The sequence below is a fragment of the Aulonocara stuartgranti genome (assembly GCF_965226115.1).
Source record: "Aulonocara stuartgranti genome assembly, chromosome: 23".
Taxonomy (NCBI): domain Eukaryota; kingdom Metazoa; phylum Chordata; class Actinopteri; order Cichliformes; family Cichlidae; genus Aulonocara; species Aulonocara stuartgranti.
The window spans coordinates 34586609-34657312 of NC_138958.1; the positions used below are offsets into that span (position 1 = coordinate 34586609).

Genomic DNA, 70704 nt, shown 5'->3' on the forward strand with positions numbered 1-70704 from the left:
TTAACAAATGTAGCGACTGTCACAAAAACATCTAAACGTCTCCTTATTTACATCATAACCATACCTTGTGCCTCTATCAAGGGGGCTGCTAATGACAAAAGAAATCACCATAGGCTCCGTTAGGCCATCACTTTTCTAAACTCCCGCGACTGCTGCTGAAAACCGCGCCAAAAACAGTTTTACAGGAAATCGTCCCATCAAAATAAAAGCTTCTACACACGGACAGGAAGTTGGTAGTAGAAAACAGGAATGAGTGCCAAAATAAGGTGCAAGGAAACGCATTCAGGGTTATTTACAGTAACCCTTATCCGATTTAAATTATTTAAACAACAGAAACTGGAGGATTGATTGAGATAACTAGATTAAATTACCTGATTGTATCAAATCACGTAATCCTGTTTTTCCTTTGAACAGCTGAGCTCTGCTGTTTGTAGCTGTGGTTTTACCCCTCAATATCCTGAGTTGGTGCAGCCAACAAACTATGGTGGAGACATGTCCTGGTTGTGACTTCCCACAGAGTCCCACGCACAGCTCTGGTGTTGGACTGAGTCATATTTGATTGAGTCAAACTGTGCTTCAGATGTCTGGTGTGAGAATGAGAAGTACAAATGCATCACTACAAAGTCACAGGCCTTCACTGAAAATTCTAATTCATTTCATGTGGGAGAGAGAGAGAAAAGAGGCGACACGATTTATGAAGTGCGAGGAGAAATAACATTAGTCTTTTCTTTGTTGATGGAACATGATGTGAAAAATGTCCTCTCTGCAGTGTCGCTGACAGCAATTAGCCGGCAGCCACGAGAGACTGGTGGGAGTTTGGAGGAGTGATGAAATATATTAGACTCCACAATCTGCTGTGGTGTAAATATTTTCACTGCTGAGAATCAGTTGGGTCTTTTGGTACGTTGTAGGGTTGAAAAGCATGTTGGATAATGATGGAAGAAGAGGTTCTTATTTAAACTGCGCCAGCACTCTCGGAGCTGAGATCAAAGACTTTCTAATGCTGAGCTTTCAGTTTGATCTCCATGTTAACTGCTACTGTGGCAGCATGATTTAAAACCAGGGATCGGAAATGTTTGATCATTGGTTCCGTTAAAGAGAGACGGCTACACTTTATTTTCAGGAATGACATTTGCCAGATAAACACACAGGTGCTCATAGTGGTGATTGTGTGTGTGTTTGTGTTTCCCTTTTCCCGGTCTCAAAGGTCAAGTAGGTGAACTTTGCTACTACAGACAGAGCGGTGCCCTTTGTGGTTTTTATTCTGAGATGCTGTAAACAAACAGACAGGCTGGAGCGTTTGTTAGGACTGTAGCTGCCTCCACGCACGAAGCGATTCGTTCCTCACGTATCGTTTTGAAGCTGACGGCGGACTTTCCAAGCTGCTGTTGCCTGGGTGACCCTCTATTACAGGGGCCAGAAAGTGCCAGGTTCAGTTCTTCCAAACTGCTCTTTCAGGGCCACATCTGCTTGGAGATCAATTAGTTGCATTTGAAGAGGCCCAGCATTTGCCCACTTGAAGTGCTGTGTGACTTCCTTTGAGAACCCTCTGACATCAGTGATGGCAAATGGGTTCTTTATGAACATGGTGAGCTGCTGTCCAAAGCTGAAGCTATCAAAACGTTTGCTGAAGTTTTCAATCAGCTTATCAACAAAGTCAACAAAAGAGGACACATCTCTCTGTCCCTGAACCTGTTCCTTCACTGTTGGGAAGTGTGCATAGTCTCCTTGCAGGTCTTCTTTGAACACTTCAAGTTTCCTCTGAAAGCAGCGGACAGCTGTCATCAGTTCACAAATTGAATTGTCCTTGCCCTGCAGCTTCAAATTCAGTTCATTCAGGTGTGAAGTGATATCAACCAAAAAGGCCACAATATCCATGTTTTTCCCATCATTTAAAAAGAGAGAAAAGTTTGTTGCTTTTTGACTTTCCAGCTCTTCCAAGAAAGCTGCTACTTCACTTCTGATGGACCAAAATCGCTCCAATGCCCTGCCTTTGCTAAGCCATCTCACATTGTTGTGAAGCAGAAGATCATCAGCGTGTGCATCAACTTCTCTGAGAAATTCCCTGAGCATGTAATGCTGACAAGAAGAAGATGCCCTGAGAAAATTAATCATTTTCATCATTGTTTTCATCACCTCAGCATACTCGTCTGACAGGGTGGAGCATAACACTGACTGATGAATAATGCAATGATAAGAGATTAGCTCGGGATTGTCCTCTTTCATTCTTGCTACAGCTCCTTTCTCTCTCCCCATCATAGCAGGGGCTCCATCTGTGGTTATTGAAACCACTTGGTTTGGCTCTATTCCTCGCTTTGTTAACATTTCCTTAATGGCCAGGCAAATATCCTCTCCTCTTGTAGTGCTGTGAAGGGAAGTTACACCTAGCAGGTCTTCACAGAACTCTTTCTTATCATTGTTGAAGAACCTTACATAAACTAACAGCTGAGCATTGTCAGACACATCAGTGGACTCATCTACAGCCAAGCCTACACGTGGTGTCTTATGAATAGCTTCTTCCAGCTGGGACAGCACATCCTGAGCTAATAATTCACTTCTCTTTGTGGCTGTTGATGCTGACATAGGTATTTGCTTTATTTTGTCATGAAGCTCTTCTTTTTGTTTACCCTCAAGTAATGTTTCTGCTACTGCACTCATGCACTCTTTGACAACACCTGCAAAGGGCTTTTTGTGTTGACCTAAAATCCAAGCAACTCTGAGGGAACATTCATGAGCACGTTGTTGGGCGGTGAAAGAACTGGTTAAGATCCTTGTGGACTGATCATATTGGGCTCTGAGACTGCTAATTTTCTGGGACCTGAGTTCAGACTTGGGTGGGTATGATTGTTCAAAAGCTTTGTGCTTTGTCTCATAGTGGCGTTTGACATTGCCACTTTTAATCAGTGCCACGGTTTCTGAACATATGAGACACACTGGTTTGCTGCTTGCGGCCGGAAGAATGAACATATATGCGTCAGTCCATTCAGTCTTGAAAGTTCTATTTTCGGTGTCTACTTTTCTCTTTTTTGAAAGCGCCATAGTTGTTTTACCTCTTGTGACTCCCGCTCACGTCTTGTCTCACTGTATCGTTAATCGTCTCGCTTGTCATTCACCTCTCACCATGTCTTTCCTCTGTCTGTCTGTGTCTGCACTCAGAGTTGCGATCGCCTTGAATGCGCAGATGTGATTGGCTAAGTAGTGTCACGTGGGTGGCTTAACTCGCACACAATTGGTTTGTATGTTCCCTGGTCTAATACAATGTAAGGTTACCGCTTAAAATTGAATCGCCCCGTCAAAATTAAATATAATTTAATATTTTGTTAACTATAGGTCCGGGTCCATATAGGATGGCGACTGGGTCCGGACTCGGACCCCGGTCCGCCTGTTAGTGACCCCTGCTCTATTATATTTACTACCAGGTCATGTGTCAATCAACGGCATTCTTCATTCTCATTCGTTGTCACTTTTCAGTTGCCTGGAAGTTGAGCAAAGTTAAATCGGGTCCCGCCCACTTCCCCCTTTCGCTCGCAGTTTCTGTTTTCTCTGCAAATCGTTACCAGTGACCATTTTTGCCAGATAAAGTGGACAATGGCAGGATTAGACTGGACTTATGGTGTTTCCACTTTACGTCAATGGGAAGTAAGTTTATAGAAATCGGCGGACTATTTAGGGAAGTGATTTCTTTTCCTGCAAAGAGTTAGATGAGAAGGTTAACACCGCTTTTGACAGTAAATATAGTGGTAAATATTGTGTATAGCTACAGACAGGATTTGGTTTGATACATTATTGTGAAAAAGTCTTGATTAGGGTTGCTAACTTTTAAACTATCAAATAATGGAGACTCTGGCGTGCACAGCCAGCTGGGCATAGTGTAAATATGCACTGTGTGTTCATATTCTTACAGTAAAAATACAGTAAAACTTTGGCATTCGGTTAATCAATACCTCATCTAAATCAATAAAGAAAAATGCAGTAAATGATGACAGAAATCACAAACAAGCAAAAAATAAAAAAATATTCAAATCAAATACTGCAAATACAGGCATCAATTAGCCAGGTTTCTATGCTACGGAGACCAAACGGAGTCCTAATTTTACGAATCACGCATTACTCCTCATACATGTTGTTCGTCAGGGACCGTCGCTAACTGGGCACAAACACTATAAAACACTCGTCTGATACAATTGCAGTCAAATCAGATTTAATATTCGTAAGGTCAATATATTATATTTTGCTCATTATACGGGATGTTCCGGCTAAAACGGGACAGTTGGCAACTATAATCGTGATCCACATCTCATTTCTTTATGCAGTGCTGTAAAAAAGTTTTTCTTTTTTGTCCATATTTGTTACACTTAGTTCAGATCATCAAACAAATTTCAATATCAGACAACAGGGTTGTGGCCAAGCAACTCACAGTTGTTCTAGATGAACATAACATTCTTGATAAATTTCAATCTGGCTTTCGTAAGGCTCACTCTACCGAAACTGCACTTCTTAGAGTGTCTAATGGTATTTTGATGAATTGTGATGCTGGAGAGTGCACTGTTTTGATGTTGCTGGATCTGACCTCTGCTTTTGACACTGTTTATCATCTTATTTTGTTAGATAGATTAAACCACTGGGTGGGTGTATCGGGTACCGCATTGGAATGGTTTAAATCCTATTTGTCAAATCGATCTTTCTCTGTGGCTACCTCTAAGTTCAGATCCTCCGTCAGCTCTCTTGCCTATGGGGTGCCTCAGGGCTCTGTCTTGGGACCGTTATTGTTTTTGTTGTATTTACTCCCTCTTCTGCAACTTCTTAGCTCTTTCTCTGATATTTCATATAATTGTTATGCAGATGATATTCAGCTATATATCTCTTTTAGGCCACCTGATGTTTCTAAGCTCCAAATCTTGCAGTCCTGCTTAGATTCCGTTAGAGAGTGGATGGCTGGTAATTACCTTCAACTAAATGCTGATAAAACGGAAGTCATTGTCTTTGCTCCTGAGAAATTTGTTCCCCACGTGGTTAATAATATAGGCCCTTTTGCTTTTTATATTAAATCCTCCATTAGGAACCTTGGTGTTACATTTGATCCAGCTCTGACGCTGGACACACACGTTAAATCTTTGGTTCGCTCTTGTTTTTACCATTTAAGAAATATCGCTAAGCTGAGTCCCATTGTGTCACGTTCCGAATTGGAAATGATTATTCATGTTTTTGTTTCATCTCGCTTAGACTATTGTAATTCCTTGTTTACTTGCTTAAGCAATGCCTCCCTGGAACGACTGCAGGGTGTTCAAAGTGCTGCTGCTAGGCTTCTGATAAAGCATCACAAATACTCCCATGCCACTCTCCTGCTGATTCAGCTGCATTGGCTCCCTGTCAAGTTCAGGGTCCATTTTAAGATCATAATCATGACCTATAGGGCCCTGCACGGTGTAGCTCCAACTTACATAAGTGATCTTCTTCTTCCTTATCACCCCAGCAGGTCCCTGAGGTCTTGTGACCAGGGGTTGCTTGTTGTCCAGCATACAAGGTTAAAAACAAAAGGTGACAGAGCGTTTGTATCAGCGGCTCCCAGACTCTGGAACTCGCTCCCTTTGAGTTTGAGATCTGTGGACTTAATGTCTGTTTTCTGCCTTTGTAAAGCACTTTGTGATTTTATCTTGAAAGGTGCTATATCAGGGGTAGGCAACCTTTCTGATGGCGAGTGCCATTTAAAATTTCCTCAGAGGTCAGTGTGCCATATGATTGCATTAGCAATAAATTTAATAACGCTCTATATGAACAGTTACACACTATCTATAGAACCACTTTATAGAATTATATTTGTTTGCAGATGTTGGCAGCTATCAGCAAATAGTTATCAGCTATTTTGAAACAAAAAAAGACTTTTTATCCATAACATCAAATGAACTGTACAACAGAAAATACAAATGCTATTTATGGCCTCCTCACAACAATGATAAGAAAAATAAACTAAGCCAATATGGCATGTTTGTTAATACAGAGACACACATGTTATGTGATCTCTGGTCTCCCACTCAGAGACCCAGGTCTCCGAGTGTCCAGCATTCAGACGGCTACCTGAGGACTCATGTGAGAGAAAATCTGCTCACACAGATATTTAGAGCCAAATACTGTCAATAAGGCCTCTGCAATGTTCTGAAGACAGTTAAACTTGTCAGGTGTAGTGATGTCCAGCAGGTGAAAATGCAAGCTCCATGAACACACACAGCTGTGGATTACAGCTGCTTCGATGTCACATTAACTGGCATTAACTCAGCCAGTTAATGCGAGACAAATCTAGCTGCTCATTAAAGATTTCTGGTTTGTTCAGAAAATAAAACATTGGTCCATACACCTGAAAGTCCCAAAAATGCATTGTGTCTCGAGCCTACGGATGTATCCGTGTATTTCCGTGGTGCTGACACTGTGCTGTACAGTATTTATTCTAGCTAAGGTAACCAACCTTACGTTTTCCCCATTTGGCTCATCCTTGCTTCATGTTAGCTACTTTATGCTAGCTAAAGTAGTTGACTGCTGGATCTTACTTGCTTCATTCATTTTATGCTAGCTCAGGTAAACGTAGTTTGCTTCATGCCATCTATTTATTCTAGGTACGTAATAAACCTTATAAAAGATGGACCTAACTACTTGGCCACCTTTTTTAAAGTTATAACAGTTATAAAAGTCCTGTTTTGAAGCTTAGTGCTGAGAACTTTTACCGCCGCCATCTTGCTGTTTGAAAACTGGATGTGACCAGCATGAGGCAGAAGTGATTGTGAAACTGCTAACAACTTATTAATCACAGGTCTTTAGTCAATGAGGATACCGTGACACTGAGACTGACCGGCATGTATAAAATGAACATGTTTTATACACCATGAGGTGAAATGATTGATTTGAACTCATAAACTCATCAGGAAGGTCAAGGCAGAGGGCCATTTTTCTCATTGTTATATAAGCCTGAGGTCAGTCACAGCGATCGGGCTTTGATGGTCCTTCAAAATGATGCAATTGTTTTCATGTTGGATTCACTTTTCAAAGATAGAAGTCAGTTAGTCGTCAGTCTAATTTGTTGTTTCTTAGTCCGCAGATTATGAGCCTTCACTTCCTGTTTCAGAGAAGTCTAACCCCCTGACATGTGACATCGACCGAGCTTCGGCCTATAGCATTGTGAAGATGTTACAAGTTTGTGATTCCCAGATGTTCCAGAAAGAGGCAGGAATGACCTACCAGGTATATCAGTACTAGCCTTCATGATGGGAAAATGTATTCTCAAAATTTCCTTTTGAGAATTTCTTTCTTTAAATCTCATTTCAGAGGCTTTTGAGTGACCAAGTGTTGAAAACCTTAATGGAGGTTGCTAAAAGGGTCGAGGTCATAATAAAGGTGCCTTTTTTTTCTCCTCCCTCAATATTTGGATCTGTATTTGCGTCGGTCAGTCGGGCATAGGCTATTGTGCCTTCTGTGTCTTTAACAGGATCCTCAGGAGAGCTGTGTTGTGATGAGCGGTTGTGGCACTTCTGGTCGGCTGGCTTTCCTGATCTCGGTAAAAGTTGTCCTGAAATACTCTCTGCGCTGTTCAGGCTTCTGGAAAGCGTATCAGTTACTTTCATAATGGAAAATCAAGTGCACAGTGAGCCAGAGCAGAACGAAACAGACCCTGCCAGTAATATGAGGAAAATGGCTCTTAATGAAATTATGTGATCAGATCTCTCTTGCTCATGGAAAAAAAATGCTTCCTGTATTGTGTGTTTATTGTCTGTTTGTGTTGTTAGTCAGGCTTCAACAAAGCACTGAGTCAGCTGAACCAAAGTGAAGTGTATTCATACATCATTGCAGGAGGAGACAGGTGAGTTGGGGTTGTGTAAACAGAATATAACCAGCAGCAATTTTTTTGCTTGATTAAAATCCTGTAATTAACCTGACATATGCACACATACATGTTCTGGTATCATGTCCTCAGAGCTCTGCTTTCCTCTCAAGAGGCTCCTGAAGACGACCCCAGACTGGGCGTGCTCAGTCTGAAGAAGGTCTGGGACATCCTGGAGTGTGTGTCTTGTGTTTTGTGAGAGCATTTTGACCACAGCATGTTGTTCTCTGCAGGTGTGTGAGGGAAAGAAGCGAGTCTTGTTCATTGGCATTTCCTGTGGACTGTCTGTAAGTCAGCCTCAGCTCTGAGGTCAGAGTTTGAATAGTGTATAGCAAATAAGGTTTACCTTGCTCATACCTGAGAAACAATTCAATCTGCAGGTAACGCGAGATCAACCTTTTGAGTTTTGGCGTTCACAACTCTTAACTTCTCGTGTGTGCGATTTCTGCCCCCATAGGCTCCATTTGTGGCAGGGCAGCTGGATTTCTGCTTGCAGCACCCTGAAGTCTACACACCTGTGCTGGTTGGCTTCAACCCTGCACATCAGGCCAGGTACAGGACTTTAAATATTTGCAATGAATGTATGATATGTGATAAGTTGTGAATAAATATCCATTTTGTCTTTGAAACAAACTGTCTTTATGTATGTAGAGATGAGCCCATACAAGACTGCACCTTCACGTTTCACAGTGTGGTACAAAGGATGCAAGAACTTGCAAAAAGCCAGAAGGCCTTCCTCATTAACCCAGCAGTTGGGGTACTTGTACCTTTTGAACTTGATGCCCTACACATTACGGTCGATGTGCATTTATATTCAAAAAAGTAAGTGAGCGGTGTGTTTATGATTGGCTGGTGACTGTGTGTGTCTGTTCAGCCCGAAGCCATCAGTGGGTCCTCCAGGATGAAGGGAGGCAGTGCAACTAAGATTCTCCTGGAAGTTGCCTTCTCTGCTGCTCATGCTGCCACTTCCTCCAACACACCTATCACACATAAGTAAGCTGGAAGACATATGTCATGTGTCATATGCCATGTAATGTCATGAACATGCTAACTCTTGGCATGTTGCTGTTGCAAGTGTGCCACAAGATTAGCTAAAGGGACAGAAAACTTACAAACATACAGTGCAGCACTTCAGAGTCACACTGCTAGTGACCAATGATTTATGTAAATTTGACAAGCTGAACACATTCTGTACTGCACTGGAAGCACGGCACGGAGGAGATTGATTGACAATGGTCTACAGCCAATCAGGACGCAGAACACAACGTGCTGTCAAAAAACCCCAAAAAGCAGCATGCAAAATTGCCCCCAAAAAATCTGCGAGACAGCGAGGCTGCGAAAAGTGAACCGCGTTACAGCGAGGGACCACTGTATACCTACTTCAAAGTGGCCTACAAGTAAGGATTTAGATGATGGTGCCACTGGTTCATATATTACCAGTTACATATTAAAGCCTTCCTTAGGCCTGGGGGATGAACTGCCGTGTTTCTCATCTGCTAGAAATTCCTCAGTCTGTGTCATTTGTTTGACAGTTTATGTTTATGGAAGTTTCCTGTGTTGCAAAGAAATTCTACTAAGTGAAACAATAGATTTCGATCAAATACACAGACCACATAAATAACCACATAAATAACCACATAAATAACACAAGCTTTAAGTGAGCACACATTTTGGACTAGGCCTAGTCCATCTAGTGCAGCGTTTCAGAACCGCACCACCAAACAAAAATGTCACAAAAAGCATATTGATAATTTTTCCCCTCACACCAGGCATAGCGGAATTGGCTCAGTTTGTCCCCAGTATACCTTTTTTGCTTTCTTCTGATCAGCACTCATGCTAGGGCCTTCATCTGGGTCGGAGTTTTCTCCAGGACCCAGGTCAGACTGGCTACTTTTTCTTTTCAAATATTTATCTATTGCTATTATGCGCTGCATTGTCTCACTATTATGTAATTTCTTCTTCATCTTCTTCTATTTTACTGGCAGTTGGCAACCCATTCAATTAGAGCAGGTAGTTGTACTGCCCTCTAGTAGAGGAGAATGTAATTGTTCTGCCCGTTATTCACGCCAGTCGCTTAGAGTAGCGGTCCCCAACCCCCAGGCAGAGACTGGTCCGTGAGTCGTTTGGTACCGGGCCGTCTGATACCAGGCTGTGAGAGTCGAGACTCGGGTGTGAAATTTATGGTTTTCAGGGTTTTTATAGGTTTTTATCATTTTTGATTGATTGATACTGATTGGAAGAGTATACAAGAACAGCTGAACCAAAATAGTTTCATGTGTATTTAAGAAAATAATAAAAAGACAGAATGTACAGTTACTTCTGGGTCTCCATAATAACCCAACTTTACTCACAATAACTCACATTGTGTGCTTGTCAGTTGCATGTATCAATTTAGTATCTGCTCATGTTCTCATAACCCACAGAAAATTTACTGAAATGTCCTTGAAGCTGACATCACCAGCAAGTTGAGATTAAGCAGAAAAGTATGGGCTCAAAATGTGGTCATAAATATTTTGTACTTGTAAATCGGTTTTGTATGTGTAAAAAAAATTTGTGTGTGTATAAAAAAGATTTGTATGTGTAAAACTTGTGTGTAAAAAAGATTTGTATGTGTAAAAAAACTTGTGTGTACGTAAAAAAGATTTGTGTGTGGACTTAGCTAAAAAAAAACCCTGCAAATTACAAGTACAAATTTTGACCCTATTTTTCTTCCTTTCATCTTATTGGTCAATGTCATGTCAATCACAAATGTAACAATCCAATCAGAGAACAGATGGGTTTGGCTGTCGGAGGGGCGCTTTTTTTGAAAAATCTTTTTTACGCGCGCACACATACAAATCCTGATTTACAAGTACAAAATATTTATGGCCTGTATTTTATATAGCACTTTTACTAGTCCCTAAGGACCCCAAAGTGCTTTACATATCCAGTCATCCACCCATTCATTCACACACTGGTGATGGCAAGCTACATTGTAGCCACAGCCACCCTGGGGCGCACTGACAGAGGCGAGGCTGCCGGACACTGGCGCCACCGGGCCCTCTGACCACCACCAGTAGGCAACGGGTGAAGTGTCTTGCCCAAGGACACAACGACCGAGACTGTCCGAGCCCGGGCTCGAACCGGCAACCTTCCGATTACAAGGCGAACTCCCAACTCTTGAGCCACGATGACCACATTTTGAGCCTATAGAAAAGCTGTTATGTGTATTGGAGGACACCACAGCGTATTTTATTGGGTTTTGCTGACCTCTAGAGGTCATTACAGAAAAGAGAATCTGTTTGGCATGATGATAGACACAAAAATCTGCACTCTGTGCTTTGTTTTTGTGTCTGTTCAATAGTGGTGTTCTGCAGCACATGATGGAATATGAGAGAACTCTGGCTGTCACGTACTCTCAGCCTGATGGCATCACTACTCTGGTGGAGGCAGCGGGAGAAAGGTAGAACATCTCATCCGACATCTTTAACTGACGCCTCGAAACTCACTGAAAAAGAAAACGAAGTATGTTGATTTATAGCAGCACACTGGTTCTAGCAGTTAGTGCAGGTTACAACTGAATTAGTTAATGAATCAGCACAAAAAGCATAGAAGCAAAAATGACTACAGATACTTAACATGTTGCCATACTCACAGCTTCCTTTGGCAATCTGTTTGCTGTGAGTAGAGAAAGCTTCTGAACTTCCCCCCGTGACATTTTTCATGTCGGGTCGGCAGTTTCAGTCTGATGTGCGTCTGGCTGTGTTTCAGTTTGCGGTGCAGCAGGCACGTGTATTACCTGGGCTGGGGTTCGCTGGCTTTGCTGGGCCTCATTGATGCCAGTGAGTGTAGCCCCACATTTGGTGCAGGTAAGCGCAGTGCGATGTCCTCATTAGGAGCCAAACTACACTGCCATAAAGAAAATGTCTTTTCTTTTTGTTTCGCATCACAACTAGTGATGGAAACTGTGTGTGTGTGTGTGTGTGTGTGTGTGTGTGGGGCACAGACTATGAAGACGTTCGAGGCTTCATCAGAGGAGGATACAGAGAGCTGAATAACAATGACGGTCCCTTAACTTCACTGGTGTGTGAAAGAAAACAATGTAATAACATCTATTTAGACAAAAGATAAACGATTAAGTAATTACTGCATCAAATCTTTCATTTCACACAATGCTCAATCAATTCACAGTGAAGTGCACAGATTCTTCTTCTACAGAAATCCTGCCACTACCAGCTGACTGCAAGCATGGAGATTTCTATTCTAACATGTCTGTGGGTTTGAAACAAGGCCACACAAAGTAATAACATGTCTGAAATCCTGTAAAATCCAATTAACATTAACATCCAGGTCTTGTTGTGTACCTTGCAATGACACATCTGTCTCTGCAGAGCAGAGACTAGAGCAGGATTAGAGTAAAATACACACTGCTGTATCTGCTCAATGTTCCTTAATCTTTTTTTTTTAATTATACCGCTTGTTGGTGTTAATTAGATTTTCATATCAGTGTCGGTAGGACTTACAGGGCACTCTATCAGTCATTTAGACATAAAATTACATGTTTGCTCCAGCATTCACCTGTTTCAGGGTAGGGATTATATGAATGGGCTAATATGAATGTTGAACAGAGAACCACATCTAGGTCCCCAGTTAGGAAACATAAAGAATTCATTCTACACAGATTAGCTGACTAAAATACAACCACTTCTTTGTGTCCCCCTCGGAATAATGTAAAAAAAAAATGAGCAAGATTAATGTAGAAAACAGAGAAAAATAACATATTTATAAAGCATTACAGCTAGCAAGTGCATGCTGAGGTGCCTGTTGCCACAAATTTAGCTAGCAGGTAGTACAAGGGGTTATTGTCTCTGACTAGTTCTGACTTACACTTGATTTCTTAGCATCCCAGCCTCAGTGGATCCCCAGGATCTTACAAGACCGAACTTATGGCTCCAGATGTTTTTCTACTAACATTTATGACCAGATCACCACCAAGTCATAAATGTGTATTAGCAAAATAATCTGAATGCAAGGAACAGAGCCAAACTTAGCCTGCATCATCTGACATCCTTCTACACATTCAACTGGAAAATGTGATATAGCCATACTGCTACAGTTTTGCAAACTGTGTGAATCATTAAGTCTTATTAAAGGACCCAAAATCCAAGATACAGGAGGCAAGGAGGCAGTCCAAGAGAACAAACGTTGAATTCAATTTATTTTATTTCAGTTTAAAGGGCCAAATCACAAAAACAGTCACCTCAAGGCGGTTTATATTGTAAGGTAAAGACGCTACACTAATACAGAGAAAAACCCAACAATCTGATGTCCCTCTTTGCACAAGCACTTGGCGACAGTGGGAAGGAAAAAGTCCCTTTTAAGAGGAAGAAACTTCCAGAAGAATCACAAGAATATCACAATGGAAAAAAAGGGGAAACATACTATTAGTAGACACCCCGTCAAAGAGAGGCGTGTCCTATTACACTAATTAGGGCAACAGGACACAGGGTGGAAACTATCAGGGAAGAGTGAAAGTCGGAAATGAGGGAAAAGGGAGGAAGTCGAACTGACTTAAATAGATAAAGATTAACCTTGAACAAATAAATACTAAGACATGACAGTGACAGACATGGATAACACACAGAGAACCAAAAACTAGAATACATACTAAAATAAAAAAGATTCAAAGCCTCTACAAACAAAACACCCCAAAGTTCTCTGAAGTGTAAAAACAGTAAAACTGAAACTCAAATATTGACTAAGAATACAACCCCCCCCCAAAACAGTTGAACCATGGCACGCCTCGGTGAACAGCTTTCCACAGCTGTTATTGCTGCACGCCACCTTCCAATCCACCTCCAGCTCAGCTCCACATCTTCTGTCATCGTTGCCGTTCTGTTCTGTGCTGAGGCCACGCTGCCCTTTGCTTTCATTATAAACATGTGACAGGGCAGAGAGATGCTAATACCAGTCTTCTTCTTCTTCAGTGGTCCTGGCTATACCATAGTTTTCTCTGAAACTATGTCTTTCCTGTAGGGCCCCAAGTTCTCCATAGCACATGAGGACTTCCTACATCTGATCCTGCCGTGTCTTACTGATACGGACACTGTGCTGCTAATCTACACGCACTCCGGTGAGACGGCGCTTTGTTTGTAACTTGGATTTTTTCCAGAGCAGCAAGTGTTTTGACAGCCTCTCTCCACAGATGACGCCACTGAAGTGGGTAACATGGCCCGCAGAGTGAGAGAAAAGACGCCCAACCTCCATGCTGTTTATCACCAGGCTGATGGAGACACAGCAGCTTCTTTACAACAAGTAGATGTCTGAAGTTTTGGAGCTGCAATATTATTGTCTGATCTTTATGGAGTCACAATTAGAGACAGAGAGGATCTAGCTAAACTAATAACACACAAACTGCACTGTTATTCACATGTCCAGCCCAAACTAAGTGTCATTTTAAAAAATAAGCTGTATTTTTCATTTTGGCAGTGACTTGACAATCACTCAGCCTACAGCGAGGTCTGTGTTCACACGTTAATCTTGAATCGTGTTTCACGCACAGTGCTGACTGATGGATTTTACAAACATGCACACTGCTGTGCGCACTGCATGTATGAACACCTGTTCAAGGTTTAACTGCATTGCTTTGACATTAGCATGAGCCAAGATGTTGTAAGACCTTGGGGGTCTTAGCATAACAACCTCCATCAGCTACAAAACTATTTCAGTTCATCAGTATTTTGGCATTTAAAAATATGAATTTCATTTCATTAGCCATTTTGTTTCAGGTTATGTACTGCTGCACTCAAAGCCCTCTTTAAAATATGTTTATAGACTGTTAAATCAGTTGTTCCCTCAGTAATTACAGGTTTTCCATGCCCTGAGGTATCACAACAAATTCTTTCTCATCTGTCAACGGAACAACATCCCGAAGTGCTCTGTTGCAAACTTGGGATGTGCCAGTGACAGCTGTTGCTAGAGGCATTATGTGTTCAGGTTCTCTTTTCTTTCCATTTCCAATTTGGGAACATCTGAGGAACACCTGGATGAAATTTCAGTACATCTTTGATCTCAAACCTGTACTTTAACCTTGAATGTCTCAGGAGTTCCTTGAGGGAATGTTTTGGATGGACTACAACTGGTAGTTTCTCTTTCCCAGTGTAAAAAAGATTAGTTTAAAGTCAGGTCTGTGGTAGTAAATCTACCAATTTAAATGAACTCTATGAATTCTGCCAGGAAGACTGATCAAATATTAAGCCAGAAGCTGATGGTTACCAAAAGGGCCTGGTCGTGGTTCAGCTTACTGTGGGACATTAGTGGGTTTGTATTGTATACAAACGTCTGACTAAGTTCTTCCAGCCTGAACCATGAGTGATCATGAATGTGTCTGGGTATAGTGTAGTCAGATGGTGTCTGGCTACAATTGTGTCTTATATGAAAATCAGATAACATATTAGCATTAACTGATACAAAAATCAAGGTTCACAACCTTTTATAACAACTGTACTTGGGTATTAATGTGGGTATCTTTTCTTTGCAGGACGACATCAAAAAACTGTGTTTATCTATACTAAAGATAACTTGGCCTCAAGAAGCACTTGTTTCAGGGACCTTGCAGCATATGGTACAGTATACACACACACTTTGACACACATTAGCCCAACAACTCACTGAAGCATGAGAAATAATATAATATTAAATGCTCTGCCTCTGCCATTATATTTCTGCCACCTTCTTTCCTTAGAGACGTTTGCACCCATATAAAGAGATAAATACAGTATAAGGATGGAGTGTCAAAAAAAGTAGTCTTTATTGATTCTCAATTTTTCTTGCTTCTGTAGATCTTATTTTGGATGGCAGGTTATTTTCTTTAATGTTTCCTCTCAGTGTGGTTTTTATAAATGCAGGGGAAGGAAAATCAATAACTTTTCTGTGTGAGCAGCGGGAGCTGTCCACCAAGCTGGTGCTGAACGCTGTGAGCACTGGAGCTCATGTCTTAAAGGGGAAGATATACCAGAACCACATGATTGACCTGCAGGTCACCAACACTAAACTGTACCGCAGGGCCACGCGTTTACTCCAGGTACTGTGATGTAAAACGCTAACAAAGCTTAAACACTGCATTACAGGGTGTATTGTTTGTGCTCCGTCCTTTTCATGATTACTGACTACAATTTTCACACTATGCCCTTTTTTTTAGTAACCAATAAACAACATGATGGGAACCCACAGGGCAAAGTGTTTTTGTTTTTTTAAATAAGTCCATCTTCTTACTTTTCTTTCTGTTTACGTGCAGCACATTCAGCAAAGAAGACTATAACTTACTAGAACTTAGAGGTAAATTAAGGCTTAATCATTCTATTTTCAGAAGCTTTCTACATGTCCAGAGGAAAAATGTGAGGAAGCTCTTTTAAAGGCAATCTACCGAGTAGACATGCTGACACTGGAGATGACATCCTCTGACATCACCACACACACGTGCTTTGCCAGAAACAGCACCAAGGTAAAGAGGTGATGTGCATGTTGCTGACAGATCCATACCAGAAACCCGATTTTAAAAACGGTTTCTTCTTGTCATTACCTCTTTCAGTTATACGTAAGTGCTTTAAAAAGCTTTACAAACATATGTTGAAACACATTTTAGAATTTAAAAACAACCGCTTTTTAAAATAATATTATTTTGACACATTAGCCTATAGCTGTGAAAACTACTATATTGCTGTTCATTGGTTCTGTGTAAGAGGTTGGAGGTTTTTATCAAAGTTCTTATAATCAAGAGGGTCTCAGGCTGTGATAGTTTTCTCTTGGGATTACATCACATTCACTTTTACTCATTTTACTCCATTTCAGAGGGGAAGTGCCAACTGCTGTGGCACTCCTCGTCTCTTTGCTTGATTTTGCTCGTCGTCAGATTGTCCATTGATCCAAAGATGCTTGTGACATAGAAAGAATCATGTTTAGAAGTTAACTTTGGTCTTCTTCCCCTCACCCCCAACCAGTCACAGCTGATTGCCGCCCTTTCCTGTGTCTGGTTCTGCTGGAAGCTTCTTCCTGTTAAAAGGGAGTTTTTCCTTCCCACTGTCGCTGAGCGCTTGCTAGTAGGGGTTTGTCTCACTGTTGTTGTTTTGTTGTGATTTTGCAGTATATAAATAAAAGTGAATTAAATTGAATAAATTACTTTATGTAGAATGACCCACATGGTTGAAGAAAAATCTGGTTTCTGGTACGGAAATCACATAAAGAGCTGAATAACTGAAGAGAGAGGAACTAAACGGCTGTATCATGTTGTCTCCCTCTTTTTAAGGTGGTCCCTCTGGCTTTGGTCATTTTACTTACCGGTTGGTCACTGGTGGAGGCGGAGTCACATTTGAAGCAGCAGCCAATTGTTAGGGAAGCCGTGGCTCAGTGGATGTGGTAACGGAGGCCGTTAAGTTAAAATCTTACATACAAAACACAAATTTGAGCACTTTTATCTCACTCTTAAATGAACATACTTCTGTTTTAATTTAATGTGATTGAAATAAAATAAGTAAATTAAAAAAAGTGTGTTTTCTAAGATAATGAAAGTTTTAGCCTTTTTGACTCAAATTCACTAAACTATGTTAGAAAGCCTGACACTCTATGTTCTGTAAGTGTTTTCTGGAATTTAAAGGCTCAGCAGGATCTGTCCGTGTGATGTAAGTCAATCTCAATCCCTCTTTTGCTCAACTTACTCACAGGTAGGGGATTAGCGTGGTTTATGTGTGAGTATCTTGAGAGAGAGGTTGAACAGCTTTGGAACTCCACTGGAGGAGAGCCAAACACAGCGGCGAAGCCGAGAGAGAAGGAGGTCCCAAGAAGATGAAGTGCACATCAGGTCTGGATCAGAAAGCGTTAGGACACAATTCTCAGCATTTCTGTTTGCCACCTATAAAATCACAGTGATTTTACTTCATAAACCATTTATTACTTACACTACTGGCTGTTTGATTTTGTAGCATGATGTTAACAAGTGCAGGAAAAAATGGAAGTAAAGGGCCTGAGATCATTGCACTTTATTATGTGTAAGACTAAAGCCGGGAAGTGATTAGCGTAGCTTAATAACCTGAAAGTAGAAGGACACATCTTGCTCTCTCTCATTTCTTGGGTTTCGATCTATACACAGAAACAAATTTGTTACACAATCAAAGTGTCTAATTGTCTCTAAACCGCTACTAGTGGAAGTTCCTTTCACCTGTAGCTTTTGAGTTTATAGGCGTTTAGCCATGCTAGCTGTTTCTTTCTGGTTAGATGCCATGCTAACCTAAGCTAATCACCATGTAACTAGACTTATTAATGTAAGTTTGCGTTTCAGTACTCTAAAGCTGGGCATTTTAACATGGTGGTCTGTGGGTATAACTCACTTTTGGAGCAACCTCAAGTGGCCATTAGAGGAACTGACATTTTTAGACATTTCACTGCATTTAACAATCATTTACAGATGAGGACAGAATTATTAAACAAATCAGGGCCTTGTGCTGGCCAGTCAGTCACATTCACTTAGGTCTTCTGGGGCAGTTTTTCACACACACCGCAAGATCTGATATCTCCGTGTTGGCGTTGTCCCAACATCATAATAACAATAGTCCCAGATCAACATCGCAACTAACCAATATGTCTGAGCATTCAATTATCTTTAGTCAAGAAGTTAACTAATGCTATTAAAAAGTATCATTAGCAAACCAACTTTAGTAACCTAAATTTGGCTAAGAGGAAACCAAACTTGATAATATATTCATTATATCAATAAAATTAATAAAGAAAACACTTCAAATTCTTACCATTTGTCTGACAAGAAAGTTTTATATAAAGAAGGGTATTTTTCTTCTTTTTTTATCCACATTGCGAAGCTATGACAACATGATTGCTTAGTTGCAATGTTGATCCTGGAACGAGGTTAACACACCAAAACAGGCATGTTAGATACACTGTTCTTCACCAGAAGCAACATATGTTTTGGGTTATGGTCATGTTGGAAAATAAAGTGATGACCCAAACACAGTTTTGCTGCTGACTGCTTGAGGTTTTCTTTAAAAATCTTCACATATCCTTTCTCCTTCATGATTCTTTCCACCTTGACAAGATTCCCAGTTCCAGACACACTGAAGGATCCCAACATCATAATACTCTCACCACCGTGTTTCACTGTGGGGATTGCGGTGTTATTGGGTTATACAGCACGAAACTAATAAGTGCCTGCCGGACACGTGGGGATTGGTTGATCAAATGAACGCTGGTATTTTCTGTTGAGAAGAGCGGAAACTTGTCAGTGTGGACATCGCACTCCTATAGGCTCCACTCAACAAGAACTTACGAGAGGCAGCGAAGACCGGATTATGAATAAGCGCCAAGAAGACAGGTACTTCGTGTGGGTTATGCTTACATTTGAGTACCAGTAATGATCAGACAGCAACAAGTTGACGAAGTTGAGAATTTCTGCTACCTAGGTAGCATTATCTCAAACGACGATGTCTCCGATCGAGATGTCTGTTCCAGGATTGGCATGGTGTCTGGAGTTACAGCACATCTGGAACTCAACTTTACTGAACACGCCGATCAAGATTCATCTGTTCAACTCCATTGCTATCCCAATCACCCTCTACGTTAGCGAGACATGGCAATCAAGAAATGCAACAATCCGTCAGCTGAACGTGCTCCAACAACGTGGCCTCCGGCAAATTCTGGGACCGGATAATGAACAAAGAGGTGCTACAAAGAGCAGACATGCTTCCCCTAGCCGATATTGTTGCTCAACGTTGATTTCGGTTTGCAGCAAAATTCCTTTGCCTACTCCTTCACCGGCCAGCCAAAGTCGCCATGACATGGTTTCCACATAGAGGGAAACGCAAAAGAGGAGGTCCTAAGACCACCTGGTGCCGGACCATAATAGATGATCTGGAGCATGCCAGCATTAACTTGGATGAAGCCGAAGCAATAGCAGCTGATCAACAACAATGGACATCAATAGCTGGCCGATGCGCTGCATGGTGTAGGAGAAACTAAAGACTAAAGAAAAGACCACTCTCCAATCTTTCTTTAAACATAATCAATGTTTCTATGACCAAAGAGCTCTAGTTTCATTTCATCTGACTAATAGACGTACTTCCACGATACATGCTTGCATAACTGACTTGGAGTTTCAGCTCCATCAAACACTGCTGAGTTACAGAAATGTGTCCAGATTATTATAGAACATTTGGAGAATTACCATTCAGTGCATTTATTTTATTTCTGTCAGTATCATTACATTCATATAATCATTTGCTCTAAGTACATGATGTTCACTTTGTGATGCTTAAGATTAGTGGACGGACAGACAGACCAGTAACAGCATAGGCACACACACCTTCTTGGTGCCACAAAATAGGAGGCTTTTGTCAAACTAAGCAGTAAGAGATAAGCGCCTCATTCTCACTGTCCTGAGCACACACTGACCGTGTGCAGTGTCCCTGCTCTAATATACAGTTGAAGAGTAAGCCTGAAGCCTTTACCAGCAGCTTTGACTCATTCCAGCTTGTTTAACAGGCTTTGTGAGTCTAATGGAGAGCCACTAACTTAAGTGTGATCTCCTCCTCTGTTTGTGTCGATCATCCTCTATGTAACCATGGATACAATAAGGCATCAGTAACACGCTTCACGCTGTTGTTCCACATGGCTGGTGTGCAAACTCCGCCAGTATCTACAGCATGTAACACACACCTAAGGAGACTCCTTTACCAAAGCAGCAGAGAAAGGTTTACATCAACCTTAAAGTCAGGCTGCCGTCTCCTAAAATTTCCTGCAGCTACATGCTGCACACTGTTTCTCCTGGGACAAAAAGCATTTATGGTATGATCACAGTAATAGGATTACATAAATACAGTGAGGTACAGCACAGTTAAAACACATTCTAACTGTCAAGAATTCAAAGATAATACATTGTTATTAAAGTACAGTATGTATTATTTGAAGGTACCTGAAAATAGAATACTTTGACATTTTGAAAAATACAGCTGTTTACTTTCTTGCTAAGAATTGACTAAGAAAACATTTATATATGCAAGCTAAATGCTAAATGAATACAAAGTTGGGAGTTAATGAGCTTTGTTTAACTTAACACTGGAAGAAAAAGGAAACTGTGAGCTAGCTTTGTTTAGAGGACAATAAAAATGACATTAGTTTATTAGACACTCTAAAGGTCAGTAATTAGCTATGCTAAGCTAATTCTAGCTTTTAAGTGTGTACGCTTGATAGTGCTGATAAGTCTTCATACTAGCTCAGCAAGAAAGCAAACAAGCCTATTTTTCAAAAAAAAGATTCTAATGTAATCACATTACAGACTTGTATAGGTTTAAACAATTGATTTAACAGGTTAAAGATTTAAACAAGTAGTTAAATAATAGGTAAGCTAGGAAATAACCTTTTTTTAAATCTCCACGACAATGACATTTTATGACTTCCTTTGTACAATTAATGACAAGTTTTGACAACTAAATATATATATAATGAAGACATGGTTTGAAGAGCAGTAGAGTAGAATAGTTTGGGGTTTTTCCGTAGCTGCAGCGGCAGAGACCACCCTCACTAACTTCTGATGCACACCCAGTCACTTTGTTTTATAAGCAGGGTGAAATATGACAAAAAACCCACAAGTTATAAAAGACCTTCAAGGATTACTTCTAGTATGTTTTTCAGGGTAAAAAAATCAAAGCAAGCTGGGTGACCAAAACCCTGAGAATCCAGCACTGACTCAATGATACAGCTCCAAGAAATAATCGCAGAACTGAACCGATAACCCAAGTAAATACAACTGCCACGGCTGAGCAAACGTGTAGTAAATATAAAAAGCTATTCCATTCAATACAGCAATAAATCTGTCCACTGAGCACAAAACTGAGTTCTGATAAGTCACCCATAGATACCAAGTGTTAGTTTTTCAAAAATATATTCTCATATGCCTTCTTACATACAGTTAACTTCAAAAATATACACAGATCCATTATAAACACAATAAATGTACGATAGACTGGTTTCAAGTTTCATTTTGCTTTTGTAACATAAATCAGTTTTGTTCCTCCTAAACAAGATCTGGATTAATAAAGTGCTTCAAGTTTTTAAGTGAGTCTTTAAACCTATAAAAATGCCTATGTTGATCCAGTGTAGTCCCAGGAAGAGCAAATTATGTTTTTAAAACTATGTCACTAAGTTGGGGATTCACCTGGCGAATAGTCTTTGAAAGTGTCCTGAGGTGTATCCAAAAACTGTCCAGTTTGTCTTAACCCTCTTTCGGTTTGAGTTGCTTGACCTTGGCTGGTGACCGGCTCCTTCTCTGGCCATTGCTACCACCTGTGGATATGCTGTCAGCCGTTTTGGACACTTCAGTGGAGTCCACAGGATTTTGTGGGGACTCAGCGTCGATGTCCTCCAATGAGCCAGGCTGGGACTCCACTGAGGTTCTGGTGAACTGATGCAGAAGAGCACCATCCTCTCCTTTGCTTCCATTTGCCTTATCCTCTTCCTCTAGCTTGAACTCTTTAACAGCATCTTCCTCCTCATCTTTGTCTTCTCCACTCTCTTCCTTCTCCTCCGATCCCGATTTGTCAGCAGTGGTGTCGCTTGAACGTTTGCTATCTATGTCCGAGTCTTCCGCGTCTGCCTCCTCTCCCTCGGTCATGCAGGCAGCTGGAATCGCGTCCTGCCCCTGTAGGGTTAAATGAGATAACAATAAATGATTTCTGAGCAGTTTTAATTAGATGAATTGGGCATTAGAGTGCTGTAATTACATCTACAAGATGCTTACATAGTACCACCAAATTAATGTGTGAGATTAAAATGAGTTAATCAGTGCAGGGAGGTGCCAGTAAATAATATCACCAAACTGATCCTTAACTGGTTTCAGCTTCCGATGGAGGCAAAAATACACAGTTTAAAAGTATTTTTAACATGTTGAAGCTTTTTTGTAACTGGCAAAAGCAGCATACGTCCATCAGCGGAAGCTTCATGTTGGTGCCAAACAAAACAGATTTGTTCAGGCTCTCTAATTGGATGGCGAGATTATCTTTTCCCACAGGCTTAGAATTAGTGGTGAGGATGCAATAGGTCAGATTCCTCTTTAAGGAACAGCGCAGTTTGTTGTTCAGGGACTCAGTGGTGTTTTGTATTCACTTTGTATTCTGTATTCACTTGTATTGGATTGATACAATAATTTGCGGTACTGCACGGCACTAAAGGGGAGTCAAAATTAAGCTGGAGAGTCAGTCTGATCATGTTTGTTGGCCTATTTGACATCTTTAATCAATGCGGTTAAACTTCCATGAGTGCAGTGCTGTTTTACTAACATGAAAGTGACTGTCCTTTAAAAGAAAAAAAAGAAAACAATGCTATCCTTTGTGTTATACATAATAATTACTGAATAAACTTCAGTAAAAACATGGTTCACATTTACCTGTGGCGAGGTTCTTTCCTTTTCAGATGCCTCCCCTTCCTGTTCCTCACTCGATTCACCCTCTCCTGTGTTGTCTTCCTCGTCATCTTCACCCTCTGCTGACGCACTGTCCCTCTCTGCAACCTCCTTTGACAATGTCGACTTTTCATTTTCTGTCGTTTCTGCGGCACTATCCTCCCCCTCTTCCACACTTTCACCCTCGGTGGGTTTTTCTTTATCGTCTACTCTCTCATCACTCTCTTCATTTTCTGGGGTTTCTCCTTTGCCCACTGACGCCTCTTTTACTGTGTCTTGGTCGCTTGTCTCCTCTTCTTCGCCAGTTCCTGTGTCTCCCTCATTTTCCTCTGTTTCATCTTCTCCCATCTCTTCTTCATCCTCTCCTGTTTGCTCCTCTCCCTCCTCCTCTTGGTCACTCTCATCCTCGTTTCTGGTACACTTACACTGATGTTCTTCATCCTCCCCTCCAGTTTCTGATGTCTCATCTTCTCTCACTTCTTCACCACTTGTTCCTTCTTCTTCCTCCTCCTCTTTGCTTGCATCACTTTCCTCATTTTCCTCCTGTTCATCTTCTGTCTCCTCTTCTTCCCTTGCTTTACCGTCATCGTTTTCTTTTTCAGCCTCTTCATCTTCCTCTGCAATCGTCTCCTCTAAAACAACAACAGCTCTGATGTCCTCTTTGGTTTCCTCGTCTTCCTCTTCCTCCTGGACTACGTCTAAATTCCTCCCATCGTCGTCTACAGCCGCCTGGCTTTCGTCTTCCACTGCCGCAGGCTGCGGCACGGTTGCAGGGGCTGGGCTTTTCTTCAGCTGAAGTATCTTAAGTAGGTCAAAGTCCTTCATCACCGGTGCTTCAGCCGCTAGCGGGTTGATTTTGAAAGGCCGTGCAGCCATTTTCTTGCGAACACAAGCTTCGCATGGACAGTATTCGTCGTCACTTCGCTGGTCGCTGAACTCCCCCGTCATCTCTCCGTCGCTGAGGGACTCGCTGGTCTTCACCGACTGTTTCTTCATAATCTAAAAAGACAAACAAACAAACAAAAATTAAATCCAACAATTTATGTCATCCAAGCAGTATCCTCTGCTATGAAGACAGTTTGTGGTAGATTTACCTTCAACATCTGACGTCTCTTCTCTGTTGTAGTGGACTCTCTGGAGAGATGTGTTCCTTGTGGCGGCCGAGGTGACCTACCACCTCTCCCCGCTCGACCCTGAATCTTCCTCATTTCACGTTCAATACTGCCCTGGATGCGTCGGCTCACCTCATCCCTCAGCTCGCATATCATGGTGTCCAGGATGTGACTGTCATCTAGATCCCATCGAACTTTGAACTCTGCCACTGCATTAATGTAGTGGACCATAAACTGTTTTTCAAGCTTCTTCAGAAGGTGAAGTACCCACACTGGGTCAGGGTCTTGGGATGGTCTTTTGGCCAAAGATGCTCGAAGAACAGTTGGGGGTGTGCCTGTACTAGAGTCTTCCAATGTCTCGTGCTCATTATCGGTGGGAGATTTGGAACTGTCTTTGGCAGAGGTCTTGTCTGATGACTCTGAGGGTTTGGAGCTTTCGCTTTTTTGAGGAGCTTCTTCACTTTGCACTGGTTCCTCTGCTGTGTCTGCCTTAGCTTGGTCTGTGAATGTTTCCTTGTGTTCTGTCTCAATATCTGTATCTCCTGCCATTTCATTTCCCTCTTCCTCCTCTTCTACAATGTTCTCTGCTACCTCGTGTGCTTGTAGAGATTCTCTCTCTTTTGGAGGTGTCTCATCTCCTCCTTGATTGCCATTTTCCTTCCCTGAACCTGCAGAGCCACTGCTCATATCCACCCCAGATGAGGACCTTGGTGGTGTCACCTGCTCTGGGCTACTGTTCTTGTTCTCCTTTGTCTCCTTGGCTTGGATGTTCCCAGGCTCAGTGAGCCACAGGGAATGAAGGATAGCCATTATGTCTTCATACTGCTGGCTGCGACCCTTCTGTACATCACAGCCAGGGCCCAATGAAGGCTCAATGAGCTGGAGCTGGGCCAAACAGTCCAAAAGACCCCTGGCTGATGTGCTTAGTCGGCGTCCATAAACCGGAGACACCTAAGATCAAAAAGAAAACATTCAGAGAATGTAGAATATGTTCAATGCAGGAATTATAGTCAAATTCAAATAATTACAACTGGTTAAAAAGGAATTTCAAAATCCTGAAATTAACTGAGCAGAATTTTAGGATTTCTAGATTTAACATCTAAGATCTGCAGGGACACAGGTTGCCTGTTTAGGACTGAAGGTAGTTTATGTTAACATCCACCTCTTTTCATGTCATTTTCACATATTCGTCATCAGACGATCGTGGCTCAAGAGTTGGGAGCTCGCCTTGTAATCGGAAGGTTGCCGGTTCGAGCCCCGGCTTGGACAGTCTTGGTCGTTGTGTCCTTGGGCAAGACACTTCACCCGTTGCCTACTGGTGGCGCCAGTGTCCGGCAGCCTCGCCTCTGTCAGTGCGCCCCAGGGTGGCTGTGGCTACAATGTAGCTTGCCATCACCAGTGTGTGAATGTGTGTGTGAATGGGTGGATGACTGGATATGTAAAGCGCTTTGGGGTCCTTAGGGACTAGTAAAGCGCTATATAAATACAGGCCATTTACCATTTATTTGGCATATCTAACCCAAAACGTATAACTTCTAAATTTGAAAATTTGCATGTTAATTATGTAGGGTCAAATGGATCATGAACATGGTACATTTCCTAGCAAGTCAAGTACTTTTGGTTGCTCACTTGCTCACAAGTGATTGCCACAAACTTGGCAGTTTTATTCCAGATGCCTCTGGTGATGCAACTTTCAGAGGTGGGACCAAGTCATTGTTTTGCAAGTCTCAAGTAAGTCTCAAGTCTTTATCCTCAAGTCTCAAGTCAAGTCTCAAGTAATGTCAGGCAAGTCAGAGTCGAGTCTCAAGTCACTGGTGTAAAAGTCCGAGTCAAGTCACAAGTCTGAAACTTTGAATTTCAAGTCCTTTCGAGTCTTTAAAAAAAAAACAAAACGAAAAAATAATGTTGCAGTTATATGCTAAATGTAAATATTAGACCATGTAATTTTAAATCTGTGTTTTTCTCAACACATGACAAAATAGTGAACTTAGAAAATATACACAAATTGTGAAATTGCACCTCTTTAAAATGCAGCTCAATTAAACTTAGCTCCAAGAATAATTTTCACCGACAGTTCTGAGATAAGCTGCATGTTATTCTTGGATGCGCTTGTAGGACCGGCTTTAAAATCGCATGACAAAAATATCATACACATTAAAAAAAAACTGTATCACCAACGTAGCCTGGACAACATTTGCTAGTTAGATGAAGTCAGCTATCTCATTGTAGCATATTTATATGCATATTTATAATCATACGGTTCTTGGAGTGAGTGCATACACTCATGAAGTTTAGTAACTTCAGGTCACTGCAACAAGCCCAGGTACAGTTTACCGCCAGATGGGTGCAGGACCTTGAAATGCACCGTGTAGAACGAAAGACCATCGTACGTATCATAAGTTTACCAGTCTCACAAATTGTCGTCATAAATACACATTCCTTAACCGTTTATTAATATAACCTTTGAGCTCAACGGTAATTAATTAGCAGTGGAAATAATTTCTGGTACCCATCACAGAAATGTAGCAGTGACAATAATACTGTATGCTGTAATCGTACTGGGCAATTAGTGATACAAAAAACCTGTTTTATCCTGTGAATAAAAGTATATGTTTTTGTCAATGTACCATAATAACAGAAGCGAAACGCAATATTGTGTCAGGACAATTCACTATTTATGCACAATAAATAAAGGAGCATAGCGCGACAATTTCTGTTCAGCGCCAGACTTGCTTGTAACCTATATCACTAATTATGTTATGAAAATGACGTATTAACTACTAAAAAACACTGACCTTCGTGTAAATGCTTGGAGCAGACTAACCTGTGAGCTGGAGGGTTCTGGGACGTTATATTTGGTCTTAGAATGGCTGCAATCCAGGCCATCCGTCGCCTCTTTGTTACTTTGGAAACATGGCTGAACAATTTCTCTTCAACGACGTAATCCGATAACAACCGATCTCTTTACCCGTCGGCTTCCCGTGGCTGTCATGCGACCGGCTATTGCAGTTAATGATACAACAGCTTCTTGCCATTTTTGTGTTTCTTTTTATCGCTGTGTAACTGATTTTAATTGAAAGCCTGCGTGCGCTAGTACCGCTTGCCACGAGTTCCCAGAATCCTTTGCGGTTCTACCCGTGAATGACGTCACATTTTCAATCTCTATATAATATGCATGTTAAATTTTATATTTGGGGTAAAATATCAAGTCTTTTCAAGTAAACCGGTTCAAGTCCAATTCAAGTCCCAAGTCATTGGTGTAAAAGTCCAAGTCAAGTCACAAGTCTTAGAACATTTTTTCAAGTCAAGTCTAAAGTCATAAAATTAATGACTCGAGTCTGACTCGAGTCCAAGTCATGTGACTCGAGTCCACACCTCTGGCAACTTTTTATCTATAGCTCTGTATAGCAGAATAATTTTCTGTCACAAAAAAGTAACTGGCTTACCTCGGGCATACTCCTACATCGACCCAGAGAAGAACTTAGAAGAACTTTCATCACAGCTGCAGAAGACTGCCAGCTTCTAGGCAGAGCCTCACTTTGTAATAGTAGAGCACTAGGGCGACCAGAAGTCCCCTCTGCATCTCCTGAAGTTGGATCTGAGCCCTTCTCCTCCTGTGCTATCTCACATTTAGCTTCATCTTCTTTCTCTTCATCCTCTTCAGGGTCACCTTTTTCCTCCAATTCTAACTTCTCACCTTCAGGACTCTCCTGTGCTAACTCTCCTCCAGGCATCTCTTCCATTTCCTTTGGCGTCAGCTCTTCCTCATTAAACTCATCGCCAAGTGCTAGCATGCTGCTGTTAGCAGGAATACTTCGCAGCCAGTCACTAACAACCTCACTGGGGGATGTGTTGGGCAAACAGGCAGGTGTCAGTTCCTCTCTTTTATCCATCTGATTGCTGCGTCTTTGACACATTCCACTTTTCTTGCTCTTGGACTTGTCACTGGACTTACTGGCTTTAGATTGTCGGCTGCATGGGCGTGCTGCAGCCATTGTTTCCTTTAGCAAGTCAGCAGCAGACAGAGATTGAGACAAAGTGCTTTCACTGCATGTCTCTACTTTGCTGTGTAAGGGACAGGGGCTTGAGGACTTGATAGGGGTTCCTTTCTTCAGAGAGCTGGCCATTTTGACACTACCACAATCGCTCCCTGTGCTAAATCTGGACTTACATTCGACCTGATCTTTTTCTTTACTCTGATCTGAAGCTAAATCTGCCGACTCAGCCCTGAGGCAACAGGGACTTTGGGAGGAGATTACTTTACTGTATGCAGTGTCTTCTTCCTGTTTGGCCTCACTAGCTGCTCTAGGGTTTCTTTGATTTTCCGTGCCATTATTTTCTGAGTTTCCAGGAACTGTTTTTGCTGTTGTGTTTGCAGAGGATTTTATCTGGACTTTCGCACCTGCTAATGACATTGCAGATGAGTTCCTGCTGTTGCTACCATTTGTCACCGGAGCAGACTTCACATTTTCTGTTTCACTGCCATTTCCAAGTTTGGTCGAGCTAGCATTAGCATGTTTTTCTTTAGACTTACAGTTGCAAGAAGACTTGTTAGACCTGCTGCTTCTGACTGAAATTGTACTTGCTGCTTTTTCTGTCTTTTGCAATCCATTTTCTTCACCTGATGGAGTTTCAATAGTTGGGATATCCACTGCTGAACCCCTCCTCCTGCCAGTACTGTTGGATTTTTGAGAAACGGTGGACCCCGTTATCTCCACATCCTCCTTCATGGTGGAAACCTCTGGGCTTTTTGGGAGACTGGGAGTTGAGGTCTTTTCCGTTTTTGCCTCATCAAATTCTGAAGTGGCTCCACAGCAGCATCTGGATTTGCCAGATTTAGCAGAGCCCGCGGAGTGAACTGACAAGACACTGGGCCCTCTTGTGTCTCCAGCATCAGAGCCATTCAACAACTGCTGCACAGGAGACTTACAACTTTTGGTGGATGCGGCTGAAGCATCAGGAGAGCGCATCCGCGGCGAACGTGTTCGCTTAGGTGAGAGAGTTTGGACATTAGATTTAATTTTTGGTGCACTCTCATTTGTTACCTTTTTGTCTCCATCCGCTGTTTCAATAATAGAAATATCAGTTTTTCCATTACAATTTGACTTTTGAGACACTGTAGATGAAACATTTGATCTTCCTGATGCAGCACTTGGTGCTCTCTCATTCGTCACATTTTCCTCGTCATCAACTGTAGGCGTTTTAATGGTGACAACATTTGCACTTGAATTAGATTTATGAGAAATGTTGGACCTTACTGAAGATTTTGACTTGGCAGACATGACACTTTCCACCCTCTCCTGATTCTCTTTAGCTTCACTTGGAACTGGAGATGCAGTTGTGTGATTTGACTTCTGGGACTTGGAGGACTTGGCACTAGGGGCTCTGTCCACCATGTCATCTCCCTCTATCTTTGTACTGTGAGACTTTGCAGAGGAAGCTGACTTATGGGATAAAATACTAGCAGTTCGCTTCTCAGCTTTTTCTGTTTTGTGTACTATTTCGGAGTCTGATTCTGTGTTTTGATTACTGTCAGATTCATGAGATTTGGAGGACTCTGCACTGGGTGTCCTCTCATTATTTACCAGTTTAAGATTGTTCTTTTTTTCTTCAGCTTCATCTGCTGTCTTTGAGCTTGAACATGTCACCATTTCATTGCCATCACATTTAGACCTGAACGACTTTGTAGACTTAGCAGACTTGTTCGATTTAACTGACGTGCCAGACATTTGACTTGGTGCCCTTTCTTCTCCCTCTCCCCCAGGCTCTGAGGCTTTAGTGGACTTATGGGATTTAATAGACTTTGCAGACAGGTTGGACTTTGATGACATTGCACTTGTTGGTCTTTCCTCTACCTCTGTTTCTGTTCCTTTTCCAGTTACCTTTATGGTAGCTTCAACTGCTGTCGCTTTTACACAGTTACTGCAAGTCGACCTCTGAGATATGCTGGACTTTACAGAAATATTTGAGTTTTTTGATCTAGCACTATCAGGTCTTTCAGCCTTTTCAGCCTTTGCAGACACATTTGACTTCACAGAGAGGCTACTGGGAGCTCTGTTGTTTGGGTCATGCTCTTCTACAGCTGGATTGTCACTTTGGGATGTGCCTTTAGCTCCTGACTGACAGGTGGAGTTACGAGACTTGACTGATGCATCAGTCTGAGCTGAAACACAAGATTTGGCTGACAAGGAGCTGACTGCTCTTTCTACAGTGTTCTCGCTGACTGCTGTCTCCCTTGAACTGATATCAGGAGCTTCACTTGTGTGTTCAGACTTGCTGGACTTTGCAGACTGATTTGACACTACGCTGAAGCTTCTCTTGTCCTCTTTTTTTGCACGAATATCAGTGCTGCCCTTACAGCCAGAGTTGTGTGATCTATTGGACCTGTGGCTTGTAGCTGAAGTAGCACTGGGAGCCCTTTCTTTCTCTTTTTGTGTTGCCTGAGGACTGGATGTTCTAGACATGGCACTGGATACTTTGCCCTCCAAGATATTTGGTGTGGCAGAGAGGCGTCCATTATTGGTGAGGTTGGTTTTGTTGGATTGGGTAGAAACATCTGAGGCAGCATCATCACTGTTAGGAAGGGGAGAGGCTTGGTTGGAACGATTGGTTCTCTGTGATTCCCTGCCACCGGAAACAGAATCGACCTTGCGTTTGCAGCCCCCGCAATTCGGACACACGCTGGAAGTCGCTGACTTTTGAGAGCTTGCTGAGAGTCCTGTGTGATTTGACAAGTCACTTACAGCCCTCTTTATCCCTTCATCATCATCACAGGCCCCTCCTTCCTCTGATTCTGACATCCTGGTTACGCTTATTTTAGATGTGTTGCAAGGGACTTGATCTACCTCATCTGGGCCAGCTGAGCAAGCGGCAGCTCCTCCACAGAGACAGGAAGAGGCTGCAGACACTGCCCTGCTTCCTAGCTCTTCCTGCTCCTTGTGTTTGGTAGAGTGGAAAGAATTGGCTGAGACGTCATTTATTGGCTTTTCGTGCAGTTGAGTTTCAGGGGTTGGGGACGGTTCATTGCTATGGTAACACCGTGAGATGCTTGGTGGCAGATCATCGTCCTCATCATCTTCATCTTCTTTCAACGACTGAAGGACATGTGAGGAGCTGCTGACTGCTGATGGCGGGCGATCTTCTTCGTCTTCAGCTGACTTTCTTCTGAGTGGTTGAAGGTTACTGTCCGCGACAACCACTTCACTTCGACTGCAACACCGGCTCACCTTGTGTACCTCAATATGGGTGTCCCCATCCTGCTCTACCTCTAATCTGTGCTCAACCTGCTCGGTTACACACATTTCCTCCTGGACCAGTTTGCTCTGCTCTGAACCTGAGCCACCCCCGCAGCTGGAGAGCCGTGCTCTGCAGCGCACCACCCTTCTTGAATTGCACGATGAGGAAGAGCTAGAAGAGTGCGTATGTCTCATCATACTGTGGGTGTGGCTGGGTGCATGTGGGGGTGGAACAGGAGCTGATTTATGGCTGTGTGCAGGGTTTTCCCATAAGTCGTAATGCTGTTCATGCCTCTGATGGCAACACGGGCAGTGGTTCCCTTCCAACTCGCACTGCAGCGGCTGGCTGGAATAGTCCACACCGTACTGATCAAAGGATGTTGAATCAGGGTCAGAACAACTTTCTGACTGGCCCTGCTGGAGATAATGAGGCTGAGCCTGACTTAGAGGGCAACATTCATTGCTCAGAGATGGAGATTTTTTAATTTGAGTGGCCCACTGGAGGGTCTCGTCATTCTGGAGGTGAAAACGCACCCTCATCTCCACCGAGAGGCTGCCATCTTTATTTACCAGAACACGCTTTTCAATGTCATCATTCATAATGGCTGGCTTTCCCTGGGGGCATGCAGTGACACCATTGCCATATGACTTTTCAGAGGAAAAAGAGAAACGTGCCGAGCGGTTTGAGGAATCAGAACGAGGGTGAATGATGCTCTTTTTGGTTTCCAGACCAAAGTTAACTGAAGGAAAAGAGAAAAGTACAATATTTAACAAAATGTATTCCCTCTTTTTCTTGTACCTTTTAAAACTTGTCTGTTGTTAACTTGCCCAGTTGTCTAAAAAACTCACCATTTTTCTTGCTTTCATGTCCTTCGCTGTACTCACTGGCTCTGGATTGAGCTCCATGAGGTGGGGACCTTATTCCTTGAGTAGCAGGGGATCGTGCCCCATTTCCAGGAGTCCGGGGACCCAGACCAGGGAGTTTCTCTTCTGAAGTTTTCCTAATAAAGTTTATCAGCAAGGGGCTGAAGGCTTCCCGGCCAACACATACCAGAACACCTGGACAAGTCATCAGGCTTTGAACGCTGTCAATCTGGAAACAATTCACTAGAGTCAACAGTTTTCACTAAAATGAGCAACCTTTGCAAAGTTTTACTATGCAAATTCAAATAAATATAACTTTTTACCCTGCGTCCCTCTACAGTGTAGATCTTGCGGACATGAAACTGCATCACTTCGGACACCTCATCTAAAAAAGCTCTCAGGCTCCTGGCTGTCCTTCTGCTCAGGACCACGCTCCTCCTCATCCCCGGTTCGCTGTTCTTCACGAGCAAGATCCGTCGCTGTCTGTAAGGCATATGCAAATGGCCAGGTGGTGTTGCGGATGACGTTTCAGGCCTCTGGGGCCTCCGGTTGTGATGGTACCAGATGCCTGAGTGTTTGTTGACCAGCTCCATGTTTACTGGCTTCGCCTGGCGTCGGTCAGAGCAGAGGTAGCAGCCACCATCCTGGAGCTGCTCCAGGTGTTTGATGGTGTGAGTGCCACGAGGGGTGGTCACAGTCCGCACACCAAATGGCAGCGGCACCTGTGGACAAATTGTACATAAATATCAAATGTGACTGTTAATCTGTCTCTATCTCGTATCCATGTATTGCTCTCCCTACATTGTATAAAGCACTGCTGATCAGGACAAGCGCCGTTTTAGCCACTTAACATCCACCCTAGATGACCCATCTAGGGTTTGTTAAATATCCACCCCATTTTGTAGGATTTTCAGTTGTTTCGAACATGTAATGACAAAATAATTGGGATTTAATTTGAAATCAACAGTTCCTGAAAAATTGCTTATTTATCATGTGGCTAAAGCAAAACCCAACCATAACCTTTGATTAGCGTGGATGTTAAGAGGTGAAAAGACCTGCATCAGTAAAGTCAAAGCCACATACAGCATGCCACACCTTATATCTTAGTGGGCCAGATGAGTGAAAGTATTTGATAAATGTATAAAATGAAAGAAAATGTTGTGGTAGTTCATTGCTCAGACTGTCCTGTAATTATAAAGCATAACATTTTTGTTAATTGACAGAAAATGTCTGTTCTTGTGTTTTTGTTTTGTTTTTTACACTTTGATATTACTTTTGTGTCATATGGATGGCCACGAGAGAGGTCTTTATCAGTAGGAAATGCTTAAATACAGTTAAAAGTCTAAAATTTATACATTTATATCCTACTTCACATTTTGCAAAGCTGTCCAAGGGTCATATTGGAGTCTTTTACTCTTCAGTTTTAGTCCCCAGGCCTAATGTTTGACACCCCTGACCTATATGCATGCATCTAAGCATTCAGCTTCAAAAGAAGTCTCTACTACAGTTCATCTAACCTTTTGAGAAAGGTCGTCCAGCAGGGCGTCAAAGCATTTGAAGCTGCGCTTGTGGATGGCCATCCTGACGCCCCCAAACTGGCTGTCACCACTTTTGTAGAATGTGATCCGTTTGGCTGGGGTGGTTGAGCTCACGTGAGCGGGGCGCGAGTTGGAAGGGGGCGGGGCAGGGATGGGGAAGACATGTTTAAATGGGGGCCGGGGGTTCCACAGCCCTGTCTGGACCGAATGCATGCTGTGGTCTCACATACACCTGGGAAACACACAAAGATAAGAACATGTTTATTTTTTTCTGCAGGTTTCTGTTTATTTTTCTGATCCCGTGCGTGCTAATCACACTCACAAGAAGAACAAGTCTTAATCAGGATGATTAATGGAGGATTTAGGACAGGACATCCGCTGAAAGGACTAGCTGACATTGGTGGGAAAAACCTTCTGTATCGTTTACAACTAAATTCTAATAATAAGCTGTCACTTTTCCAGCTGCTGAGGTGAATGTCTTGTTTCTGTAATGATTTTCTAGAAAAAGACATTTACCTGGATCCCCTCAAAATATTCTGTGCAGTCCCCCCCTGATCATTGATGATCATTGATCAGTTTCAATTTGTTTTTTGAATAAGAACTGCAAATCCTACAAAAGTTCAACAAAAACAAGCCACATACTTTACTGTGAACTGTAGACAAATGCTATATTTACATGGATGTTAAAGGCAGAGCTTCGCACAGGGAGCTATTTTTATTAGTGTGGCCTAGGACACGTATAGAAATCCTGTTTGGAACAGACGTAAAAAGTTTCTGCCCTGCTTCTGGAAAGGCAGCATCAATCGGCTTACATAACATATGCTGAGTTTTTCAAACATTTAGCTTTTTTCTCTAGTTTTACAACACATGGATGAACATAGATGAACACTGCAAATAACTACTTGTTAGTTTTGAGTTTTGATGGGTTTCAGGTCTGTATCGACACACATATTAGCTTATATAATAGTTATAAAAACCACAAGCTAATTTCACGTGTATGTTGAGAGATCTGCTGTGGTGACCCTTAAATCCTTCAGCATCAAGACAAATATCACTTTTTCTACTCAGTGCATGTGGTCACAATGTGCCTCTTGATTGTTTCCTGTTATGTCTTCTGATGGGCTTAGCAGGCTTTTAAGTCTCACGAGGCCAAATCAGTGTTGACACTGCTTCTTAATGCCTCTTTAGCTCAGTCTTTCCTAATAACATTACATCAAACATATCATTTAAAATTCTATGAAGGGCACAGTTAACCCAACATTTAGGGACATGTTAAACAGGTTTTCAGTGTAGAACAGCATAAATAAAACTGACTGTAACGTTTATTTTACACTTGAAACTAACTCAGTCGATCTCATATAACTTATTCTGGCTTTCTTCTGAAATGGACAACAAAGTTGCTTTTGATGTGCAACATGAAAAGCAACCACTGAAGCTGTGGGAAGGTGATTATGCTGTGGGACTAAAGGAAGGTCTCAGGCTTACAGCTATGCTGATGTCCATGTGCACTAAGCAAGTTTTTCCAGCAAAGAGGCAAGTTAATCCAAGCAAATGTTAGCTTAGAGCTTTCAGACACTTAAACACATTCAGTTAGTGTTTCATTATCACCCTCTGCTTCTTTCTCACTGACATTCAAGATTTAATGGAATCAATATATCAGATTTTAGAAGTGGAATAAAGGAATATTTTCACTTTCTGTTAATCTCATCTAGTTTCTTCAGTGCTATTTTTAGACTTAATGAATTACAAATACTTCTTAAAAACTATTTTTTTTAGAAGCACACCAACAGTCCCAGTTTATATATGACAAACAAAGCTTAAAGTTCTCACATTTAAGCAGAATAAATGACTCATCTGTTAAATGAAAAGCTGTGGACGGACTGCTCGATGGACTGATCATTTCATATCTAACACACAGATTTTTCTTTCCAATACAAAACTCTGACTCACATATATTAGCCTTTAACACATTACACTGAAGCAAACCATTAACAGATAACAGCATTGTAGGTTTAAGCCTTTTCAACATGAAGCTCTATTATTTTCCCATGAAAGCATTATTATAGCAGATTTAATGTTTTTGCTCGTTTAGAATCTTTTTCAAATGATTTGAAGATGCTTACCGTTGTCGTAAAAGAACAGGAGAATGACTGCTGCCACTAATTAACAACCACTTTTTCCATGCCATATGTATTAGTTGCACTACTCACATATTCGGGAAGCATGGTCCAAAGAGGTATGGAAAAGCTGAAGAGAAATTTGTGGATATCTAGTCAGACCAGGAGACTGGTTTGGAGTAATTGTGCAAGTGTGTATGGTGGCGATCCCCGAGTGTACATATAAAGCAGAGTCCCTGATTCCACTCTCCAGCTCTCAGGGTAAAATGGCAGATGGACAAGAGGAGGGAGGAAGGGAGTGGGGGTGGAGAGAGGAGAACTGAGGAGATAGGAGAAGACAGGAGGGGTGAGGCTAAGGATAGAATGAAAAGCCTGCTTAAGAACCTCTGTGTGTGTGTGGGAGAAGGAGGGGTTGCTATGGTGAGGCCAAGACGTTAATAAGGCAAGTGATGCTCTCATGCATGCCGCACCTGAGCAGCAGAAGACACATATGCTAATTTGTAGTTGTGATGTTGAATTATTGAGATTGAATAGAAATATTAATAGGCAAATACATCAAAGATGTTTAGATTGTTAGTGAAATTATAATTTGAATCATGTCAACATGAAAGTTACAGGACGCCGAAGGACAAAGTTAGGTAGATAAAGTCTTAAAAAAAGTCTGACTTAGATAAAGTCAGATAAAGGCAGTCGGTTTTCACATTCTGGTTGCAGAGTTGGTGCAGAGGCCACAGGTTTTAGCACATATAACGGCCTCTATCTGTGTCTTCCTCACACACAGGGATCTAGTTGGAGGATTGTAATTACACACAACCTGTCTAACAGCAGGGTTCCTCCTGTCTAGAAACCCCTGAAACCACCAACTGCTGCCCTGGCAAAAAAACCCTCTAATACTACAGACAGAGTAGCAGTAAATCTGTAATGAGCCAATCACGACCAGCTGATTGTCTCAGTCTGGCAAAGCACCATCTCACAAAGCCAGAAGGGGAAAGAGCAGCAGCAAGACCTAGCACAAAACCAGCACCAGAGACAACAGTTGTGGCATTGATCAGGCTGGACACAGCATGAAAGGAGGAGCTGAAGGGCAAGGTGGGTTGCACAGCAGCTTGCAGAAAGAAAAAAAAAAGTATTTGTCTAGTAGGTATTCTAAATGATAAATATGAATGTTGTGTATTGCTTTCCCAGTGTGGGTAAGCGGATGGCATATTATTTATATCCACAGTTCTTATTCCATTATCTTTTCTTTTAGTGGGATTAACGGTCTATATCTGTACCTAAAGAACACGTCCAAACTTAACAAGCTCTTTAGCTGCTATTGGCTCCGATAATTTCAACAGCCTGTTGCCAGCTTTTTCATATTTTAAGTTTTTTATTATCTGGAAAAGAACTGCCCACTGTGGTCGGGAGATGGTACTGACACGAACGATGAGGGTGAACAAAACAGTGAGCGAAAAGAGGCTCACACAAACATGCATATAAAGTGTGTTAGAGACAGAGTGTTAATTATTTGCGGATTCATAAGTGACGCTGGCCACATTACACATGGTCATTTTAGCTGCCGTTTGCATATGAATATGATTGGAGCCAGGCCCGGCCCTAACCATTCTGGCGCCCTAGGCAAGATTTTAGGTGGCGCCCCCCTACATCGGCAGTGTAGTGTATGTACTCACAAGAAACCGAATAGCTTTGTCTTTGACCTTTTTTTTTTACTTAAAGAAAGCAAATTCACAATCAGAATAATTAACAAGATAAAAAAATATATGAATAAATAAATGAATACAAAAAATAAAAAATGAATATATGAAATACAATAAATTTTACATACATAAACACAATAAAACGTGTCAACAAGTTGGATAAAATAAATTAAAAATACAATATAAATAAGGCAACAGGAAGACCGCTTGATGCTGCTGCATCATGGCTGGGTTGTGCTGCTGATGCTGCATCACTGGTGGGTTGTGCTGCTGAAGTGGAGGCAGCAGCGGTAGATGTGGTAGATGGCCCAGGGGTGGGATTTAGAAACTTCAACAGTGCATCTGAAGAGAGGAGTATGTGACACCACTGAGTATTAAAGTCTAATAATAAAAACATATGATTCCAGGAATAAAATGAAATGATATAATATAAATGAAAAACCAAAGAGATATATGTATGATAAGATAAGATAAGATAACCTTTATTAGTCCCACACGTGGGAAATTTCGTGATCTTAACTGATATGCAAATTAGATTAGATTCAATTTATTGTCATCATTACAGTGAAATGCTGAATAGCAGAATGCAAAGTAACAGTATAATATCATATGAGAATGTTATGTTATGATTATCTTTGACCGAATCACAGCAGTGCTCATATTAAAAAACAGCGTTCCCTCTCATGTGATATTGCTTAATTAACATTAATGATGTGCACTTTAACAACTAGGCTTACAACTATAATATATACAGGGGTGGAAAAGTGACTATTACCTGCAGGGTAAACCAGAAGGCAATAACAATGTAAACAAAAAACACCTGCTTAAAAGATGAATACAAATGAGGAATGGTGGGAAAGGTGGGAGTACTGTAATTACCTAACGTTACATTATTATTTTCCATAACAATTTAGCCCCCTCCACAATATTAACTGACGTTAAAACAGTTAACTAGCTATTTATTGATTAGCAATTAGCGAATCATGTAACATTAGCTTAATGCTAAAAATTTAGGTTACTATCACATTCAGACAAATAATTTCATGTAGGCTAACGTTACCTACCTCTGTCTTTTTCTCGTTTCTCCTCCTCTTCTTCTCTCTTTTTTCTTCCCTGGGCACCTGACAGTTTTGGCCGTTTTGACATCTTGTGTTGATTTTTTTGATGTGGTGACGTCCAAAAGGAACCATGATACGGGAAGGGAGGGGGCGCACCGTGCGGGGAGGGGGGAGGGGGGGGGGGGGGGGCGTAATGTTGTAACAAATAATATTTCTATTAAATAAGCTTTACTTTGCATTTTAATTAACGTGGGATTATTTTTTGTATTTAGAAATAATAGTACCAACTTTTTTTTTTTTTTCCCCAAACATTTGTGGCACTGGCGTGGCGCCCCCTGATGGACGGCGCCCTTAGCATTTGCCTATACGGCCTATGCCACGGGCCGGCCCTGATTGGAGCACATTCAAATATCGCACTGGTGGAAAAGACTTTCACCAAAGACACTTGATGTTCCAGGTTATGGTTGCCTAGGTAATCCTCTAATGTATTTACTATTAGATCACCAAGCTTAATCACCCCCATAGAACCTTATAGCATTGGCATATGTATAAATGTATACACATATTGTTTTCTTCTTGTCATAGGTGGGTATTTGGGTGTTAAAATACTATATGTATACTTATGATGCCAGCATATAGCAGGACAAGGATTATAGTTATTACTTAAAGTATTGTTATAAATACTATTAGCATTTATTTTATCCCATCCTTTAGTTGATCAGTGAGGCAACATGGTTAAGCGTCCTCACACAGTGGGTCTTTGCACCAACACGTTCTCATCCCAAAGTGTAACATACCGACGCTATGTGACAAATCCTCAGTATGTTACGCTTTCAGTCACCACATCCGTCTGTACGTTACGCGTTCGGAAACATGAGAACCTTTTGGAATGAATCAACACATGTACATTTATTTTACTTTCTCATCATTAATAGCTCTGGAAAACACTATCTAATATGATTAAGACTGTGTTTATCATTAGGATTAAGGTTAGGGTTAGGGCTGGAATACACGGCTGGAATGTGTGTTACTGCCGGGAGTCTATTGGATTGCATCCACAATCCGGCGCGTATCACAGGGACTCGGAAAGTTACCTTTCGTGTTCCTATGGGACGCCTTGGGACGTGACAAATCGGCGGTATGTTGCACATTGGGAATGAGAATGGCCCCCTTTGCACACTGTTCCTACTAAACTCCTGTTCCGATGATTGTTTTTCTGTTAGTGTTGCTGTTGTAAGTCTGCGATTTCCTTGTTCTGGATATGTCCTATTTAGCTGCTGACCTGATTTGTTTATAATAATAATTTAAAGAAAACATGCATGTGGTCAAGCTAACGTCATCAACAACAACCTCAATCACTTATTATTTTCAAAACACTCTTCCCCAGCTGACAGTGTGGAGCGTAAGATGTGTATACATGAGCCAACAGGTGCCATGTAAACCCCACGATACCCTTTGAATGGCAGCCACATCACGTTTATACACAAGCAGAAAAGAAATGAAGCAAGAGACAACCCCCCAAAACAAACAAACAAACAAACAAACAAACGGGAAATACAAAGGGAATAAATACATGTAAAAATAAATTAAATGGAAAAGTAAATAAATTAAGGAAATAATAAAAAAAAAACATCTGAAAACATCAATTTAAATTTCTGTATACATTTTTTAAAATATATATTTTATGTTAGGTGCCATTAACGGTAAACTGTTTAAAATTAATCATCATTTATATATTTTGGCTGTTATTACTCAACAGGTTGGTTTGTTACAGATGTTTAATCAGAGCAGTGTTTGGTACCGCTGTTCAGGGGCATGCTGTGTTGTGGAGTTAAAAATAATCTCTAGTAAGAGCAGAAGAAGAAAAACAGAATCAAACACGTCTTTTTACACTTTTAAAAACACCAGGGACATTTATTATTTCCATCTACAGGCTCAAAATGTCCTTGAAATATGTCTTGGTTTTATAGAAGTGTCTTATTGCATAAGTAAAATTTATGTAACTCCTCATTTCATCAATCTGTATCTGCTTCACAGCCTTAATGAGAGACAGAGGAGAGGTAGGTGGCCCTCAGGGGGATTCTGGGTAGACAGGAAGTCAAGGATGAGTAGTTCCGGTGCTGACAGGAACCTGAGGCATCACAGTGAGGCGTCAGGATGCTGCTCTCTGAGAAAGTTTTGGTACTAATGTGTATTCCTAGAGGATAAATCAAGCAGTTCATCACCTGTGCGCTTTGCCTGATGATGTTACACATGGGTATAGGCTTCAGTCCTGCAGGAGTACTTTCCTTTGTGATATGAACACAGTGAATCACTGAATTTGAACATGTTCACCTTAAAACTGACTGAAAACGGAGAGAAGTTCTGCTCTTGCTCTCGTGTGATCACTTCAGTCAGCAGAAAAAATGAAAATGAAAACAGAGCAGAGATTATTCCGCATGCGGTGGCCTATTTTTGGAAGTGCGCTCACTCCTTTGCTCAATCCCTTTTGTCTCTTATCCTATAAGCAGATATGTGATGACCTTATTCCCACAACTGGACCACATACACAAACACAAGCCTTCTGGATATATGAGCACTTGCTCATTGGGGTTTGTATTCTCACTAAAATAAATTAAATTAAATTGAAAACACACAAACACAGAACCTTACCACAGATGTTCAGCTTTGTCTAAGTTCAGAGAAGCAGGTGTTCGTAAAGCAACAGGTGAGAAAGAGAGGTTCATCTTACCTGTGAGGAAACATGCTGGAAGGAACCAGTGAAGATCAGTGTCCGAGTGTAGATCCCGATAAAGAAGCAGTTTGATAACAGAGTGATAATAAAGTCAGGTGTGGTCAGCGGCAGACAGCGCCGCGAGCTCGCTATCTGAGATTTGAGAAGTGAGCACAGGTTGCGGGCGCGCGCGTTCACGCACGCTGCAAGTCCGCGGCATGAAAACCCGGAAGTACAGCGATTAAGACTTTCAAAGTAATGACTTGAAAGCCTTTCAGTAAAAACGGTAGGATTGAACGTAAACACACAAACTGCACAGCTCGGAAAATCAAGTCCAATCAGTTTATTTATTGTGAAAGCAATAAAGTAACAAGACTCATTTAGATTGGCTTTTAACTAAATTTGTGTTGAATATTTGATTGTGCTATTTTATGTATATCAGTTTTATATTATTGTGAAGCACTTTGTGGTTCTTATCCTGTGAAGAGTGCTATATAAATAAATAAAGTAAAGTAAGGACAATACAGGAAAAAAACATAAACTAAACTAAATAAAAGAAAAACACAAGGGAGGTACGATCTGTCTTCGAGTGAGCTTCAAAGATGTTGAGTACTGGTGAGGTCCTACTTTGAAGAGGAAGACTGTTCCAAATTTTAGGTGCAACTAAAGAAAAAGGCCCGATTTAAACAACCAGAACAACTAGAAGCATCTAGTCAGTTAACCTTAATGATCTAGGAGTGTGCATAGAGTTAAAAGTTCAAAAATGTAAGAAAGTGCTGATCTATTTTTTGCCTTAATAATAAACAAAAGGATCCTAAAATTCTGGAAGGCACTGGCATTACTTTCTCAAAATCAGCAGATGAGAGAATTGTCTTAATCTTTGCAAGGGCCCTCAGCTGGAAGAAACTGGCTTTAACAGCAGAATGTATTTGTTTGTTAAAAGTGGAGCTGCTAGGGTGACAGTTTAGCTTAGTAGACGAGCAGGCGTAGCTCTTGCTTGCACACAGTAATGCACAGTGATGAGTCTACACAATGTTGCCTTGGGTTTAATAACTGAAGGGTCCACCCTAAAACTATTGTATTATATTGAAATCTGTGAATACTGATTATGAATGGTTCTTAATCCTAATTAGGACGCTTATTTTGTATGTAGGTCTTTGCATTACAATATAAAGCACCTTGAGGTGACTGATAAAACTGAATTGAATTAAAGGCAAAATTGTAGTGTGTACGCAACTGAACTGAGCTCTGAAAATGTGAAAAGGGGTAACTACATTTGCACCAAACCCTAAAGGTTTGATGGTAAAAATCGCACCTGAAATAAAGCTTTTATTTTTAAAGACACAACCGGAAATTGGACACTACCGACTATTTTAACAGCCGTTACCTTGACATTATTTGATGGAGAACAGGAGGAGGAGGAGGAGAGGAAAGGCAGAAGAAGAGAGACGGAGAAAAGAAGGGAGAGGGCTGGGGTTGGTGCTAAAGAGGATTAGAGCTTTCCGCCATCTGTGGCCACAGACTGATAATAAGCCCAGTTACATTACCAGCCTGCTCTTTTCTTAACCCTGAAACAGCCCCATAAATGAAGACTGTGTGGTTTAATATCAGACAGTCGCTATTAAACCTACGAACAAACAAGCACTGAGTAATTACGTGTGATATTTACAAGTAACACTGAATTCGCTTCACACGTTCAATCAGCAGCTTTACGTCCCTACGTCATCGCGTCAGTCTCCAATGGCAACCGAGCTCCGCTTTGTGTTTATCAGGATGGATTCCCTAACAGAGAGTGAAATAGGTCAGATAGCGAGGCTACAGGTAGGCGGCCACTGAATTAACACCCAGACATTTAATTTAAGCGATATAAAGACGAAGTTGTGTCCCAGCATTTTTTAAAAAAATGGCGCTAAAATCTATAATTTGACCTAAATCTTAAAGTAAGCGACTGGTTAGAGAGTTAGCTTGAAGTCATGCACGCACATTATTTTATTATTGGTCACTGGTTTATTTAAATTTAATAATTTAAATAGTTTAGTTTTAGTTAATGTAATAACCTTGGAGCAGAACTGCAAAAATAAAGACATAACCACACCGTTTATGAATAAATAACTAAAACAACTTGTAAAATTGGTTCTACGTGTTGCTCAACATTTCTCACTTTTGTGTCTGTGTGATTGTGTTTGTCAGAGAGATGCTGGTGTGCAGAGGCTCAGCCGTTACTTCTCGTGGCCCGAGTTCAGTGACGAGCGACGATGCTTCCATCAAGAGTTTGTGTACGACGTGGTCGTGTTCGCTGCAGACTGTGGCTTCTCCTGGCCGAACGTTATCCGGGCAGCTGTGATCGCCAGAGACATCTTTCCACGGCTGGACGGTCAGAGTCAAACAGCAGTGTACTATAAAGTGGCCTGTTAGAGGACACACTGCTTAACCGAGAGGTCGTGGCCCTTTACATGGCCAGCAGAGAATTACTATCAGATGTAAAGCTCTCATTGCGCATAAAGCAATACAGACACCCTAGCATACCACACTGAGTGATTCATTGACTCTGAGTCATTCCCTGTGTGCCCTATTAAAACATTACTCATGCAGTGTTAGTAATGCAGGCCCACCTGTTCACAGTGTGCAGGATCATGTGCTGCTGGGGTTTGGTTCAGTAAACCTCGTTTAAAACTTCTGGACTGTTTTCTATCCATCAGATCCTGATGTACTCAACTTGCTGTCACTACTGAGAGAGGTGCTGTGTGAGGGATTACCGAACCTCACCCCCGTCCATCGACATGACTTCACCAGGTATCTCACAGACACCTGCATCACACGGCGGAAGCTTTTCCAGGCGGTGGTCGATGGAGCTGCTAACGTGTCTGTCACTCAGCTACACTTGGAGGTGCAACTGCCACCCACACCCCCTCCCTTAGCACAGGTAAGGAGGCCTCTTTAAGTGGCGGCTAGTGAACGTGCACTGCATAACCATCATGCAGATTCAGGGCTGCTATCTGATGGTACTGGAATCCATTTAATATGTTCCAATTTGTTTCAAACTTAGAAAATGACTCCTTTTTACTGCAGGGCGTCGATCTGCAAGAGTGGGAAAGTCAGCAGCATGAAGCAAGTCTCACTTCAACCTTGGAGCAGAAGGAAAATGAGCTGAGGTGTTTGAGACAGGGGTCACGGGTCACTGTGGAGGACATAACTCTTCTAGAGGATAAGCATCTGGATAAACAGGTTCATGTTCCCTAACCCTAATATCTAATCATGCAGTGTGCTACGAGAATATGTGGTTTTTGTGTTTTAAATGTTTTTCTCCTTGACGAAAAATATTTTTTTCTAAACCAGCCCTTTTTTTTAATACTCTCCAAAACATTATTATGGTTACTCCATCTGAGGTACTTCCCTTAGTGAAATTATTTGGACTGACTGACTGTCACTGTTTTTGGCTCCCCAAGTAGGGCATTGTGGAGTTGGTTCGTGCAGCAGTGAGGGCTACCGAGAGCCAGATAGTGGCAAGCCTAGTCCAAGAGGTCGATCTGCTCAGTGAGATCCTGCAGCTGAAACTGCAGCAGGAGGCTCTGGCCACTGGGAGGCACAACAATACTTCTCCTACCAATACAGAGACAAATGCAAAGGTACAAACTGCCAAAACTAAAACAGGATGGACGGCGTCTGGAAAAGCAGAGGGCAGGAAGTCAATGAATAAACCTGTTCAGAAGTAAGAATGTTGAACCATTTAGTAACAGTCACAGTTTCGGCTAACTGTGTTACTTTTGGATGCTCAAGCTTGTATTATCATTATTATTATTATTATTTTATTGCACATCTTATATTTATAATTTGAAGATTTCTGTATTTGAAATGTATCCCGTAACACTTGTTATGTCATATTTGATACATGAATTTTTGTGAGTTTTTAAACTTCTACATGATCGGTGTAATCCCACTCTCCTCGAAAAAACTGAATAAACTGCACATTTTTTAGCAACAAATTGCAAAAAAGAAACCTGGATGTAATGAATACACATTAAACAAATTAAAACTCATATGTGCAAATATATGAGCCCATATATATGTGGAGTTTTTTTGTTCTTCCCATGTACTGTGGCTTCCTCCCACAGTCTAGAGATGTGCAATTAGTGGGGTTATTTGGTGATTTTAATTTGCCAATAGGTGGAAATGTTAGTGTGAATAATTGTCTGTCTCTAAGCAGAAGAGAATGGATGGATATGCAAATTAATATTTCATTGTAGAAATGACCAGAAGGTTCAATAAAGACCTTCTGGTTATACAATTTCAAAGAAATTACAATTTTCTACTAATTATCTCATGATTTAGGCTTTAAAGGGTAAAAAGCAAGTTTCACAGCCACAGCAACATGGTTACCATGAACTGTATATAAAAAATGGACATAGCCAATGTGACGCCACTGGTTGGTTTCTAGACTCCACATTTTGAAGCCAGGGATAGCTTTTTGGCTGCTGCAAGGTTGCTTTTCTCCAGACAGACATGACCATAACTGGGTGGAATGCTAAGATGTCAGCTAGCATTAGCAAGCTTAGTTAGCAACACAGACACCTAATGCTAACACCTAAAAAAACTTTTAACTTGGTAACTTTTACTCTCAATTTCTAGTTGTTGTTTTAAGAGTTACATTTGGTTATTTTTCCTTTTATGTTGTGATGCTCATTTTTTCTGAATGTGATTTTTTTAATAATTTAAAATCTGCTGAACTTAGCTTACCTTCAGTGAATGGCATTAGTGGAGGTGAGGCCTAGAACAAAGCTTTCAAGAAAGCTAAAATTCACCCTCTGTAGCTGTAATGGCTCATCAGCATTGGGTCAGTTTTCAGTACTGCGTAGTTACAAAGAAAATTCAGAAAAACTTGTTGTTTTTTTAAAAAAAGGATTTATTAAAAAACAGCAATAATTCTGAAATAATAGCTTTATAAAAAACAAACATTAACAGAACATCCAGTCCTTTCTTTTTGTACCTCCACACAGAAGAGCCCTGCTTATCTAATGCTGACATGTTAATCCATTCAGTCAACCCCAAAACATATAAATAAATAAATAAAATGCCCAAAACACACCAGTGCAAAGATCAAGCAGCATCTATAAGCTAATTTCCTTTGCTGCACATAATTTAAGGCCTCAAGCACTGCTAGGTTTCCTTTTCTGTTTACCCATCTTGTGCAGTCCCTGCAGCAGTACTGTGTAGGGTCACTATTTCCACAGTTATCTGCACCACTGTTTCAGGACACAGTTCACACTAGTAAACAGTGGGAGTGAAGCTCTTACTAAAAGCCAGGTTGTTTTCAAGTGTGGCAGACGTGCCCCTTAAGACTAGGGCTGAACGATTATGGAAAATAATCTAATTGGGATTTTTTGCCCCAATATTGCGATTGCGATGCGATATGCGATTATTTTTTAAGGTCTTTGTCTTCTGTATTATTAAACAAAGACAAGCAATACATCATATAGTATGGCCAATACTATATTACATTAATTTTAAACTGTTCTTTCCTGGAAGACAGACCTCTGTTATGATGACATGAGGTGATGCATGAATTGATGATTGACATTTTTATTTAACTTCTTCAATCACAACAGTATATTTGAACATACACAATAGTTTATTTTTAGCTTACAAACATCTGAGCATAAAGTGCTGACAAGGAACCCTGGTGTAAACATTAAAATGAAAGTCAGTACAATGTGCAGATTGCAGAAATATACATAAAAAAAATCAGTGGCTTTACCACACTCAGTTTTTCGACATCTGTGAACTACTAGACAGTCATTCAATTAAAAAATAATTTTAAATAAATAAAACTAATAAATAAAAAATACACACATCTTACTGATCTCTGCAGTCAGTAACATTACACATAAAGTGCAAACATAATAGCAATTGTATAAACACACACACAAACACGCCTTTAAAGTTTAAAGGCGTGAAATTGGACGGTCTAGCCAATCAGAAGGCTAGTTCTGATTAGCGTCACCGCTGTCTCGGTGGAGTTTAATAAACTCGGCCGTCTGCTTCTTGCTATCTAAAATATAACCAGACACTGGTGTAAATTCTCGACTGTCTCATACTTCTGTTTAATAAGTTTTCTGTTTGACGTTTAGTCAGCTGTGTGAAAACCAAGGAGGAACCCACCCGGGGGATTAATAAAGTTTTATTTTATCTAATCTAATAACTTTAATCTCAGCCAAACCGATTTACTCACGAACAAACAAAACACTGAAAAAAGCCCAACAATAACATTTTTAGGTTGTCTAAGTGACTTATATATTACGTTTAACCCGAGCAGCGAAACTCCGCGGTGATCTGAAAATGATGTGCCGGGAGTTGTGCCGTTCTCGGCCGCATCAGTAACCCTCGAGCTCCCGGCTAGCTGTCGAGCTGGTGGGTAGCAGACGCCTCTGAAAACGTCGAAGCACTTTTGCAAATATGGGATATCTTGATAAACCGAGCAGATATTTGATGTTTACACAACTACTTTCTCGCCTGAAAATATGTTAAAAGTTTATTTTGTGACCCAGAAAGATTAGTATGAGTAATTTTAAAACTTAGTAGCGGCCGCCATTGCTGGAAACTGGAGTTTGGCTGGGCCGCGCTATGAATTCTGGGATATGGTAGTAATTTGGACAGCCTTATAATCGCAGTATAATCGCAGCCTTTGCGGTTAGAAAATTGCACTTGATCATGTCGCGATATTATCGCACATGCGATATATCGTTCAGCCCTACTTAAGACACACCGCAACAGACTGGTAGCACACTTAGAGACAGCACATACATACTGTGTACACTCAGAAAGAGACCATAACTCTTAAAAGTTCAGCATCTTGCTTTGGTGAAAACATCCAGCGCTCTCTAGCAGCAAACTAATCACAAATTCTGGACGGATTCACAGAGAGGAAAAGAAAGGCATCAGGTTGATGGTTCAGTAGGAAAGCCTTTTGTTTTGCTTCTTAACAAACATATTGTGTAAATCTCAATTTCAGTCTCCTTTTTAGACTTTCTGCCTATCATCTTCAAAGTCTTTGTTGGGTCTGTGGCCTGTTCTCTGTACACTGCTAGAAAGATCCAAGGTCATCTGGGAGGGGAATTTGAAAAAAGAAATCATCCTCACAAGAGTTTCTGCAGGGAAGAGTCACAAGTACCCATGACATGTTGAACTTCTCTTTTGAGATAACATGACATTCAAAATGGATGAAACGCTAGTAAAACGTGTACCTGTGAATCCTCCTGTGAGGAAATATCAGATTTCATTCATAATTCTTTACAGCCAATTGCAGGAAATCCCACATAATATTACTTATTACCGGTGCTAACAATGCGCTCCCTTCTAACTGAAGCAATGATCAGGGCACCCATCCTGTCAAGGGTTGAATTTGTGGCTATTGGTAACTTATCAAGGGCTAAAAGATGTGGGAGGATGCTAAAGTGCCAGGGATTTCTCCCAACTAAAACATCAACCCACATACGAACAGCAGGCTCTAGATGATTAAAAAAGAAAAAAAAAATGTTTTAAGATTTTGCCACTGAAGACTGTCACATTCAGTTTTTAAATAAAGCTACAAAAATGCTGCAAATGTTTCAGAAGGCGCTCGCTAGCTTGTTTCCCAGAGTAATGTGAGTCAGCATGGTCTGCACCAGCTCCGGCAGGTTGTACTCGTGCCTCCAGCCCCAGTCCTGTCTCGCTGCGCTGTCCTCCAGTGCTTTTGGCCAGCCGTCGGCTGAAAAGATGTAGCAGAGAAGAAGATTATAGTAGCCAGTGAACACTCTGAAAGGATAAAACTATGACACTGGTATCCCAGCAGTCTCACCGATCGCCTGCCTGACAGGATCCACATTATAGGTAACCTTGAAGTCAGACAGGACTTTCTGGATCTCTCGGGTGAGGTCCTGTGGCGTGAAGCTCATGGCGTTGATGTTGTAGGTGCGGCTGACGAGCGCGTCTTCTGGAGCCTCCAGGAATTCCATAGTGGCCCTGATACAGTCATCTGGGTAGGAGAGGTGGACGGAGGAAGAGATGAGCGAAACGGGAGTGCTTCAGTGCCGCCAAAACAAAACGCATCAAAGTTTGCTTTACCGATGTACATCATAGGCAGCCGTGTGTCGCTGCGCAGGTTGCACTCAAACTGACCGCTCTTCACAGCAGCATGAAAGATCTGGACAGCGTAGTCTAGAAAACAGTGAAAAGAGACCATCAGAATCAGACTGCATCAAAGACATGGAGCAAAAAAAACAAACATTTCCAAACGGTGCGCCATCTTCCTTACATTGTCAGTTAGCCTGCACCTTTAGTATTTCCAGAGACATTATACAAGATAAGTGGTGGAGGTGATGATGGTGATATTATCACCATCAAAATTATTGTTGAGCCTCTATACCCGTTCATTTAAAAAGGAAGTGAACCACAACTTTAACCATATTGCAAATGTGATTGTTGAGGGCCAACACTTATTCCTGAAAGGTCTTTGGGTATATGTATCTCAGGTCTACTCACCTGTGGTTCCTCCTCCAGGCTGGGAGTCAGCCGAGATGATGCCTGGATACCTGAGACAGCGGAAATCCAGCCCATACCTTTGGTGGTAGTACTGATAATGGGAGGAAAAGACTCAAAAACACCAGAAATAAGATGAATAGAGGTCAGAATGAGGACTGGAGCTACAACAGCTGTAAGTGCGGAGAAGAAATACGGGTATGCGTTTTTAAAGTCTCTACAGAGTGTCTCACCTCACCCATCAGCTCCGCATGGACCTTGGATACACCGTAAATAGTGCGTGGCCTCTGCACACACAGATCAGGAGTGGGGTCTTTAGGGGAGGATGGACCCAAGGCACTGATTGTGCTGGGGACAAACACACGCAGACCATGTTCGGTGGCTATATCTAATATGTTATGGAAACCTAGAGAGAAAGAGAGGCTGTGCATAAGTCTGCTATGTTAATGCTATGGTACACGCGTTACAGAGGTGTCTACCTGTGATGTTGACCTCTTTAGCCAGGGCCACGTTGTGCTCCCCCACAGCGGACAGCACAGCTGAGTAGTGAACCAGCCAGCTGATGTTATTGTTGACCACAATCTGCCTGAGGTTCTTATAGTCCAGAATGTCAGAGAAGATGAATGGACCTGTGCAGGACACACAATAGACTGTGTGTGTCGACCCACTCATCTTTGGAAAGTGGAGTGCAGTTTTATGGACATGTGGTTTGCATTTACACTGAGCAAGAATGGAGCTCCTAAACAGAAAGACCGCATGGCCTTTGTAGGGTTTTTACTAACTTGTAGAATATGTGGAGAAGGTAAAAACAATGCACACACCGTTTTTGTAGACATGGTTGGGGGGTTTCCGGATGTCAGACAGGATCACATTGAATTTTCCAAATCTCCTCCTGAAAAAGAAACATTAGTTTTGGTAACTCTACTAAAAAAGCTGGTCTGCGGTACAAATGACATGATCGCATGACGTCTTTAAGCTTTCTTTCATTATATATCATTTTAACAGTTGTTTCAACAGCTCACACATTACACCCCATATAGGTTTGGCTCACAGGTATCACCTTTTGGAAGTTTTTCTAATTTTTCTTGTAAATAAAATTGCTGGATTTAGGACTGGCATCACCACAGTTCACCACAGCAGTTTAAAAGAGGTCTGCAACGATTCATTGAGTAATTTGAATAACTCGACTATAAAAAAAACTATTTCCTTGCTTTGATGCTTTGTCTAATGCGTGACCCTGTGGTGCTCACCCACATTTGTGATCAAAAATAGACCTGCAATAGGAGAGCGCGTGTGAATTAAAAGTATGACAACATTAAGCTCACACAGCCTCCAGTGTTTCAACAAAAAGACTGATAACACAACAGCAGCAGTAAAGAGGATGGTTTAATGTCATAGTTTAATGTTGAGCCGGGGTCTGTCTAAACGCGGAGTCATTACTGAGACGGTGTGCTCAGGTGGAGCGAAAGAAAAAAATTTTTTAGCGTCCAAAACAGCAGCTCTGTTCCCGTAAATCACCATTATAACCTTTACTGGGATAAAGCTAGCGGGAATCCTTCGTCACACAACCTGATGCATCCATCGCTGTTTGTTTTACACATCAAAAAAATCTACAGTATAGCTACAGAAGTTAGGTGACCCCTTACAAGCAAGCACTTGGCAAAAGTAGGAAGGAAAAACTTTTAACTTTTAACAGGAAGAATCCTCCAGCAGAACCAGGCTCAGGGAGGGGAAGCCATCTGCCACGACCAAGCTTCAACCACCTGGTATACCCAGGCGGTCTCCCAGACAAATACTGACCAAGCACAACCCTGTTTAGTTTCTGGGATCAGATTGGAGCAGGAATGTACAAAATGGTGTGGCCACAACTAATACAGTGACTGGTATGTTTATATTGACAGATTTTTTTACTGGTATCAGTCTGAAAACCCAGTATCAGTATCACGTATACGCAAAGAAAACTACTCTACATATGGAAATAGCTAAACAACGGAAATCAGAGGTTATTTAAACTTCTTACCTTAATGACTTAGCAAGCCCCACCCCCAGCTGTCCAAGTCCTCCTACAAGGATAAATTAGAGAAAAAGAAGCAAATTACCAAGCAGTTTAAGCACTTTTAAGAACTGTCGTGGAATTTTTGTAAATAAAGTCTGCAACACAGAAAGAGCTGTGGTCACACTCTTTATTACTACGCGCAGGAGAATGGAAACATACATCAAAACATCACAGGTTCATAGTAATAAGCTTATGACATCGTCAAACTCTGTGTATCTTTCAGTTACAACAGTCTTTTGTCCACCCTGGGCTGTTGCTGAACAGAGAAGACTCCTACTATCTTTTCCCAGGCCAGCACCTGGCGCTGGCCCTGACCTTCATCCTTCTGAGCCAAACACTTAGCAGATAACATAGTGAAACATTGTAAGGCCTAGCTAAGCAGTTTTTTTATTTCACGAGGTCATACTGACACATACACATACTTCATCTACGCATGCAAAGGTTACACAAAAATCATACAGTGAAGTTCTAACCACCTATATCTAAATGTGAGGGTTAACTAGAAATTTCCCATTACAGAGCTTAAGTAACACAAGAGGTATGAGACAAAAACTAACCAGTAATGAGGACTTTGGGTTTGTCACTATCAGTGCAGGATGAAGCATGTGTTCTGACGCCATGTGCTGCAGAGGTCGTCTGCACAACACAGCGTGGGGGCCTGTTCCCAGCATGCTTCAATGCAGCTCTCAGCAACTGAACCACCGGCATCATAACACCTCCTATTAACAAAAGCACATATTAACATAAAACACTGAGTGCATCCACAGCCTTAGTATAACCAAGTGGGGTTACATTATTATTACTGTGGACACACATATTATCAGGCTTAACACCATCATCCTGTGATAATGTTGGCTTAGTTAAACTGACCTTAAATCAGCTCATCTGAAAAACCATCCAACACTTAGCTCGACAAAGCTACTTCCTCAGAGCCATCTAATGGCTCAGTCACATGAGTAAAAATAGGACAGCAGGCTCCTTAAATTAAAAAAAAAGTAAAAATTGGTGATGCCTCGTAATTGTAATTTCACATCTGTTTTGAACTTGTAGTCACTAAATGGTTGGCCAGAATTTGAGGGTGTTTCCCACTTGACCATTTTTGATGGCAAGCTTGCACAGGTTAGCTGACAAGAGGCGACTTTCCTGCAAATAGTTAAACTACAGGTCTCAGAGACATAAATACCTGAATGACCTCTAGTATCAGAATGATGCTGAAAAAGTAGACCATCATTCATACCTTACTGCTGCTTCTGCATCTAGGCTGGACAACTGTAATTCAATATTATCAGGACATCCTAAAAACGCCTTGAAAAGCCTTCAGCTGATCCAAAATGCAAGAGTACTGACAGGGAAATTGAAAATCCTTCTCCTCACATTCAGCGTCTTGACTAATAAGGTCCTATTTTATCCTGAAGACCTCATAGAACCATATCACCCCAATAGAGAACTTCACTCTCAGGCTGCTGGATTACTTGTGGTTCCTAAAGTTTCTAAAAGTAAAATGGGAGGCAGTGCCTTTAGCTTCCAGGGCCCTCTTCTGTGGAACTGGCTCCCAGTTTGGATTTGGGAGAAAGACATCCTCTCTACTTATAAGATTAGACCTAAAACTCCTTTTTATAATGTATATAGTTGGGGTGACCTAAATCCTTCCTTATTTAGACTGCAATAGGAATAGGGCTGCTAAGGGTGGGTTTCCCATGATGCACTGATTGTTTCCTCTTCACTCACCTCTTTTCACTCTCTGCATGTTTATAACAACACTCTGCATTCAATCATTAGTTATTATTTAACATCGGCTCTCTTCCACAGCGAGTATTTTGCCACGTCTCCCTCCGATCACCCCCAAACGCTTGCAGCAAATGGCTACACCGCCATCCTGGAGGTTTCTTTTCTTCCTGTTTAAAGACAGTTTTTCTTTCCCACTGTCGCTGAGTACTTGCTTATACAGGTTTATATGATTGTTGGTGTTTTCTCTATTATTGTAGGGTCTTTACCTTACAATATAAAGCACTTTGAAGTGAGTGCTGTTTTGATTTTGCACTTTATAATTAAAACTGAACTGAATTGAGGACAGTTGCAGTCTGACTTGAACTGACTGCAACCACTGGAAAGTGGCAAATTACTGCTGTCTAATTTCTAAATGTAGACATTTTGTGGCATGTTATGCTTTTCTACCTGCTCTACTTTAAGAAAGATGAGTTTATAAGGGGCATTTTGTGCATATATCAACTTGAAACTGTCAAAATAAACCTAACATGTGAAAGCCTTGCCCGACCCCCAACACCCATCTCAGATTAGCTTCTTAACAGCCTCCTGCTGACTTGGTCTAAATATAGACCTCTTTATCTATATTCCAGACCACCATTAAGCTTATGGGGGAGCACAGGTTAATGTGGACAAACCCTTTCAGAGCAATGGAGTCTAGCAGCCTTGCAGTAAATACTTTGTGTGTTAAACTATATAAATAAACGTATTTATTTATTCGAGGTAAAACAACTAGTAACGGCACAACTGAATCAGTGCTTTTCAAAAAAACGAGAAAAACAAGTTTAAAGACATTTTTTTCTTTTGTTAGTACCACTGGACACAATAAAAGTGCATAAAGGGAAATTTCGTATCAATTCCCAAAGCTGCCCAATTATTTCGGTCTTATCTGGGGTATAAGTTATATACTTTGTTTAACGGATGTGTTTCTTTAAATCAAGATAGTGTCCCCTCAAGCAGGATCCTAACCACCGAGGATAACTAGCTTTACCTAGATAATGGTTACATATGTTGAGATTCAGACCATCTTATTCAGTTAACTTAAAAAGTGAAACGTGCAGTAAAAATAACGTAATGTAATGCGAGCTTTTACAGATGACATGAAATGTAGCCAACTGAAGCTCCTGTGCAGGGAGCATAGAAAACAAGCTAAACTCATGTTCTCCTTACTTTAATGCGACCTGGAGAAGCAGGTTCAGAAAACGACTCCGAAGCCCTCCGCTGTTTGCGATCAAAACGTGGAAATAGTCGCGCGTATATACGGCAAAGCTTATTCTGCTCTGTGATTGGCTTACAGTACGGGAGGCTCGCGACAGAACCAGTCTTAGGAAAATCTAAACTTCCGGCTGTAACTTTCAAAATAAAATCTCATAAGCCTGCTGGCGATAACAACAACAACAACAACAACAACAACAACAACAACAATAATAATAATAATAATAATACATATCTCTCATATCTAATACATATATCTCGTGGTTGGCCTGGGAAGGGGCGTTCCCCTTGGCGAGCTGGAGGATACCTCAAGAACACCCTAACATTATATAAAATGGCTGAAACTAATATGGAAAGCAACAGCAAATAAACTAAAATAAAAACATTTAGAAACCTAAGCAGAAAACAGCAAGACAGGATTATGTTGGAATTGCCAGAAAGTTTTTGCGCTAATATTACTGACAAATTTGAATAATACATTTCATTTATTGATTTAATCAATTTCATATACAATACTGTGCAAAAAGCCTGAGCCACTACTTATTATATTGCTTCCAAAGACTCAGACTTACTAGTATTTTTTTTAAGTGGTCTTGAGGAACAGTTCTCCAGGTTCTCTGAAGGTCAAAGCCAGTGTCTAAGGTTTTCTTTGGACACCTTTTTTTTTGTTTGTTAAGCCGCCTAACACTGATCTATCATCAGGTATAGAAAAAATGCCTAACTCAAGGGATTAAGGAGTGTGGTGTCTACATACCAACACACTGGCAAAGAACCAATTTTACGGCACTTTGTTACTAGTGGGTCACATTGTTCCCATTTCCCAGACATAAAATAGTATTTTTCTACTTTGGCTAATTCCCATAGAGCTATTAGCCAAAAACCTGGCAGCATGGCGTGCAGTTTCTAATCAGAAATAGTCTCAGTAGAAGAGTGACTGCCAAGAAGCCAGACTGACTGAACTACACTGAAAATCAGTGGAAACTTTTTGGACTAATGAATCCAAATTTGAAGTTTTTGGTTCAAACCATCATCAATACATGGAGGAAGTCAAGAGAGTGGATTGCCTTAGATGTTTTTGCTGGCTTTTTTGTATATCTGTGTGTGTGTTTTGCTTTTAGGGTACTCTGTATCATATTTAGCATTACAAATGAACAGCCCCACAAATATGAATTTTCTTTGTTATAAATTTTGGTGACTCATCAGATCAGTGGCCAACATTGCACTTTCCTACTAACATATGTAACTCCACATGAATTTTATACAAACTAAAACATGATTATTAGTAAAAGCTCCCATAAGAATAAATTATCAAGCTGTGGTGAGAACAGTGGCAGGTGTGATTAAGTTGAGACGTGTTCATGCAACCACTTCTGTAATTAAGATGAAACCTAGTGTCAGTTATAACCTTGCCCCTGCTAATTATGTGCAATTGATTTATCCTCTGTTGCATGCAAAGAGATTAATCTGTGTCTTCAACCGTTAATAAACGGTGGACACATGCGCACACATACACTCCTAGATGTACGTGAACATGAATCTACATTCCTTAGAGCTTTTTGTCATAATATCAGTCTTTTTTGATCAATTTGAAGATTCTGTAAGGGGACAGTACATTTTTCTCCTGGCCTGTACGTCTGTTTGTATTTTTTGGGGTAGGCGGCCCAGTTTGTGGTGAATAGACTGTATATAAAAGATGGCTATGGCATTAAGCTTTAAAAGGAGAAGTCAAACTGTATTAAGCCTGCATTCTTTTAATAGTGACTCGGGTGGCTATAAAAATTTCCAGTGTCGTTCTTGCCCTGTGGCCTCAGCAAATCCTTGTCATGCTGAGTTTATGGTTTCTGATTTCAAGTCATAATCAATGCAACAGAACATGATATGGAATTAAAGCGCTACAATACAATACTGTCCAAGGTAGGGATAGATTTGCATTTGTCACAGATCTGGACAATATCCTGAACAATGTGATCTGGAGCTTTGATTTGTTTTTGAGATTTTTACAAATTGGTGAGATCTTTTGGACATGACTGGATACCCATCTGTCGAATATATGTGTAATAGAGCGATATTTATTCTGCTAAAGATCTCGTCTCTGATCTCTTTGCAAATTAACCTCATCTTTTATGTAGCTGGTTTTCAGATATTGTAGATACAATGCATGGGTGTTTGATGGATATGTGTTTGCAATATCTTAGTAAACGCGAAAGATTGGACCCTGAAAAATCCCAAATCCAGACACACATCTGTAAAATATACATGTAACATGCTCATATTTAATCTTTATGCACACACAAGATATTTAGGTAACGTACTGCCATAACTGATTAGAAATCTGAGATTTGTTTCCCCCCGTTTTTAAAGTGTCTTGAGGCAACTGTTGTTGTGATTTGGCACTCTATAAATAAAACTGAATAGAAATGAACTTTTGCCACATACTATTGTAAAGAAGATTTAATGTATTGCAATCTTTCATTTTAACATTTTGGTAGCCCCTACTTACGAAACCATGAATACAAAATAACACATGGCACAATAACACATGAAACGATTTCATTCTTAAAAATTAAGAAAGTAATTAAGCAAGTTTAGTATTTTGGTTTGCAGCGGAAAAAGAAAAGTAAAAATTAAGCAGAAAGTTTGGTAGTTTTTGGACAGTTAAAATGTAAAATTCGTTTTACATTTTCAAAAGCATGCTAATTTTACCCTTTGAGCTTTTCACCGTTTCCTAGAGGGAGACCAATATTTATAGAGCTGGTTTGGCTCACACTGTAATTGACCTCACTGACGCCTAATATAAATAAATAAAGTATTTTTTGTTTGTTTGTCTAGAAATACTATATTTAATGTAGCATTTAATATCAAAACTGTAGAATTTTCCCGTATTGCACACGCTTTAATCATGCCTGTCGGCTTGTAGCCACCAGGTGGCGGTAGATACCCAGAAATGTGCTTTCCACTCTGCACAGAAAAAGAAGAATCAGTTGTATACTTCTCTTTTGATAATTACATGCTGAAAATATAATAAACTACGTGTGTATTTCCATTTTTATATTAGGTTGTATTTTATTTTTAATTTTAAATTTTTTAATATTTCTATTTTATAATCTAATCTTCATCTTTGCTACTTAGACAACATAATAACAAACAAAAATATGCACAAAAAAGCTTTACTGTGACTGTTGAATTGAACTTGACAGGATTTATCCATCAGGAGTGCTTCAGTGCCCCGTCTACTTCCACACTCATACGTTTGGAAATGAACCAATTCTTCATGTGGATTCAGTTCCAACCCTGCAGAGCGGGCCACAATAGATGATTCATGTCTTATTGTTCTTTTGCTTAAAAAGGCTCTGTTGTTTTTGCCACTTTTGGAGGCCTGCCAAATGTAATACATTCACATACTCCTAGCTTGTTTTGCTCATTGTTGCTTTGTGTGAATGCTCAAAATGATGGAGTGTAAAAAAAACAAAGCTTTGTAAAAAGATTTTTTATTGCTGTGGTCGCCGTGGGTCTCCACATGAAGAAGAAGATATTCTTTATTTAATGGGAAGTGGAAATAATTATTGCTCACACAGGCAAACATGAATGCGATTACTCATAAACAAAGGATTTTAGCCATAATACACAATGAAGTGATGTCCTGCAGTATAGTCATGTACACCATTAAGACAATACAATTTGCTGTAAATGATTAACATTACTATATGCTGGAAAACAGCTTTTTATTTTATTCAAACTTCATTAAAGAAAATCTTTATAAACATCTACAGGCTTCTTTTAAATTATTGCTCACATTTGTAGCATTACATGCTCAAAATTAATTAGTAAAAATGCTGTACATAACACACGTATTCTACAATAATAATATTACTGGTGCATTTGATTGTAAGCAGCATTTTTTGTTAAATTCAAGCTTGAGACAGTTTTAATGACTACATATGATGCTGGATATTTTAAGGATACACCGATGTGTTGACAGAACATTGACAGATATCGGCCGATATCAGTGAGTCGATACAAACAGAAAAAATTTGTTTCTTAAAAAAATGAAAATCTGTTTTGGCAGAAAAATCTAGAATGAATGGCAACAAATCAAACTAAGCGAAAGCATTTTTAGTGGGACTCTCGGCCAAATGCAAGTCATTTATACAGTGACATTTGTACTCACTCACAGCTTCAAGATTGGTGCATTCCTATTTAATCCAGGACAAAGCATCATATTTTTTAAGGTGATGAAATAATACTGGTAATGAAACAGACAAAATGCACAATGTTGTAAAATGAAAATAATCATCTAAAACTGTATTTGAGTTTAGTAAAAGCCTATCAGCTAAAAACATCCATGTTACTTAATATCTGAGCTTTTTTCAACATCAGAAACCACTAAGTTATTAAGTTAGCCTGTGTCAACCACAGTCCCCGCTGGCTTCAGAATAAAAGCAGTCCTGTCTGATATAACACAGCTCTATTAATTTGGAGCTGTATTTTCATTTTGCCTCTGCCTCATTTAACCACCCACAACTGACTTCAGCCCAACCTGAACTACTTGTCATAAACACTGCTCTGTCAACACGTATTATTTCCACAGATACAGTATACACAAACGCAATTAACTCAGAATAAGCTGTATTTAAACTGGAGTGTTTTAACAAAAGAAATGTGTTTCGAACAAATAGATATTTCAATAAATGAACAATAAAAAGGACAATTCGTGTAAATGAGCTTTTGTGGAAAATAAAGGGACACGGTGTCAGCTCAAGTAACGACGCTCATATTCAATTTCAGCCCAGCGTTTAGTCAGTGTCCCCCCTAATTCACCATCATGACTCAGTCGGCTAATGGGATTGTAGTCAGGCCTATTTATTGCCATTAGGGAATTGAGGCAACATACAGTGGGTGAGGGGTTAATTACAAACAACTGAAGGGGTCAGAGGTGTCCGTGTGCGTGCTTGTGTGTGTAGCTCATGTGATCATGAGAGGGCCGGACCTTTGGTAATAGGGGGCGGATTTAAACAAGGATCCTTGGGAGAAGATTTATCCGCAGGCTGTGACACGGCAACAAATAGTGCTGCTAGGTGAAGGCCTCTCGATGTAGAGTCCAGTCTGGATGACAAATGGCTTGCATGTGTGTGTGTGTGTGTGTGTGTGTGTGTGTGTGTGTGTGTGTGTGTGTAAAATAGGAAGCCAGACCATATTCACTTATCACTGAGTCAGGTCCTCCATCGGATCCACTCCTGACATCCACAGGGACCCATTTGCTTCTTCCACTCGCTTCTCTTGTTTTGTCCCTGCCTCTCTCTTTCCTATCTCTCTCTCTCTCTCTTTAATACTCACTTTCACCCCCCACCCCACCTCCCCTCACCTCCTCTCCTCCAGCGCTCTCAGCAGTATCTCCCAAGCCTCTCAGCTTCCCATATTACACTTCCAGATAAGAGAGGAGAAGGGCCCGACTGACAGGAACCCCAAATTAATTTACAAGCAATGATGCCGTTCGTGGGCTGATAGAACAGTCTTTATACAATATGAAGGGACGGGGAGTGACGCCTCGGAGCCTCCACTGGGGAGAGTGGAGACCGTGCTATCTTTGTAATTATACGGAGAGACCTTGATCCTTCGCTCACTTTCTGTCTCCCTCGGTCTCTCTCTCTCTCTCTCGCTCCTGTTTTTTTTTCTTTTTTTTTTATCCTCGATAAATGTTGCAGAAGGAACCCAGGAGACAAATCCGAGCTTACCGCTCTGGATGTAAGCGATGAAGAAATCAGTTTGGTTTCTTTCTTTCTGCGGCTTATATTAAGCACGATTCGATCAAATGTTTCATACGGTATTCTTCGGGGTGTTACTTTAAGGAGACTATTGTGCCACAGTTGTTCCTTCCTCCTCAGCCTCCCACTGCTGTTACTTTCAACACTTATTGCATGATTCTCCACAGCTCTGTGGCCTAATAGGCTTACCACACCATAGAATCTAAAGAAACGTAAGTGGATTAAGGAAATCAGTTTTCCAGTTTATATACCATTCATTAGCCACTGCCAACAGTTGATGTTGGACCAAAGCTTCCACTATGAGAGCTATTCCACCCTGAGTTTCTGGCATAAATGCTTCAAGGTCCCCTGACAAACCCTGCAAAATGAGGAAATAATGTCTGGTGCTCATGGTTTGCTCTCACACAGTCGAGGGCTGGTCCTTCAGTCTTTGACTGGCTCGCTGAATGGCCGGGCAACATTTTCTGCTGATGAACAGGAGCTGTGTCAGATCAGGTGACAGTTAATTTCTTTTGTAAGGTCTAGAGCCTCACTGAGATAGGATTCATAAGCTTAATGCCAATATTTAGTGATTTAAAAATGTAATGTTCCTATATATTGACTCGTTAATTTTTTAGACACATTATTAGGGAAATTACAGATTTCCTAACATTTGTTATGCTCAGCTATTTATTTTCTCATTAAACTCTGTCTGACTCTGCCCAGATCAGATGGTTATTGTATTTGTGGAGTTTTGAGGGTGTGTTGCTGAAAGGAAAGTAGCAGAGTGCCCTCTAGTGGACAAACTATGCAATGTCAGCACTGATAACACGGTTGAAGGGTGTCTCTACCGTCTCTTCTTTAGTTTTTAATATTGGCTGTTTTAAATGGTGAGATCAATACATCATCAAATGCCTAGAATCAGCTAATAATATTGACCTGATGATAGGTCAAGCAATACATAAATCTGTACAATTCATTTCTCTTACTGACAGCAAGAAACCTCTGACAACTAGCTGGTTGGGACAAAATTGTCTCTAACGACCAGTGATTACTGGTAAGTGACCAGTTCCTAGGCCTTAAAATAAAGACAACCCAGTGCTAATCTTATTGATCAGCATCATCTACTATAGGGATGCACTGATATATCAACCAGACATTGGCTTGGTATTGACTTTGTTGACCGATGTCAGCTAATGGGCAATTCAAAGCACAATAACTGATGAGGATTGCCAATACTTGCATATACTCTGTTGTATCATATCAATTTTGGCTTAAAGATTGAGACTTTAGAATGTATGCAAAATGGTTGGATTAAATGGCAACAGAAACAGAACAAAGACAGAATGATCTTAGCACAGAACTTGTTAAATTATTGTAAATGGCAATGGTGGGATTTGTGGGTGGAGCCAATCTGATGGCAGGAGGAAGCTATTCTGTAGTGATGTGTCTTAATCAAATCTTGAGGGGTACTGAATTTATTTCCATTTTTTTAATGTAGTGGAACAATGCACTACCTGTAGGGGTTGTGCATTTCTTCACTAATGTTTCCTAAAGCTCAAGCTAACAAACTCTCTATTCTTTTCAACACCCATAGCATTTAGGCTCAGTAGTGATGATGACCATGGGATAGCCATGAACAAAAAAATAATTATATTGTCATTGTGGCTGATTAAAATCAGTTATTTCATTTTCAATCCTTTGTTTTCTGAGATGCTAGCACTGACACCTGGATGTGCATTTTTCAGCTACTGATATTGGGTCAATCAGGTAGATGTGATAACGCCATATTTATTAACATGGCGTTTACAGTCTTGGCGTGCCCACTACATCACGATCACTGATCAAAAATATTGGGTGGCTTTCCTTCTAAAAGCACGGGAATGGATTAGTTCACATAGTTTGAAGGCTAAATGCTTTGTGAGCTGTGAAATAGATAATTTGTTAAGGCCGGTATTCAGGGGCAGCTGCTGGCAGTTACGCAGTCCTGCCCTGATGGCAGTCCAGCAATCCGACACAGACCAAACTGGTTTAGGTCCACTTAACACGTTAATGTTGAATTCCCACATCATCGGCTCCGGCTCACAGCGCTTTGTTCATTTTTGATGGCTTTTTGGACACTTCAGAACCTCCGACCTTCATCCTTCTTTTTATTGTCAGGCACTCTAGTTTGACCTCAAAGTGACTTGTTCTTTATATTAGCATGACGTGTATCGAGTGAAGCCAGTGTTGCTAAGCTAGCATTAATGAACACTGACAGTAAATGTGCTAACACGCTGGACTGAAAATTGTAAAGAGGCTTTGATGACACTTTCCTGTGCACGTGATATATGAAGTAAGTGCGTGCATATGCTTAAATGTCTTTTTATTCAGTAAATTTTTATGGCTGCAGGAAGCTTGAAGTGGGGTTGATGATGAAGCAAACTTGGATGCGGGACGAGATCAGTGAGCTAACATAGCTTCCAGGGAGCCGTGAAGCAGCCGGGCTGTGCTCCTCGCACAGAGATGGAGAAGTGTAAATCCAGGGCTGAAAACTCCATTAGGCAGAGTCAGTCATGCATCCGTGTGCTCCAGTGCCAGACAGCTCTGTAAATCAGCTTCCTTTTTTCTAGCTCCACTGAAGAAAACAATATGGGTAGTGTCTGGGTACTGAGCATCGGGTCCTTGGGTTTTACACACACACACACACACACACACACACACACACACACACACACACACACACACACACACACCCTAGAGGCCTGGCTGCGACAGAGTGAGACCAAATGCTCTGATCCAGGTTGAACTAACCACTGACATGTGCACCTGTCAGACATGGCCTGCTGAAGGTGTGTGCGCATTTATATGGACATACTGTATACTGTGTGTGTGTGTGTGTGTGTGTGTGTGAAGTCTTGTCTGGGTGAGGCTTTAATACTGAAATGCCAAAATCTACAGTATAATTCACCTCACATTTTAATTTTGCAGAATGATTTCTCTCTTGAACCCCCCCCCCCCCACACACACACACACACACACGCAAATACACAGACTGTAAAGTAAATGGATTTGGAGTGTGTCCGCCCGTCCTAATCTGTTGGCCAGTAAAGGCTGACTGAGGCCTAGCAGGTGCTAGACACTTGTCTGTGGAATGTGGAGGGCCAGACCTCAGACCTCCCACCAGGACTGAGCTTCCTCTGTGCTGCATATGTATGTGTGTATGTGTGTCTGTCGGGTGGAGGGTGTGTGGGTGGCAGTCACCACCTGCTCTAAACCTAATTTCAGTTTTTCTCAGGACCAAAACATTGCAACGCACCCAGCATGGCGTTAAAACGAAAATATGATGGATTAAAGAGCAAAATTGAAATAAACAAATTCATATTGAGTCTTAGTATTGTAAATGTTGAGTGGGTGCATGTCCATGTACAGTATTGTGCGGTTTGTTTGTGGTGTTATGATATCAGATTGAGAAAAGTTAAAAATAATAGAGTTGGTGTATGTTGTTTATAGAAATAAATAGAAGATAAAAATTGAACTAAAAAATATAAAAACTATATAATAATATAATGTAAAAATTCAAAACTAAATGAATGTTATTGCTGGGTAATTTCTAGGTAAATGTGATGGCCTCATGAAGTATCATATATATATATATAACAGTAGATTTTGTGGGTATAAATTTGTTGTTGTGAAATTTAAATGATGGAATGTTTTTATTAGGTATTAGGTGCATAAATGCTAAAAATAGATCATTTTAGCCCAGTGGAACGTGGCTGCAAGGCAATATGGTGACAGCACAACATCTGATATAGATGAGAACCTTCAGGAGCCTCAAATGTACCCGTGTAGAAAGTTTTGTTGCTCATCTCCTGATCACATAGGAGGAGTTTAGGGATAAACATACAGACAGACAGATGGACAGACAGAGATTTGATGTATTATAGTAAGAAGCCAAGAATTTTGTGACTTGCAAAGTTTTCTAATTATCACATATTTATATGTTACTATGTAAACAAGTATAAAGTCAGATAGTTCAGGGATAAATAATATTTATTGCAACGTTAGCTAACTTCAGCCAAAGTTTCCTCCAACTTTGGGCCACAGGTGGGCTGTAACCCTTTCTAAAGTCAAACTTATGGCTGCTGAAGGGTCTAATGAATCAAAGAAGAAGCAGAAGAATGAATTAAAATAGAAAAGTTGCATGCCAGAAGAAAATCAAATACCAGGTTGAAAGATACTGAGATGTTGGGATGAGCTGAAGGTGATCAAATGCAAAATGACAGATTAACATCCACCCACCTTCCGTCAGGCTGGAGTCAGTCCCAGCTACCATAGGGCGAGAGGTGGAGTAGTCCCTGGACAAGTTGGCAGTCTGTTGCAGGGCTAATACAGAGAAACAAACCACCATTCACAATCACACATATGGACAATTTAGAATTCCCAATTAACACAAAGTATATTTAATCTCATATAGGTTTATAGGATTATGGGCAGTATGTGTGTATCTATTAGAATAGTTACAAAAACTAGTATTGTAACAGTGTATTATTCATCCATCATGCAATGCAAACATGCAAGAATGGCACCTATTTATACAATAAATCAAACATAATAAATTCAGGTGCAGTATTTTCTTTTCTTTTAGGTTGTTCACTCCTGTTGTGCAGTGGTCATCAGAATATCTGTTGGTGTTGTCTGAGACGGAGACCACGGTGCGCTAACTGCAGAACTCAGTAGCTCAGCATTAAAAATGCTATTAATTGAAGCTTATCGGCGGAACAATACGCAGCCTTAAATAAGTGTGAATCGGCAGAAAAGTGCTGTGTGCGCTGTCTCTAATGTCTTTAATGTAGATTAATGCTACCTGCCTGCGTTTTGGCAGCCTCTGCAGATGGCAATTAAGAGCAATAATCACCTTTTCATGGTCTGCTCTCTTAGTAGGTCACTATCCTCATAACAGCCCCCACCCTCCACACAGTCACACCACTTTTTCAAATGCAGGGTAATGAGAAAGGTCTTAAAGGGTGTCGGTGTTATTGTGTGTTGCTTTTTAATGGGCGTTGTTTTGTTTTCCTAAACGCTAGCATGAGTCAACACTTTAGGAAATATGCAGAATATTCAGATGTATTTGTTTGCTTTTCCCGAACCTTTAGCATCCAGGAACGACAGACGGCTCCTCCTTCCTGCGCCTGGTTCTGTTGGAGGGCTCTTCCTTTAAAAAGGGAGTTCTTCCTCTCCACCGTTGCCATTAATGCTTTCAAAACAATTTTTTGTTCATTAAGTTTCTCTCTCTAATACTGTAGGACTTCAATCCTAAAATGTGAATTCGTCTTTTGTGGTAAATGTAATATTCCCCGCCCCGGCCACACACTAACACAGGGGTCTCGAACTCCAGGCCTCGAGGGCCGGTGTCCTGGAGGTTTTAGATGTTTCCTTGATCCAACACAGCTGATTTAAATGGCTAAATTACCTCCTCAACATGTCTTGAAGTTCTCCAGAGGCCTGGTAATGAACTAATCATTTGAATCAGGTGTGTTGACCCAGGATGAGATTTAAAATCTGCAGGACACTGGCCCTCGAGGCCTGGAGTTCGAGACCCTTGCACTAACACATATGTGGACCGAGAGCATGCTATCATCTCAGCTAGCAGCTGCAGCCTGTGGTACCACGAGCGCACAGGCAGTATGATAACCATAAAAGAGAAGGGCATTCATAAAAGTTTTTCAGGTGTAAAAGTGTTTTGGCTATTGTGCCAGTCTTAATAATCGATGATTCCAAACCCCCCCACAAATACTACATGTACTACATGTTTGCGTGATGAGCAGGAACATGAAATTGTGAAAGAACAAGGGTTCGCTTTCATGGCCAAGGCTCAAATGTGTAAAAGACGAAATGTTACAATTGAGTTCACAATACAATATTTTGCACTACATCTGCATATATGCACACATCTATCATAAGCACAGAACGGCAACCTCGCCAAACTGTCCCAAACAGAAATCTCATGTAGGCACCAGGTTGCATTGTTTGTGGGAATGCATGAAAATTCAAATCATCTGGGTAGCAGTATAGTGCAGCAGTAGATCATGAGGTTTTGGCAAATCCACTTCTACGTCTGCTTGCAGAGGTTCCCGCCTCTCTTAAGGGAAAGGAGGATGTGACCCAGTCTGCCTTTGTGATGTTAGTAAGGAAAGACATATGGTGTAGTGGGTCAGAGATCCTGCTTGTATTTCCATTCGATCTGATCTGAATGCAGGGACTCATCTTTTTCAGCAGAAATGGGGGAAACCACGGGGACTTCTGGGGGTTGATTATAATCTGGATATAAAAAGATGACATGGATCGTTGTCATATTGCTAGACTGAAGGGCATGGATTAGATTCATATGTTTGATGTATGTTTATTAATGTATGTTTCACCATATAAGTGCAGGGTATTACTCTCATCTCACTGCATCATCGTCACAACCTCTCCATATCTATATATAATATCCCAGTAAATTAATCCAGAATTGAAATCTCACTTTGTGCCCAGTTTTTCTTTCCCTTTAGATAATACAACATTTCCTTCATAAACTGGTGTGATAAAAATTCACCAGAATTCAGGAAATTATGTAGAGGAGAAACACCGAGGGCACTTTATGTACCCACTGCTCAAATCACATCTACATAATTTTATATCTGTATAAAACAAGGATATAGAAAAGTGAATTAAATAGAAGCAAGATTATTCAGCTTGTGCTTTCGTATGTGCGATTTAACATGGGAGACACTGCTGGACTAGACTAGAATGAAGGTAAAGGGGTGAGCCACGTATTTATTTCTCTCCCCCTTTCCCCCCTTTTCCACCTTCCTCATTTTTCCCGGTGTCAGTATGACTTATGGTGGCCAGCAGAAACGGGTGTCCAGCATTATACCTCCGACAAATAGTTGCGGCCAGCTCGGCCGGGCCTTGGACCAGACAGAAATCAATATTTCACCATTTAAAATCTATCAAAGGAGGATTTTTGAGAGTGCTACAGCTGCCTGCGTTCCCTTCCACCCGCTGCCAACCACCTTTCTCAAACTCCCACCCCTCCCTCTGTACGCAACGCCACAAGCACTGAATCAGACACTTTGTAGTTACAACTAGTAATCAATAAGCCAGCAGTCGCCTCGGAGTGGTGATGGATGGCGAGGAAGGCCGCGATTCATTTTGTCAGGCCATTACGCCGGCGAATTCTGTCCACTTCATCCTGCAGACAATCATTTTTCACACTTCATAAGAAGCAGAAATGGGCTGAGAGAGAAGAGAGAGAGAGGGGAGGCAGATTACGAGAAGGAGGAAGGGAATAGGTCAGGAATAAAGAACAAGGGGAAAGATTGAGAAGGGAAATACAGTCAACAAAGGAGGGAGGAGAGAAGAAGCTAAAAGAAGGCACGAGAAGAAAGGCGAAGGCAGAGTTATAAACCATACTGAGTAGGCCCTGCGGAGAAGAGGACATAAAATCATTAAAACCTCAGCTCTGCTTTGATTTTTATGTTTAAACTCGGACTGAAAGATTACAGTGACCTACGGTGATTTATGAGAAGCTCTCTTATGAAATAAGCCAAAACAACAACGAGAGAAAAAAGTACATTTGTTAAGCTTTAAAACAAGACAACAAGTTGTAGGGAGAGTGTGCCCGAGCCGTGTGTAACCAAATCAGTCAGGGGGGAAATTGATTTTTTTTTTCCCCCTTCCTCTCCGCTCTCACTGAAAGAATTTTATCGCTGTAAAGTACACAAGGGCAAAGTAACCATGAACAAGTCCCGCTACTCAAACGTATTATGTTTACAAAACAGCAGAGTGGTAAATTAGTTGAGCTCTGACACTCTTGGCTTCAGCACAGAAAAATATTGTGCTATTGCTTCGCTCCACGTTCGGTTATAATAGCCGTGGAGTACTTAACCCTGTGTCATTTATCGGCTTAGGGAATGTAAGAGTGGCAGGAAGCGAGTGGACTTTAATGGGAGGGAGAAGCAGATAAACTCTACTTGGAATCCTTCCCGCCTTTCTTCCTTCCCTTCACCTTCTGTCATTTGCATCAATATGCCTCCCCCCCTTCCTCCCCCCGATGTTGGCCCAGCTCCCAAAGACCCACCATGTTCTTGTTGGATCGGTCTTGCCTCGGAAAACAAGCGACAGCTGCTGTGTGTGTTCGCGTGCGCATGGTGCGGGTGTGTATTTGTGCACGAGTTCGTGCTGCCCCTTCGTCGTAGTCTCGCCCCATATGTTGGTCCTCACCTGCTGGCGGGCGGGGATTATGAGATACAAGGCCTTATTAAAACTGGATTTGTTTACCCTCCCGCTTGCACGTGGCGACAACAAAAACAATACGACCCGACCGTTGCTGGGCCGCCGCCCAGGACCGTGAGAAAAGCCGCGGTGAACTCAGCAAGCCAGGCGTGAAGGTTATTTGTGAAAAGATGGACATTGGACAACAGAAAATTTACTGGACAATTTTGATCTTAGAAATCCTGGAATGAACTAATAATGAAAACCGTTTTTTAAGCTGAATAACCAGACTGTTTTTTTTCTTGCTGAAAAATAATGGAAGGGTAACTCACCTCAAGAATCTCAAACAGATGAACCTCTTGCTCTGAAGCAGTGTTCATTTCATTAACCAAAAGTGTTTGACATATTTGTCACATGTGACCTTTTTTTTCTGCTGAAAACAAAATGCATGAAGACACTTTTGTCAGCTAATACAAATGAGGTGAAAACATTCTGGAGAGGCGAGATCCAATCAGAGCTAATTAAGTTGTGCAGAAAGGCGGGACAATTTTGGAGGTGATCCAATCAGGACTCTCCTCGTGCAATAAGGTTAGATGTGCACCTCTCATCTGTCCCCGGGCATTGGAGCTAGTTGCACCTTTTTTCAGGAAACGGTGCAACTAGCTCCCATCCTCCCTGTTTCTCATGAAAAAATGACCAAACGTGAACCCTCGGGAGAAAAAGAAATGGACACATTTTGCATTTTATGTGAAGGAAAATAAGACATTTTGTAAACCGTGTAGATTAAATCTCACTAGTTAAAAACACGACAAACCAACAAATTTTATCCAGTAAGAGTGGAAAGTATTAGCAGAGGTCAGGGCTCAAGTCTGTTTTCCCATAGACGTCTATTGAATTCCTTTTGTAACCACTGTCATCCCTCCCTGGTGACCATTAGAAAGAACGGTGGTAGTATAGTAGTAATACTCTGTGTACATGGAGTTGTAATAAAAATGACAAATACACATGAATTTTCTTTATTAATATTATTAATGTAGATTTTATTTCTTGTTCTGTAAGAACGGACCTGAGTACACCGTAGCTGTACACAGAAAAATACTCAGCATCTCCCAGTGCAGATTCAGTCACTCCTGTTATTTTAAATCTCCTTTTTTGTGTTTTTGGTTGTTGTTGCAGGGAAACTGTGTAATCCTCATGAAAGACCCTTAGCTCTTTATCACAGAATGCTTGTACAATTAGTGTAGTCAGACCAAATTAAACGTGACACAAGAGATCAACACCAGCTATCCACACGGTCAATGTTGCCGTTTTTACTGGTATTTCTGTGGGTATTTAAGTCGGTGGCATGGGAGACCATCGTTTATTCCCTGCAGGTTTACATGTAGGTTTTTTTCAAGACAAGACACAACCCTTATTAACTCTTAGTTAATGTGTCTTATTTGCCCCGTGTTCCTGTTTTGTGCATAAAACAGCTTCATGAAACAATAAAAGAATGAAGCTAATGTAACAACTTCTTTTACTACAGCTGAACTTTAAGAGAGC

The 70704-nt window shown here is 41.1% G+C and overlaps 4 protein-coding genes across 8 annotated transcripts; 2 read left to right on the forward strand and 2 right to left on the reverse strand.

The window, feature by feature from the left end:
- Positions 1–3482: 3482 nt before the first annotated feature.
- gckr (glucokinase (hexokinase 4) regulator) lies at positions 3483–32899 on the forward strand. Of its 4 annotated transcripts, XR_014274549.1 has the most exons (21): positions 3483–3639; positions 7081–7230; positions 7315–7383; positions 7475–7543; positions 7773–7846; positions 7961–8027; positions 8101–8154; positions 8325–8419; positions 8519–8624; positions 8742–8860; positions 11211–11309; positions 11618–11715; positions 11853–11929; positions 13883–13979; positions 14052–14161; positions 15387–15470; positions 15789–15929; positions 16215–16349; positions 17151–17272; positions 17566–17702; positions 32855–32899. XR_014274549.1 is itself a non-coding variant. In XM_082523306.1 (20 exons), exons 1-19 carry the CDS (start codon positions 3589–3591, stop codon positions 17262–17264), a joined length of 1809 nt encoding a protein of 602 aa, XP_082379432.1. In that variant the 5' UTR covers positions 3483–3588; the 3' UTR covers positions 17265–17272; positions 17566–19285. The 4 variants fall into 4 exon arrangements, 3 of the variants coding, with proteins under 3 accessions (XP_082379432.1, XP_082379433.1, XP_082379431.1); XM_082523306.1 differs by lacking the exon at positions 32855–32899 and having other exon boundaries at positions 17566–19285; XM_082523307.1 differs by lacking the exon at positions 32855–32899 and having other exon boundaries at positions 17151–17260; positions 17566–19285.
- rp1l1a (rp1 like 1a) lies at positions 20046–41799 on the reverse strand. Of its 2 annotated transcripts, none has more exons than XM_082523303.1 (8): positions 41656–41799; positions 34032–34284; positions 32838–33236; positions 32500–32743; positions 27862–32390; positions 24398–25366; positions 23289–24302; positions 20046–22544 (listed from the first exon to the last, which is right to left on the reverse strand). In XM_082523303.1, the coding sequence occupies exons 2-8, from the start codon at positions 34263–34265 to the stop codon at positions 22119–22121; spliced, it is 7815 nt and encodes a 2604-aa protein (XP_082379429.1). In that variant the 5' UTR covers positions 34266–34284; positions 41656–41799; the 3' UTR covers positions 20046–22118. The 2 variants fall into 2 exon arrangements, with proteins under 2 accessions (XP_082379429.1, XP_082379430.1); XM_082523304.1 differs by lacking the exon at positions 41656–41799 and adding an exon at positions 36263–36610.
- Positions 41800–43145: 1346 nt separating this feature from the next.
- On the forward strand, positions 43146–45669 carry cUnh8orf74 (chromosome Un C8orf74 homolog). The gene is made up of 5 exons (XM_082525498.1): positions 43146–43458; positions 43828–44011; positions 44337–44560; positions 44707–44862; positions 45087–45669. The coding sequence occupies exons 1-5, from the start codon at positions 43378–43380 to the stop codon at positions 45348–45350; spliced, it is 909 nt and encodes a 302-aa protein (XP_082381624.1). The 5' UTR covers positions 43146–43377; the 3' UTR covers positions 45351–45669.
- Positions 45670–48818: 3149 nt separating this feature from the next.
- Positions 48819–55267, reverse strand: LOC309701096 (L-threonine 3-dehydrogenase, mitochondrial-like). Its single transcript, XM_082525105.1, has 10 exons — positions 55139–55267; positions 52762–52923; positions 52169–52211; positions 50970–51040; positions 50628–50777; positions 50382–50554; positions 50152–50242; positions 49735–49827; positions 49469–49645; positions 48819–49378 (listed from the first exon to the last, which is right to left on the reverse strand). Exons 2-10 carry the CDS (start codon positions 52913–52915, stop codon positions 49239–49241), a joined length of 1092 nt encoding a protein of 363 aa, XP_082381231.1. The 5' UTR covers positions 52916–52923; positions 55139–55267; the 3' UTR covers positions 48819–49238.
- Positions 55268–70704: the final 15437 nt, after the last annotated feature.

Bases quoted from the DNA above. Each gene is read 5' to 3' on its own strand.
- gckr (XM_082523306.1), top strand. From the start codon at position 3,589: ATGGCAGGATTAGACTGGACTTATGGTGTTTCCACTTTACGTCAATGG. The intron at 7,384-7,474 runs GTGCCTTTTTTT...TGTCTTTAACAG, and splicing joins GGGTCGAGGTCATAATAAAG to GATCCTCAGGAGAGCTGTGT. The intron at 8,155-8,324 runs GTAAGTCAGCCT...CTGCCCCCATAG, and splicing joins GCATTTCCTGTGGACTGTCT to GCTCCATTTGTGGCAGGGCA.
- rp1l1a (XM_082523303.1), bottom strand. From the start codon at position 34,265: ATGCATTCGGTCCAGACAGGGCTGTGGAACCCCCGGCCCCCATTTAAA. The intron at 33,237-34,031 runs GTTAGATGAACT...ATTTGTCCACAG, and splicing joins TGGACGACCTTTCTCAAAAG to GTGCCGCTGCCATTTGGTGT. The intron at 32,391-32,499 runs GTGAGTTTTTTA...CTTTTCCTTCAG, and splicing joins ACATGAAAGCAAGAAAAATG to TTAACTTTGGTCTGGAAACC.
- cUnh8orf74 (XM_082525498.1), top strand. From the start codon at position 43,378: ATGGCAACCGAGCTCCGCTTTGTGTTTATCAGGATGGATTCCCTAACA. The intron at 44,012-44,336 runs GTCAGAGTCAAA...TCTATCCATCAG, and splicing joins CATCTTTCCACGGCTGGACG to ATCCTGATGTACTCAACTTG. The intron at 44,561-44,706 runs GTAAGGAGGCCT...TTTTTACTGCAG, and splicing joins CACCCCCTCCCTTAGCACAG to GGCGTCGATCTGCAAGAGTG.
- LOC309701096 (XM_082525105.1), bottom strand. From the start codon at position 52,915: ATGATGCCGGTGGTTCAGTTGCTGAGAGCTGCATTGAAGCATGCTGGG. The intron at 52,212-52,761 runs GTTAGTTTTTGT...TTATCCTTGTAG, and splicing joins ACCCAAAGTCCTCATTACTG to GAGGACTTGGACAGCTGGGG. The intron at 49,828-50,151 runs GTGAGTAGACCT...ACTGTTTTCTAG, and splicing joins GCCTGGAGGAGGAACCACAG to ACTACGCTGTCCAGATCTTT.